At 44.9% G+C, this 72,089-nt stretch overlaps 2 protein-coding genes and 2 non-coding genes across 5 annotated transcripts; all 4 read left to right on the top strand.

Annotated features, from left to right (window-relative positions):
- Nucleotides 1-57,360: 57,360 nt before the first annotated feature.
- On the top strand, nucleotides 57,361-57,433 carry TRNAF-GAA (transfer RNA phenylalanine (anticodon GAA)). The gene has a single exon. It is a non-coding gene; the product is annotated as a tRNA-Phe (tRNA).
- A 1,162-nt stretch (nucleotides 57,434-58,595) lies between these two features.
- LOC141042980 (ABC transporter G family member 38-like) lies at nucleotides 58,596-59,969 on the top strand. The gene is made up of 5 exons (XM_073511895.1): nucleotides 58,596-58,930; nucleotides 59,076-59,285; nucleotides 59,370-59,614; nucleotides 59,728-59,804; nucleotides 59,904-59,969. Exons 1-5 carry the CDS (start codon nucleotides 58,596-58,598, stop codon nucleotides 59,967-59,969), a joined length of 933 nt encoding a protein of 310 aa, XP_073367996.1.
- Nucleotides 59,970-62,155: 2,186 nt separating this feature from the next.
- LOC109747197 (ABC transporter G family member 38) lies at nucleotides 62,156-69,210 on the top strand. Of its 2 annotated transcripts, XM_073510688.1 has the most exons (18): nucleotides 62,177-62,375; nucleotides 62,476-62,566; nucleotides 62,666-62,967; nucleotides 63,204-63,485; nucleotides 63,568-63,884; nucleotides 63,983-64,143; nucleotides 64,534-64,643; nucleotides 64,724-64,874; nucleotides 65,013-65,156; nucleotides 65,263-65,411; nucleotides 65,844-66,176; nucleotides 66,805-67,095; nucleotides 67,182-67,265; nucleotides 67,402-67,535; nucleotides 67,792-68,019; nucleotides 68,117-68,288; nucleotides 68,362-68,616; nucleotides 68,726-69,210. In XM_073510688.1, the coding sequence occupies exons 2-18, from the start codon at nucleotides 62,491-62,493 to the stop codon at nucleotides 68,993-68,995; spliced, it is 3,459 nt and encodes a 1,152-aa protein (XP_073366789.1). In that variant the 5' UTR covers nucleotides 62,177-62,375; nucleotides 62,476-62,490; the 3' UTR covers nucleotides 68,996-69,210. The 2 variants fall into 2 exon arrangements, with proteins under 2 accessions (XP_020161880.2, XP_073366789.1); XM_020306291.4 differs by having other exon boundaries at nucleotides 62,156-62,566.
- Nucleotides 69,211-69,342: 132 nt separating this feature from the next.
- On the top strand, nucleotides 69,343-69,415 carry TRNAK-CUU (transfer RNA lysine (anticodon CUU)). Its single transcript has one exon. It is a non-coding gene; the product is annotated as a tRNA-Lys (tRNA).
- Nucleotides 69,416-72,089: the final 2,674 nt, after the last annotated feature.

Below are 72,089 nucleotides of genomic sequence, written 5' to 3'. Positions count from 1 at the left end.
CGCTTCATCCAACAATACCGCCGAACCAAAGTATGACATGCTGGTAAGTAGTATGACTTATATCGCCCACAACTCACTTGTGTTCTACTCGTGCATATAACATCAACGCATAAAACCAGGCTCGGATGCCACTGTTGGGGAACGTAGTAATTTCAAAATTTTCCTACGCACACGCAAGATCATGGTGATGCATAGCAACGAGAGGGGAGAGTGTTGTCCACGTACCCTCGTAGACCGAAAGCGGAAGCGTTAGCACAACGCGGTTGATGTAGTTGTACATCTTCACGATCCGACCGACCAAGTACCGAACGCACGGCACCTCCGAGTTTAGCACACGTTCAGCTCGATGACATCCCTTGAACACCGATCCAGCCGAGCTTTGAGGGAGAGTACCGTCAGCACGACGACGTGGTGACAATGATGATGTTCTACCGACGCAGGGCTTCGCCTAAGCACTGCTACGACATTATGGAGGTGGGTTATGGTGGAGGGGGGCACGCACACGGCTAAGAGATCAAGAGATCAATTGTTGTGCCTTGGGGTGCCCCCTGCCCCCGTATATAAAGGAGCAAGGGGAGGAGGCAGCCGGCCAGGGAGAGGCGCGTCAAGGGGGAGTCCTACTCCCACTAGGAGTAGGACTCCTCCTATTCCTAGTAGGAGTAGGAGAGGGGGAAGGAAAGGGAGAGGATGAGAAGGAAAGAGGGGGCCGGCCCCCCTTGCCCTAAACCAATTCGGTTTGGGCCTTGGGGGGCGCCCCACACTCCCCTTGATGCCCTCTATTTCCACTAAGGCCCATGTAGGCCCATTAAGCCCCGGGGGGGTTCCGGTAACCCCCAGTACTCCGGTAAAATCCCGATTTTACTCGGAACACTTCCGATATCCAAATACAGGCTTCCAATATATCAATCTTCATTTCTCGACCATTTCGAGACTCCTCGTCATGTCCGTGATCACATCCGGGACTCCGAACAACCTTCGGTACATCAAAACATATAAACTCATAATATAACTATCATCGAAACTTTAAGCGTGCGGACCCTACGGGTTCGAGAACTATGTAGACATGACTGAGACACGTCTCCGGTCAATAACCAATAGCGCAACCTAGATGCTCATATTGGCTCCCACATATTCTACGAAGATCTTTATCGGTCAGACCGCATAACAACATACGTTGTTCCCTTTGTCATCGGTATGTTACTTGCCCGAGATTCGATCGTCGGTATCTCAATACCTAGTTCAATCTCGTTACCGGCAAGTCTCTTTACTCGTTCCGTAATACATCATCCCGCAACTAACTCATTAGTTGCAATGCTTGCAAGGCTTGAGTGATGTGTATTATCGAGTGGGCCCAGAGATACCTCTCCGACAATCGGAGTGACAAATCCTAATCTCGAAATACGCCAACCCAACAAGTACCTTCGGAGACACCTGTAGAGCACCTTTATAATCACCAATTTCGTTGTGACGTTTGGTAGCACACAAAGTGTTCCTCTGGTAAACGGGAGTTGCATAATCTCATAGTCATAGGAACATGTCTAAGTCATGAAGAAAGCAATAGCAACATACTAAATGATCAAGTGCTAAGCTAACGGAATTGGCCAAGTCAATCATATCATTCTCCTAATGATGTGATCCCGTTAATCAAATGACAACTCATGTCTATGGCTAGGAAACTCAACCATCTTTGATTAACGAGCTAGTCAAGTAGAGGCATACTAGTGACACTATGTTTGTCTATGTATTCACACATGTATCAAGTTTCCGGTTAATACAATTCTAGCATGAATAATAAACATTTATCATGAAATAAGGAAATAAATAATAACTTTATTATTGCCTCTAGGGCATATTTCCTTCAGAATCCTGTTCACAACAACGCCATCTTTCCATCTTGATGATTTGCATTTCGGTCATTCACTTAAGTTGGCATAATCCTTCCAGAACAGAACACAATTATTCTTACAAACATGGATCATATCATATGCAATTCCAACTGCATGTAGGAAATTCTTCATTTTACTGTAGGTGTGTGGCAGCTCAGACGCATCTGGGAAAGCTTTGCGGAAAGCAGCCAACATCGCATCGAATGATTTGTTGGTCATCCGCTATGATGTCTTAACCTAAAGAAAGGTGACCATAGCTGAGAATACTGACAGCTTATTTCCTAGGGTGACAGCCACGTTGCATTGTTCCAACATGCGGGCCCACCATTTTTCTTCTGCAGGTGAAAGTTCATGGAATGCACGAGCATTTCGTAGCATTGTTTCAATGTTGGTCAAACTCACTGGCTCCGCCACCACCACCTCCTCCTCCTCTTCCACCTGAGCATCAGACAGATCAAGATGGTGATCTGCTGCTTCCACGTAGTCAATAACATTGACATTCACAGCTTCACCATGATGAACCCACCTAGTATATGTGACCGACATCCCATACAAGTGTAGATGATTTTGCACCGTTGACTGGGGTCTTGTAACTGAATTCATACAACTGCTACACGGGCAGAACACATCTGATTTTGGACCACCGTACTCAGCTCTGATAAAGTTCATGAAATTTTCAACCCCCTCGACATATGCAGCGGAGAATCTTCGAGCAGAAGTTATCCAAGTCATGTCCATCAGTTAGACATACAAATTAGTTCTTCTACTAGATATTACAGGAAAAACATATATGCTTTTTATGAAGTCCAGAAGAAAATACCTAGGTCGATGTCTAAAGCTATGGCAAGATATTTGGACGAGCAGATCTAAGTAACGAAATATATGTAAAGCTAATTCAGCAAACATATTTGAGTGCTAAATTATGGCAGGCTGTTTTAGCAGTCAATGAGGTCGAGCACACAGCCATCGAACTATCGAAGGCCATCGCAGCAACAAAGATCGAGTATAAAACGGTGTAGAGCTATTTCACCTAACAGATTAGCTACTAGACCATGGCAATCTACGTCACAATAAATATATGGCAGGATATTTTAGCAACTAATCGGCCTTGGCATGCCATCTCAGCTAAGCAGATTGAGTGCAGAACAGGGCAAGGAAGCTTCTTAAGCAGAGCATATTGACTGTAAACTACTTCGGCAAACAGTGAGATTAACAGCGTCTATCAGCTAACATTCAGCGCTACACCGACATGCACGGGGCCTCAGTCTAGAATGCACGTACCGTGGGAGAAGCTCACCGTCGTGAGTCTGCACACGAACGTCGCCAGCGGTGGCGGCGCTGACCGCCGTGCGCCTCCACAAGAATGTCGCCAGCGGTGGCGGCGCGGCTAGAGGACGGCAGTCTATGAGAGCGTACTTTGGGAGCGAGAGGATCACCGTGCGTCCCCTCGACGAACCGCGGCACCGACGTATCAGCGTGGCGGGGAGGGCGGCTTTGGCAGAGTGAATGAAGTGGAGGGGGACGGGGGGGAGGGGGTTTGGGGAATATTATTGGCTAGTTGGCCGAAGGGCGGTTGAATCTAGGATTTGGGGGGAATTTTTGGGTAGGGGAGGATTTTCGCGCGGTGGGCGTGGGGGAGTTTGGCGCATGGTCGGTTTCTCCGAGTGCAGTCCCACGTGTCAGTGAAGAGGCAAGCCGAAGCGCGTTCCGTTTGCGTGAGCCGTGTGTAGGACCGAACGTGTGTGGGGTGCAATGCGACCGCGACAGGGGTGCTGGTGAGTCTACCGCCTTTTTTCCTTTTAAACTAGGTGCTTCGCCCCCTAAAAAAACTTGTTGCTTCGCGTGATCCATTGATACTACTACTAGTAATCCGGTAATCCCGACTAAAACGGCGCGGCCGGGTCTTTTCCCGCGCGATATGCTGGGAGGTTGGCTTAGTTGGGTTTTTTAGGACGAGTAATGCTACACCTACGTAGTCCCAGTTACGTAATTAACATAATGTGAAACATGTGAGCTGTTGATTGTAGATTGGGGGGAGGGAGGGGCCCACCACCATGAAAATCAGGGGAGGAGAGAGAGAGGCAATTTACGTTAACCCTTTCGTAGGTTCCCGTAGATGTAGAAAAATGTGAAATGCGTGAATGTGCATTTGCAGATAAGGCCTTCCCTCATTCATCCTTTTCTCCCACAAGATCTTGATCTTCCGTGCAACGCACGGGCATCTTGCTAGTACTCCTACAATATACTATATTATTGCGAAAGTTCATATACACCGGCCGAGATTAATGCAAACACGGCAGATTTTCATTACATTTCGAACTTTTATAGGACAGAAAAATAAAAGAAACCCGACCCTAAACCTATTCTATGGCAGCGACCGACGTCCTCCATCTGCGATCTCCATGTACGGGGGCGGGGTTCAAGACCCATGAAGTGAAGGTGCGGTCTCCGGCGAGGAAAAGTAGAACACGGGAGACGGACCGGCCAGTTGGCACACCATGCCCTGCCGCCTCCCATGCCTTACTCATCCTTGGAGGAGTCCCCGACCTCGGCGGTGCCGGACGTTGGATGACGGCAAGTAGGACGCGTGGCCGACGGTGCTCCCATCGTCGGCCGCCAGCGTGGCCACCGCTTGTGCGGCGACTTGAGCGAGGGCGATGACCTCGAGCTCCATCCCCGAAGACAAGCTCTCCCGCAGAGCGTTCGCGCTTGCGGTCATGGCGGATGTGGTGCCAGGTAGGAGGACGATGAGCTATGGTGTGGAGGTTAGCTGGGCGTTGCCGCTTTAAGTAGCGCATTCCGGTGAGGCCAAGCGTCCTGGTGCGTCATTAAGTCACCGGAGTTGGTTCCTCGGGCACCGAGCCTCTTAACGACGGCATACGAACGGACAGCATGAATGCGGGCAGCTGGCGGCGGCTGGGAATGCACCGCGCGACGGCGCGAGGGACGAGTGTTTTTGGTGTGCCAGGGTAGTCAGCTGCGGTCATGGCAACGTTGGAGATGCCCTTTGCTCACATGCGATCGACGCATGTCATTGAAAAAGCAAGACGACCCGGCATGGTCTCAGGTCTTGAGGATGCAGTTGGCTGCGCTACACCACTCCGCGGACGCGTCCCGGCGCCCCGTGCACCCTCGACGAGCTGGGTGTTGGGCTGTGTTTGGATTGTGGCCAAAGTGCACCTTACCAAAATTTTGGTCATGACCCAAAGATTGGTCTTTGTTTGGATGGTTGCCATTTTTTTGAGGTTTTGGTCATGACCCAAAAATGGATGGTTACCATTTTTTTGGCATGCCAATGAACTCTAGCCAACTCTAGTTCATTTTTCTTGCCGATGTCGGCCAAATCATGGGCAACCAAAACCTCAACCAAAATTTTGGCTACCCAATGCTTTGATGGGGCAACCTTGGGCACAAACCAAACATACTACTGTTGGTCGTGCCACAGCACTAACGCCACCCTCGGCACACTGAAACCGACCGTTTCTAGTGACGATGAGCGTGTCGCTCACTGCGGTCGCCGTGTCCAGAGGCGGTGCTGGAGCTGCGCCATGTTGTTGGCCCCCATGACCCACATGAACGGTTGCCGGTGGCGAGGCGGTCGTGGGCCAGCTCCTCCATTGGACTAGTTTGTGCTACATCGTCCTGACAGGTGTGCCCCACATGTCGGTTTCCCTGTTTTCCCGACCATATTCGAGCATCAGTGCTCCGCGTTGCGCATTAGGCCTTTCACTATGTAGGCCAAGCGAGACAACTTATTGTTTATTTGAGCCAGTCAAGTATAATCATGTGGCGTTTTCTTATTTCTCATTCACCTCCAACCCTCTTCTCCGTCGATCATGTCGCCCTCCGGTCGAGTCCATCCTCCCGCATGCCTCATTTGAACATTCTGCCGGTATCATTCGCATGTGGGCCTAGACCATGCTTATATTTCCAGTGTTTATTTGTAATTTTTCCGACATGCATACAAACAAACAGTTCGTTTGAAGTTTCACTTTGCCTCCACTACGTGTCGCTTCGCGTCTTATTTTTGGCATCCCATTCGGTTCATGCATGCCCTGACACATCTTAACGAGATCGATTGATGTTCAGAGATCAATTGCGTGTCGTGCAAGGAGATAAAGGTTTGGTCTGTTTCTATGATAGAAATGACCCGCGGGGGGGGGGGGGTCTGTGTGGATCAGATTGTACGTTCATAAGCGAAACGAATGTATTGTACCCACCCTAGTCCTCTTTTAATCGATCTCCGGACCCCCAGATGAAATCGAGAGAGAACGAGTGGGGGCATGTGCGATACCTAAGGCGGATTCAAAATTTTGAACCGGTGATCATAGCATCCGCAAATCATATATAAAGGGTATTCAATGTTCGTTTCGTTTTTGAACGTTCAATATACTCCCTCCTATCCTTTCTAGTTTACATATAAGTTTTATGTGTAGTCAAAGTATCCCTACTTTGATAAAAAAAGTATCAACATTCAACAACGCCCAATCAATATTGTTAGATTCGTACGTACTCCTAGATTTGTACTCGAGATGGTTTCCAATTTGTTTTCAACCACGTGAATGTGCTTGTTCTCGCGCATGCTCTTCCTACTAGGATTTCGCCATGTATAGCCAGTCCAATAGTAACTTTTTTAAGCTCCCTGTCCAATAGTACTAGTGGAGTACTGACAACATCTGTACTAGAGTATGCAGTGCTCATAGTTGTACTCCCTCCTTCCATTTATATAGGGCCTATGTGGAGGAGAGAGATGTGAAAAAGTAAGGGGAGTGAGCTCTCATGCAAGAGCCTAGCTATATACACATTCCTAGTTAAATACGTACAATAAATATGAAGAAAGAGATGGAGAGGAGATGGAAAAAAGTACTAATACAATAGCCAACCTTATAATTTTTTTGCGGGAATTAGCCAACCTTATAGCCCACACTACTATATGAGTGCATATAATAGATGATGGCTATAGATGACATGGCAGTTCCTTATAGCCATCGACTGGCTATATTATTAACCATGCTCTAATGCGTTTTTCAAAACCGCATTTGACTATTGACAAGATTAATAGTACATGAGATGTATAATGTGAAAATTATATCATTGGAAGCTCCTTTCACATACGTATCCCTGCCTTACCCTTCCTTTCGGTCACTTACTGGCGGACCCCATGCTTGCTAGGCCCCGCATGTCGATTACTCAATGGGTTCGGCCACGTCAGGGGATCCTCATCCGTAGTATACTCCCTCTATTTTTATTTACTCCGCATAAAATGACGCAGGCGGGGGAGGGGGAAGGACGCCGGTTTGCTCTCAACTGCGGTCCCACAAGCGAGCGAAAATGCAAGACAAAGCGCGTTCCATTCGGTGAGCGACATGGAGGGTCCAGCGTGCCGGGCTGCAACGCGAAGGCGACAAGAGCGATGTACAGTAAAAACCGATTGACCGGTCGTCACCGGAACCACTATTCACACCAGAACCTTCGCTGCTCGGCCTACGCCAGCCACTGCCCTAAAACCACACCTAATCTCCAGCCCCTTCCCCCACCTTTCGATCCCCTAGCCCGCATCAAGTGTCCCCTAGTTCGCCGGAAAGCCATGGTGCGCCGCAAGATCATGTACTACAAGATGCTGACGCCGGAGCGCTGCGCAGAAATCGCGGCGGCGGTCGGCGCCAGAGACCTCCGTTCCCAAGCTCTCTTTGCGGCGGGCCAATCCCCGAGTTCTCTGGAGCCAAGCTACGAGGAGGAGGAAGCCGATCCAATGTTCATGGCGGAGGTCGCGGCACAGAAGGCCCCCGATGGGTATGAGACGATGGACGTCGACTTCGTACCGGCGTCCGAGTCCCCCATGGTGCAGGCGGACCAGCGGTTCAACCTGGCGATACTAAAGGAGGACCGGGAGGCAGAGGCTCAACTCGACGCGGAGCGCGCGCATGCCACTGCCATCGAGGCTCTCCTGCAGGCGAAACCGGATGACGTGGATGTGAACCGGGCGGCGGAGGCTCAACTTGAGGCGGAGCGCGCGGATGTCGCTGCCATCGAGGCCCTCCTGCAGGCGGAACCGGACGTCCTGGACTTGAACCGGGCGGCAGAGGCTCAACTCGACGCGGAGCGCGCAGATGCCGCTCTCATCGAGGCCCTCCTGCAGGCGGAACCGGACGTCCTGGACTTGAATCGAGCAGCGGAGGCTCGACTCGACGCGGAGCGTGCGGATGCCGCTGCCATCGAGGCCCTCCTGCAGGCGGAACCGGATGTCCTCGACTTGAACCGGGCGGTGCTCTCGTTCGTGCAGAGCGCCCGCACGCTCCACGTGAACGAGTAGCTGGAGGCCGAGGACAACCACGGTGCGGAGACACACGTCGGTGGCTACGGCTGGTTCGCGCCGGCAGCCAAAGACGATGAGGCTTTCTCGTTCCGCGAGCAATGATAGTTTTTCTTTATGTTGTTGTTTTTATGGATCTTTTGCTGTGTAAAACATACTGTATATTGTTATGCAAGTCGCCTGACTTGGGTCAGTCTACCATTTCAGGCGGTTGCATGAATATCCTACGTCTCCTAACCCTTCTTCCTCACCTCTTCTTCTTCCCCAACAGACCACCGCTCGGGCCGTACGGATACTCCCCAGCATGCGATTGGATAAACATACTCTATGAACGAAAATTATGTGTCAGCGGTAGGATGGCTGAGTTTGGCTTGTTCACATGCGACATCACGTGTCAGTGAGGGTGCGTTCCCTTGGTTGGGTTTGTGGCGTGCAGGAGCGACTGTGCATGTGAGGGTGCGGTGCGACCGCAGCGTGCAGGAGCGATCGTGTGAGGGTGCGGTGCGACCGCGACAGCCGTGCGCAAGTGTACCTCCTTTTCATTTTGAAAACTTTAGGCAAGCTTGGCAAAAATGTGTGGCGAAGTATGGCAATGCAAGGCCTAGACCCAAACAGGATAAGTACGTAGTACTACGTACTAGGAGTACTAGTGATAAAAAAAGGCGGGGTTTTCCTTCGCGGGATTAATCGATACAAATCCTCGTTTCACGTGTCAATTAATGCATATTTTTTCTCCAAAGCCCAAAGAGCTAACCATCTCACTCCTCATCGCTTGATTAATGCAGTGCCATGCAAACCAACCTTCTCACTTCCGCATGCATGCAGGGGATATTAATGTCCTTGGTTGCTAGTATGAGGCAAACCCCATCAATTTTGCCTCGATTAGTGTTAGTGGCCTTTTGCAAATTGTAATTTTGATATACTGGCCTTGTGTACAAAAAATGGAGGTAGTAACTATATCTGACTTCCTTCCCCATTGTGGTGACGTCGACGATATCTCGAACGTTGTGGTTTGGCGAAGTGCGTTCGACGGAGAACACCATTGAGGGAGACCACGGTAAGTCGTTCGCAAGTGCCGCCTGCAAGCCGAGACAACCGCCTTATTTGCATCCAGGAAGTCTGTTGAACCAAAGGACGCGTAAATGTACTAGTACTACTCGTACACAATAGCGTCGTCCGTCCAGCTTAGTGCGGTGAGATGGTTTCTCGAAGAAGACGATGGAGAAGTGGAGTCAGCGAAGAGTGAAATGATGGTTGCTTCGTCCGTGCTTTGTGATTTGTGATAGAAGGAACAGGGGAGTAGACTCTGTCCTCTATACTGTACATGCGTCCAAGCACGGGAGAAAGAGGAGAGACGTTGCATTTTTTCTATTCCTTCAATCAATCAATCAGGGAGCTCGGTTCCATCCTTTTGGCTTTGGCAACACCGTCCACAATGGTTCCCACGATGCCAAAAGCTATTTTCACATTTGGCTACACATTGTGGATGCCCTTAACCGTACCACTTGGTTTTGCTCCTGTGTGCTATCTATACAAATCTCAATTATACTGATCTAAAAAATTATAGAATCAATATTAGTAAAAAGGAGGTGATTTTGTTGCGCGGATGGTGGGGGAGGTTTCTTATTTTTAGAGGACGTTGTCCTGGCGGTTTGCTAACATGCGGTCCCATGTGTCAGTGCTTTACCAAGCCGATCCGCTTCCCACATGAGGCAGAACAACGGCAGAAGCAACACGTGGTTAACTTGAAGAAGATGAGGGAGAAGCGGATTCAGCAACGAGTGAAATGATGGTTGCTTCGTCCCTCCAACTTCTTCTTTTTTAGCATTATTACTTCGTCCCTCCAACTTAACTGCAGGAAAGGTGCAGCTTTGTGATTTGACGCCTCATTGCTCATTACTACGCCGGCGCCATGACTGGGTGGTTCACCCCGGCTGCTTTGCACTGTATTCCGGTATGGCACGTGGACCCGGTAGCTTGATGCCCCACATGTCGGCGAAAGGGACTAGAAGATTTATGAAAGCGAGCGCTCCACTCTTACGAAGGAGGAGTACACGACACGACGGCCCAGTGAACTGTCACTTGTACTGTATATAGTACTATAGTTTTGTTGTTTCGCACAATCCATCGATACAAACCCGATTAAATAGGAAAGGGCGGGACTTTTCCCGCGCGGTATATGATACTGGTCATACATTTCAAAGGCAATTTTAATGTATGCAAACTGAATAATTAAGTAACAATATGATATCTAGTAAAACTAAGAACACATATGATTTATTGTGTTAGAGTGTAGTAGTAGTGTTGTATTGCATAGTTGTTAGATGTAACATGCGAGAACGTGTAGAGATGTAGTTTTGGAGGGCCTACAGAGAGAAAAGTGTAATACGTTCACCGAACTTCAGAATAAGCTGATTACGGTCACTATATACGTTTTGCGGTGATTATACGATCACTTGCTCACGGTTCAGCATCGGATTGCACTTTGTTGACCGGCCAAATAGTCTGCGTGGCACCATGTTGACTAGTTAAATTGACCACGTTCCTTGTGGGTCCGACCTGTCAGTTCGCATAGGGAAAAGGTCAGATAAACACAAATTTACGCAGGCGCGACAAGACTCCACCCCGTGCGCGGGAATCACCTGGTTGTGTATGTGTCTGTCAGGGCCTGATGTGTGCGCATGCACGTGTAGGTTGAGCACTTGAGCGTGAGAGTGTGTGTTGGTCGTGTGGTGTACAGGTGTGTGCATGCATGCGTGCGTGTGTGCGTGTGAGTGTTGCGTGCATGCGTGGTTGCGTGTGTATGTGTGAGTGTTGCGTGTGTGCGTGGGTGCATTTGTTCGTGTGAGTGTTGCGTGCATGCAGTTCGTGTGCATGCGTGTGTGTGTGTGTATAATCACCACACCAGCTCCTGTGTGGTAAAACAGACGGCTCAGCATACCAATACAAGGCCACCTTGTCCGCTGTGCCCGCGGTCATGACTTCGAACCACCATCCAATATTTTTTTGTCGCTTGTTTTCATTCTTACTAGCAAGATGCCCGTGCGTTGCACGTAACATCAAGATGCATTTGTATGACTAGTTTATCTTGTGAGAGAAAAGGATGAACGAGGGAAGGCCTTATTTGCAAATGTGGAGAGGTGTGTGGGTACATCTTAGGCAAAATTGTCATAGTTTCTTTCAAACATACAAGGTCAAATTTAACGTTGTCTATTTAGGTCAATCCTCAAAGTTCAAGAGTACTCTAAACGTGAATGCTTGTGTTTCAAAATTTCGAACGAAGCGCCAAAAGAGCCTCTACTCGCCCGAAACCGCGTGAGACCAATGTTTGGTAGTACAAGGAAATTACTTTTCTAATAACTCCGACCCGTGAAACCTACCGGCCCGACATCCAAAGGTCTAAACCGGGGTAGGTTTGTAGCTTCATCTAGACACCACACAATCGCCTCCGAAAAACATTCATACACAATGGCCGCCTAAGCACACATGCGCGCGGCCGAAATCGCTCCCGCCCACTATTTGGGACATTTGGGATTACCATCCTACCCCCGACCCGCAGTAGGTCCGAAATTTAAGAGGGGGGCAAAGTTTGTACTTTCCCCAAATTTCAAACAAGCGCGTCCCATCTTCTGTTCAAAAAAGCCAAAAACAAGCGCGTCCCAGACCGAAACATGGTTCTCCCCCCCCCCCCCCCCGCCCACCCGTCTGATTCCCCATTCGTACTCCGTGGGCGCAAAAACTACCTCTCCACCAGCCGCGAAACCCCGGTGTCCTCCGTCCGCCACCCCATTCCACCCATCAATCGCCGCCCTCCTCCATCACGCCGGAGTCGATATCCCGACGTCGTCGTCCACCGCAACCACAACCGCAACGCCCTCCACAGCTAGTAGTTGAAGTCGAGGCCGAGCCGTCCGTACCCGAGCCAGTTCAACCACGCCGTCCTGCGCCTCACCGCTGCCGCTCCAACTTCGCCACCCTCCACCGCACCGGAGTTGTTCCTGCTACGCCGTCCTTCGCCGCCTCGGATCTGCTTCCCCTCCGCAGGCATACGGCCACGGCAACACAGTCAACAATTTGGCCATGGGTACGTCCAAGCCTGCACCCTCCTCCGAAACATCGGTTCCCCTGGCAAAAAGAAGAAGATCGCCGCGACATGTGGAGCGGACCATGCCGGCAACCGAAAATGGTACTCCTCTTCCCTTATTCATGCAAATCTTACGTGTCTGCTTGCATGGTATTCATCCCACAGAAGACACTAGTTGACCGCTTCTTCTTGATACTAGATGTTCCTAGTAACTCGCGATGCACAAGGTTTCTCCTCATATACTATTTCACCTTAGCTAGAGGTCCGTCGCCCCCCTGGATTTCAATTCCTGGTCAGTTGATTCCCAATTAACGGAATCATTCCCCGGTGTAACAGGCGCTAGTCCGCCTATTACGCCAGGGAAGCAGCGCCTCGGTGTTTATCTTAGGGGCGTGTGGGTCCTAGAGCTGCTGGCGCCCGATCTGGAGGTCGGCCGGGATTAAAGGGATGGCCTGGGGGCGCTGCCAAGCACGGCGGTGGTGTGAGGTCGAGGGGAGGGCGGGGCGGCGGAGGCAGGGGTCTGGGCCGGTGGTCGCTGGCGGTTCGAGAAAGATCGTCAACAGTGACTGGCGAGAGGTAGACGAAGGCTATCTGCCCGTTCCTTATAGATCGGATGGTTCATAGAAAAATCAACTGACCTATTTATTTTCAGTCGACTGTTATCTTGATAGGACAACATGTGGTGGTTATCTGGAGGAGTACCTGCATTTCCTGTGCTTATATATTAGAAAATCATACGGAGTAGAATCTAATTTTGTTTGCCATGCAATGTTGTAGAGCTATCATATGTCTCCTGTCATTTATTTTTCAGCCACCTGCTATCTGCTACTTTTACAGTGCACTAGTTCTGCACACACTTCACCCATACTCTCACTATTGTGTTTTTATGCAAGGGTATTTCAGACCCTGCCTTGACAGAAGCAGAAAAGATAAGAGAGAAGTCGCTCCTGCGTGGTACGCGGCTAAGCCAGACATGTTTCAAGACTATAAAGGGTGTAGTGTCAGCAGATGGAGATGGGGAACGTAGCTTTGGAGTTGATGATCTCACTCGCCATGAACCACCATCCCAGGTGCTTGCTTTAACTTCACGGTGTCATATGTGGTTGCATGTTCCATATGGTGTCTAGCTTGTATTCGAAAGGCCGAAGTCGGTCTTTATTAAGATAAGGAAAGATATTTTTTACATGAACCACCATCCCGTGAGCACCAAAAGACAAATAGCTAGTCAGGGCACTGGCCGAGCTAGTGACAAGCCCAGCAAAGAGAGGCATCACCTGGAAGCCAACTAAAAAGCCGCGATGGTGGCGAAGCAGCCCGCCTCCCACCAGGCTCTCAGGTCCTAGATGATCATGCTTACCACTCCAGCCGGATGCCTAGCTTGTATTGCTTCCAATTTGGTTAAATTGCATCTGCTTAGCTTACACATTATACCTTTGAATATGACATGCCTTTCTGTTTTTGGTACATACTAGTACATCTGTGTATTAACCATGTTCTTACATCAAACTAATGTTCTTGTGTATCCCTCATCAATCACTTATGATGAGGCAGTCAGGCAAACGGAATACTCCTCATTTAAAGAATGCAGCGTCAGCCTCCCGACATGATTCTCAAGAAACAGCAAGGCTAGATGAAGATAGTGAACGTAGCTCTGTAGTTGATTACCGCATTTCCCCTACACTAGCATCACAGGTGCTTGCTCTAACTTGGCAGCGTGATATGTGGTTGCATGTTGCATATGGTGTCTAGATTGTAATTCTTCCAATCTGGTTAAACTGCATGTGCTATTCTGCTTAGCTTATACATTATAACTGTTAATGTGACATGCCTTCCTGTATTTAGTACATAGTACATCTGTCTATTAAGCATGTCCTCACATAAAACTACTGTTTTTTTTGTATCCCGCATAAATCAATATGACGAGACACCTTCAGTATATGCAGTGTGATATTAGTTGCATCTTTGATATGATTTATAGCATGCGCTGCTTCTAATTTGTTGAAATGCCATTTATGATGGGACACTTTTAACTTGGCAGATTCATATTGGTTGCATCTTTCACGTGGTGTCTAGCTTGCATTGCTTCTTATTTGGTGAAACGGTTTCTGCTTAGTTTACACAAACAGTTGTGAATATGCCATGCCGTCCTGTTTTTCGTATTATTCCATCCTAGAATCATGTGTTTGCCTTACATCAAAGTAGTGATTGTCAGTATCATGCACGAATGAGTTCTGAAGAGTGAATTTTATTGCTTTTTCTTGTCGGTTTTACTTGACAATTCAAAATCAATAAAGCGGAAGGAAGTTAGCAAGGCAGCGGATGAAGGTGCTCCTTCCAAATGGAGGGCCTCTACATATTCTACTCCTCCATCCCCCCAAGATGATTTCCAAGACAACACATGCATAGACACTCAACGTAGCTGTGTTGGTGATGAGCACGTCTACCCTAGTGCACCATCACAGGTGCTCCCTCTAACTTGGCACTGTTATATGTGGTTGCATGTTATGTATGATGTCTAGCTTGTATTGCTTCTAATTTTGTTGAATTGCATCTGCTTACTTTACACATTATACTTGTGACTAAGACACGTGTTCCTGTTTCTAGAACATACAATATCTGTCTATCACACCATGTTCTTACATCAAAGTACATTTGTTCTGAAGAACTAAATTGTTATTCGTTTTTCTTGTCGGCTTGACTTAACATGGCACAGAGAAAGAGGAAGCAAGAAGAACGACAGGGAAAGGGAAGCGGAACAATCCTGCAGATTCTGCTGGTACTGATGGCGCAATAGAAGGTCAAAGTCCAGCGGAAAATTGTACCGACAGGGTATCCCATGCTACACGAGCTGCAGAACAAGCCAAACAGAAACAAATAGCTGCCACCAAACAAGCAGAGACAACCCTAGTTGTTGCAACACCTTCCACAGTACCACCAGCTGCACGATTTACTCGTTCGTCAACTCGGCTAGCAGCACGTTCCCAAGCTCCCTTGCCACCTGACACTACTTCCGAAGCACTCTTGACACAAGATGAGTTGGCAAGATCAGATGAACTTTATGAGCTTCAAAAGCAAGAAGGTAGTTGCTAGAGTCAAGTTACAGTTGCATGCTTCTTTATATGTAGTCTCACAGTTTGATGTACACTAACACTTCCTATGTTTGTTGTTGGACTAGCACCTAGGCGCAAGAGGAAACAAACATCAGGGATAATGCTCGATAAGTTAACTAAATCTAGAGGAGGAAGAATGGAGATCCGTTTTGAGGCAGGTTTAAAAAGGCCACGTGATGCTACACAGTCAGCCAAGTTAGTATCAGAGGCAGCGGTTGCTGTTAGGTGTCATGTACGTATCCTCCCAACATGGATTCAGTACAGGAATGACAAAGACGAAACCCAGTTCAACACCTTCCTCGACCATTTATCTGTAAGTATGGTTATGTATGGAAACTAGTAATATCGTCTTGCTCTGTCCAATACTTTCTAGGTTGCTGATAATAAGACTCCCATAATTTTCAACAGATGAGGTTCAAGTTGGATAGCCAAGATGATGCAACCAGACAAGTTTGCACCCATGTTTTCAAGTCTACTCTACGACAGTATCGGTATAACTTGAGGAAAACTCACATTGAAGGCAAGGCTAACAGTGAACATGCCCAAACATCTCTAGTGGAAAATATATCTGATGAAGACTGGAGAGGCCTTGTTAAATACTGGTCCGATCCGAAGTATCAGGTACATTATATATATATGTGATCAGATCACATGTTGAAGTCCTATTTACGCATGTGCCACACAAATCTATCTTCTTGTAGGTGAACTGTTCAAAGAACAAGGCCAACCGTACGAAAGTGAAATTCCAACAGACGACAGGATCTCGTAGCTATATTGCACACTGCGAGGCTCTTGTATTTAGCTGTTGTTTCACTCTTTTCGCTGTACCATATTATCAGATCTATATTGACTTGTTCCAAATGCAGAGGAAAGCCCGCAAGGACCAAAAAGTACCAGAACCAAATGCTGTGGAAATCTTCAAGGACTGTCACACCAGCAAGAAGAAGGGCATGACTACACCAGTCAAAGCCGCTGTTGTAAGTCCTTAATCCTCATGCCTTTTAACTACTACTTTCTCTGACTTGTGCCTTGCACTGCATGGTTTGCAGCCAATGTCTATTACTCTTTATTGTCTTAGCGTATCATTGCACCTTACAAGGTTTAAAAGAGAGGAGTGATGTTCATTTGATCTTGACCTGTAATCTAGTTCTGTGCTGGACTTGCCCACACAACGTTACAATTGCCTGTTTGTCTGTTCTCAGTTGTTTTGCGATATGAATGATGTCATACTATGCTTACCGTATTATAAACTTCGTCTCTTTATCCTTAGCCCGCAATACAATGTGAAGAAATAGACAATACATTAGCGATGGTACATGGTCATATGTTTGGAACCTGGTTTTATTATGTACTTTGCAATAAAATACAACTATTATTTTGCATGGGTTCACCAGAATAAGTTATGTATATAGACCAAAGCTGTTTTGTTTGGTTTTGCTGCCTCCTTAATATCTTCTGTTTTGGTACTACTAATGTAAAACCACAACTTTTCAGCGAGCTATGGAAAAAATGGTGGAACCGCCACCTTCTGAAGGTGGTGAGGCAACTATAACCGCAATGTCGGCTCTTGCTGCAGTGGGTCAGTACCTTTCCACTAACAGTGCCAAAAGCACGTTCCTGCGTAATACTGGGTTGGTTGTTAAGGCAATCTCATCCAAACTGCCTCATGATCAAGATATGCAAGCTCAAAACAATGTTGTATCTACGCTCCAGACACAAGTCCATTCCCTAACAGAGACCCTTTGTGGAACAAGGAGAGACATTGTTCAATGTTGTCAAGATATGCATGGTTTTGAAACCAGACTATCAGACATTTGCTATGTTGTTCAGGAGCCTAGGAGAACTGAAGGCGAAGGTTACGATGCTCCATCGGACAATACAACATGAAAACGTAACAGTCAGGTCAAATGAACTGAGCTTCTGGACTTCTGGTGATGCACTTATCTGCTAGACTGTTAACTTTTATGCCAACCTTCCTTTTGTTTTATAGTTGCAATTTGTTTTGGTGCGATACAAAATTTGTTCTTAATGTGCAGCCACCGGCTGAAGAAAACAGTAAGCCATTTTTGTATAGTGTAGGGTGTTCCCTATATTTGCACTGGTGGCGAACTTTGATGCCCACCGGCTGTAGTTTACATGGGCTTCCTACGGACCGTAGAAACAATGGGCCTTCTAAGGGCCGTAGAAACAATGGGCCTTCTACGTGGCGTAGAAACAATGGGCCTTATACGGGCCATAGACACAATGGGCCTTCTATGGGCCGTATCATCAATGGGCCTTCTACGGGCTTATGATCGGTTGGCCAAACATGGGCCAATAACAGACCACATTATGGCCGTAAATGGGCTAGAGTTGAAATCGTCCGTTCATGGGCCGACCATAATGGGCTGTCGTTAATCGGTCGTATTTTGATGACGCTATCAAAACGGCCCAACGTATTAACGGGCCACAAACGGGCCGACTGTAACCACGGGCTGAATTTGGCCCACAAGCAGAAAATGACAGTAACGGGCCATAAGTAAACGAATGTGGAAATGAGCCCAAGAATAAATGGGCCCCGAGAAGGCCGAAAGATAACATGGGCTGGAAACGGCCCAATTGAATAACGGGCCGTTAATGGGTATAAATTGATACACTATTCATTACGGGCCAGTTTCACCACGGGACGTTAATGGGTATAAAGTGGTACACTGTTCATTACGGGCCAGTTTTACCACGGGCCGTTAATGGGCCGAGAGTAATAAGGGCCTCATATGGGCCGAAAGACGTCATGGGTCATACATGGGCCGGAAGTGAAAACGGGCTGGAATTATATTGGACGGCCCAGATGATGCTACCGGGCCTAATTCGGTTAGGCCGTAAACGGGCCCTGGGTTAGCGGGCTGTAAATGGGCTATATGCGAACATGCCGTTAACACGCTTGCGTCGGCCAGCCCGCCACCTTTTGACCAAGTCAAACGGGCCGGCCTTTTCATAGGGATGGGCCTCTGTTGGGCCGTGCCACGTGTCGACGTATCATAGGCGCTTTGTGTCCAATGAGTGGATGACATCTGTCCCAACGGTGAGCTGACACGTGTTTCCTCCAGCCAATGATGATTTTACACGTGGAAAATCCCCATTGGTCGGGGCTGTTAACGGGTTATCAGATCCAAAACCGGACACGATAGCTTAACGGCGTTCCGTTACGGTGGATGTCACGTGTCGGTCACCCTTGACGAAAGCACTTCTGTGACGCGCGATTTATCGTCATGGAAGTGGACACTTCCGTGATGATAATTTTGGTAATGTCATGGAACACTTCTGCGGCAGCACAGGTATGACTATCTTGATTCTGTCATAAAATTGTCATGGATGTACATGCATGACAAAAAATGCGACTTACTGTGACAGACACGTATCATCACGGAAGTGTATTTTTTTGTAGTGACCCCACAAAGAACTCCCACATAGACCATGGGTTAGTACACAAAGCATAATGGACAATGCTTACCATACACACCATTGCCTCTCGGTACTTCTTCTACACTTTGTGTGTTGATCAACTTGATTCAGTCTTTGACTTAGTCTTGATCAACCTCTCGCAAGACCAATCTTTAGGTAATTCCTTGAATAGCACCTTGGTCTACACAAACTCTCCTTGAAACCAACACATGTACTCCAAGAAAAACCTATGGACAAAACCTTCAAATATAACTCAAGGCAACCATTAGTCCATAGAGATTGTCATCAATTACCAAAACCAAACATGGGGGCACCACATGTTCTTTCACATGTGCATCCCCAATCTTAGGCTCTTCTTACTCCTTATTCCTTCATCCATCGTGATCTCACCCAAAACTTGAAAACTTCAATCACACAAAACTCAACAAAACCTTCGTGAGATCTGTTAGTATAACAAAGCAAATCACTACTCTAAGTACTGTTGCAAACCCATTGATATTTTTTTTTTGCATTATATCTACTGTATTCCAACTTTACTATGGCTTATACCCTCCAATACAAATCATAGATTCACCAAAATAAGCACACAATGCAAAGAAAACAGAATCTATCAAAAACAGAACAGTCTGTAGCAATCTGAAAACTTCGAATACTTATGTAACTCCAAAAATTCTGAAAAATTAGGAAAACGTAGGCAATTTGTATATCAATCTTGTGTAAAAAAATTCAGAATTTTATCACGCTTCTGTGACGTTTAACAATTTTGTGACTGGCACACAAAGTTTCTGTTTTTCAACAAGATCAAATCAACTATCACCCAACATGATCCCAAAGGCTTTGCTTGGCACAAACACTAAATAAAACACAGAAAACACAATCATAACAGTAGAATAATTGTGCAAACACTCAAGAACAGAAATAAAAAGACAAAAATAAATTTATTCATTGGGTTGCCTCCCAACAAGCGCTATTGTTTTATGCCCCTAGCTAGGCATAATGCATAGATCTAAGTGTTGCCATATTTATTTCTAGATCCATAAGATGCCCTCATGATTGATTCATACGGTGGCAATTCTTGTTCTAGGGAAATGTTCCATTCCCTTTCTTAGTGAAAATTGAAATTTAATACTGCCTTCTTTCATATCAATCACGGCACCAATAGTACGTAAAAATGATCTACCAAGTATAATTGGACAAGACGGATTGCAATCAATATCAAGAACAATAAAATCTATGGGCACATAATTCCTATTTGCAAGAATAAGAACATCATTAATTCTTCCCATAGGCTTTTTAATAGTAGAATCCGCCAAGTGTAAATTTAAAGAACATTCTTCAATATCGGTAAGACCAAGCACATCACCATAAAGATTCTGGAATTGTAGAAACACTAGCACCCAAGTCACATAAAGCAAAACACTCATAATTTTTAATCTTGACTTTGATAGTAGGTTCCCATTCATCATGTAATTTTCTAGGGATTGAAATCTTTCGTTCCAATTTTTCTTCCAAAGCCTTCATCATAGCATCAACGATATGTTTAGTAAAAGATTTACTTTGTTCATAAGCATGGGGTGAATTAATCATGGATTGCAACAAAGAAATAAAATCAATCAAAGAACAATTATCATAATTAAAGTCTTTGTAATCCAAAGAGTGGGCACATCACTAGTTAAAATTTTGACCTATCCAAACCCACTTTTATCAATTTTCTCAATAAGATTTTCACCCTCCGGATTATCGGGACGCCTTCTAGATAAAGTTGACTCTTCTTCAGTCCCTTTATCATCAATCTTAATTTTACTAAACAAGGAATCAATAGAAGAAACACCAATCACTTTCAGATCTTCATCGCTTTTATGAAAGCAATCACTAGAAAATGATTTTTCTAAAAATTCTCTATTAGCTCTAAGCATAGCGGTTCTTTTCTTACTTTCATCCATAGAAACATATAAAGCTTTAATTGATTCTCCAACCTTAGGCACAAAAAATTTCAACTTGAGATTTTCCACGTCATGAGAAATTCTATCAATGCTTCTAGACATATCATCAATCTTATTCAGCTTTTCTTCTATCGTATTATTGAAAACTTTTTGAGCATTGATAAATTCTTTAATATTATTCTCAAGATCAGAGGTATTCCTATTATTATTGTAAGAAGGATTACCATAGGAATTACCATAATTATTAGAGGAATTACTAGGAAAAGGCCTAGGATTAAAATTACCTCTATAAGCATTGTTATTAAAATTATTTCGAGAGACAAAATTCATGTCTACGGAATCACTATTTTGCTCAATCAAAGTAGACAAAGGCACATCATTAAGATCAATAGGAGAACTTTTATTAGCAACCAATTTCATAAGAGCATCAACCTTTTTCACTCAATGTAGAGATTTCTTCAACCGAATTAACTTTTTTTACTAGTAGGTGCTCTTTCAGTGTGCCATTGAGAATAATTTGCCATTATATTATCAAGAAATTTAGTAGCCTCGCCCTATATAACAACATGGAACAATAAAAAATTATAGATACATTGGAGACGAATCTTCTCTCTACCTCTCTATATAGGGGGAAGGGAGGAGGAGGGGGGCGGCGGCCACAAGGGGAAACCCTAGATGGGTTTTGGGCGCCTCCTCCCCCTGGGAGCCTTGGCCCCCAAGGCAAAGGGGTTGGCTGCCCTAGGGGGCACCCCCACCCCTTCTGGTTTACGTGGGATGGGGTGAGTGATACGTCTCCAACGTGTCTACTATTTTTGATTGTTCCATGCTATTATATATTTTGTTTTGGATGTTTAATGGGATTTATTATACACTTCTATATTATTTTTGGGACTAACCTATTAACCGGAGGCCCAGCCCAAATTGTTGTTTTTTTGCCTATTTCAGTGTTTCGAAGGAAAGGAATATCAAACGGAGTCCAAACGGAATGAAACCTTCGGGAACGTGATTTTTGGAACAAACGTGATCCAGAGGACTTGGAGTGGACGTCAAGCAATAGACGAGGAAGCCACGAGGTAGAGGGCGCGCCTACACCCCCCAGGGCGCGCCCTCCACCCTCGTGGGCCCCTTGTGGCTCCACCGACCTACTTCTTCCTCCTATATATACCTACGTACCCCCAAACCATTAGAAGCGACCACGAAAACCTAATTCCACCGCCACAACCTTCTGTACCCGTGAGATCCCATCTTGGGGCCTTTTCCGGCGTCCTGCCGGAGGGGGCATTGATCACGGAGGGCTTCTACATCAACACCATAGCCTCTCCGATGATGTGTGAGTAGTTTACCTCAGACCTTCGGGTCCATAGTTATTAGCTAGATGGCTTCTTCTCTCTCTTTGGATCTCAATACAAAGTTATCCTCGATTCTCTTGGAGATCTATTTGATGTAACTCTTCTTTTGCGGTGTGTTTGTCGAGATCCGATGAATTGTGGGTTTATGATCAAGATTATCTATGAACAATATTTGAATCTTCTCTGAATTCTTTTATGTATGATTGGTTATCTTTGCAAGTCTCTTCGAATTATCAGTTTGGTTTGGCCTACTAGATTGATCTTTCTTGCAATGGGAGAAGTGCTTAGCTTTGGGTTCAATCTTGCGGTGTGCTTTCCCAGTGACAGCAGGGGCAGCAAGGCACGTATTGTATTGTTTCCATCGAGGATAAAAAGATGGGGTTTATATCATATTGCATGAGTTTATCCCTCTACATCATGTCATCTTACTTAAAGAGTTACTCTGTTATTATGAACTTAATACTCTAGATGCATGCTGGATAGCGGTCGATGTGTGGAGTAATAGTAGTAGATGCAGAATTGTTTCGGTCTACTTGTCACGGACGTGATGCCTATATACATGATCATACCTAGATATTCTCATAACTATGCTTAATTCTATCAATTGCTCGACAGTAATTCGTTTACCCACCGTAATACTTATGCTATCTTGAGAGAAGCCACTAGTGAAACCTATGGGCCCCGGGTCTATTTTCCATCATATTAATCTTCCGTCAACAAGCTATTTCTATCTTTATTTACCTTGCAATCTTTACTTTTACTCTTTATCATAAAAATACCAAAAATATTATTTTATCATCTCTATCAGATCTCACTCTCGTAAGTGACCGTGAAAGGGTTGACAACCCCTTTATCGCGTTGGTTGTGAGGTTCTTATTTGTTTGTGTAGGTGCGTGGGACTCGAGCGTAGACTCCTACTGGATTGATACCTTGGTTCTCAAAAACTGAGGAAAATAAATCTTTGATCTAGCCTCTGATTAGATTTGTTTTTGTGTCTTAATTAGTGTTTGTGCCAAGTTAAACCTATAGGATCTTCTTGGATGATAGTTATTTGATCTTGCTGAAAATTCCAGAAACTTTCTGTTCACGAAAACAATTGTTAAAAATCACCAGAACGTGATAAAATACTGATTCCAATTGCAGCATATCAATAAAAAAATTATCTAGGTCTTCCTATTTTGGTGGATTTTTCTGAGTTCCAGAAGTTTGCGTTAGTTATAGATTACTACAGACTGTTCTGTTTTTGACAGATTCTGTTTTTCGCGTGTTGTTTGCTTATTTTGATGAATCTATGGCTAGTAAAATAGTTTATAAACCATAGAGAAGTTGGAATACAGTAGGTTTAAAACCAATATAAATAAATAATGAGTTCATTACATTACCTTGAAGTGGTGTTTTGTTTTCTTTCGCTAACGGAGCTCATGAGATTTTCTGTTAAGTTTTGTGTTGTGAAGTTTTCAAGTTTTGGGTAATTTTTTTGATGGATTATGGAACAAGGAGTGGCAAGAGACCAAGCTTGGGGATGTCCAAGGCACCCCAAGGTAAATCCAAGGACACCAAAAAGCCAAAGCTTGGGGATGCCCCGGAAGGCATCCCCTCTTTCGTCTTCGTCCATCGGTAACTTTACTTGGAGCTATATTTGTATTCACAACATGATATGTGTTTTGCTTGGAGCGTCTTGTATGATTTGAGTCTTTGCTTTTAGTTCACCACAATCATCCATGCTGTACACACCTTTTGAGAGAGACACACATGATTCGGAATTTATTAGAATACTCTATGTGCTTCACTTATATCTTTTGAGCTATATAGTTTTTGCTCTAGTGCTTCACTTATATCTTTTAGAGCACGGCGGTGGTTTTGTTTTATAGAAACTATTGTTCTCTCATGCTTCACTTATATTATTTTGAGAGTCCTACAAAACACCATGGTGATTTGCTTAAATTGAGAAATTAGTCCTAATATGATAGGCATCCAAGATTAGTAAAAACTTTCTTATAAGTGCGTTGAATACTATGAGAAGTTTGATGCTTGATAATTGTTTTGAGATATGAAGATGGTGATATTAGAGTCATGCTAGTTGAGTAGTTGTGAATTTGAGAAATACTTGTGTTAAAGTTTGTGATTCCCGTACCATGCACGTATGGTGAACCGTTATGTGATGAAGTCGGAGCATGATTTATTTATTGATTGTCTTCCTTATGAGTGGCAGTCGGGGACGAGCGATGGTCTTTTCCTACCAATCTATCCCCCTAGGAGCATGCGCGTAATACTTTGTTTCGATAACTAATAGATTTTTGCAACAAGTATATGAGTTCTTTATGACTAATGTTGAGTCAATGGATTATACGCACTCTCACCCTTCCACCATTGCTAGCCTCTCTAATACCGCGCACTTTTCGCCGGTATCATACATCCACCATATACCTTCCTCAAAACAGCCACCATACCTACCTATTATGGCATTTACATAGCCATTTAGAGATATATTGCCATGCAACTTACCACCGTTCCGTTTGCTATGACACGCTTCATCATTGTCATATTGCTTTGCATGATCATGTAGTTGACATCGTATTTGTGGCAAAGCCACCGTTCATAATTTTTATACATGTCACTCTTGATTCATTGCATATCCCGGTACTCCACCGGAGGCATTCACATAGAGTCATATTTTTCTTCTAAGTATTGAGTTGTAATTGTTGAGTTGTAAGTAAATAAAAGTGTGATGATCATCATTATTAGAGCATTGTCCCAATTGAGGAAAGGATGATGGAGACAATGATTCCCCCACAAGTCGGGATGAGACTCCGAACGAAAGAAAAGAGGCCATAAAAAAAGGCCCAAATAAAAAAATGAGAGAAAAAGAGAGAAGGGACAATGTTACTATCCTTTTACCACACTTGTGCTTCAAAAGTAGCACCATGATCTTCATGATAGAGAGTCTCCTATGTTGTCACTTTCATATACTAGTGGGAATTTTACATTATAGAACTTGGCTTGTATATTGCAATGATGGGCTTCCTCAAAATGCCCTAGGTCTTCGTGAGCAAGCGAGTTGGATGCACACCCACTTAGTTTCTTTTGTTGAGCTTTCATACACTTATAGCTCTAGTGCATCCGTTGCATGGCAATCCCTACTCACTCACATTGATATCTATTGATGGGCATCTCCATAGCCCATTGATACGCCTAGTTGATGTGAGACTATCTTCTCCTTTTTTGTCTTCTCCACAACCACCATTCTATTCCACATATAGCGCTATGTCCATGGCTCACGCTCATGTATTGCGTGAAGATTGAAAAAGTTTGAGAACATCAGAAGTATGAAACAATTGCTTGGCTTGTCATCGGGGTTGTGCATAATTAAATACTTTGTGTGATGAAGATAGAGCATAGCCAGACTATATGATTTTGTAGGGATAACTTTCTTTGGCCATGTTATTTTGAGAAGACATGATTGCTTAGTTAGTATGCTTGAAGTATTATTATTTTTATGCCAACATTAAACTTTTATCTTGAATCTTTCGGATCTGAATATTCATACCACAAATAAGAGAATTACATTAAGGAATATGCTAGGTAGCATTCCACATCAAAAATTCTGTTTTTATCATTTACCTACTTGAGGACAAGCAGGAATTAAGCTTGGGGATGCTTGATACGTCTCCAACGTATCTATAATTTTTGATTGTTCCATGCTATTATATATTCTGTTTTGGATGTTTAATGGGCTTTATTATACACTTTTATATGATTTTTGGGACTAACCTATTAACTGGAGGCCCAGCCCAAATTGTTGTTTCTGCCTATTTCAGTGTTTCGAAGGAAAGGAATATCAAACGGAGTCCAAACGGAATGAAACCTTCGGGAACGTGATTTTTGGAACAAACGTGATCCAGAGGACTTGGAGTGGACGTCAAGCAATAGACGAGGAAGCCACGAGGTAGGGGGTGCGCCTACCCCCCCCCCAGGGCGCGCCCTCCACCCTCGTGGGCCCCTCATGGCTCCACCGACCTACTTCTTCCTCCTATATATACCTACGTACCCGCAAACCATCAGAAGCGACCACAAAAACCTAATTCCACCGCCGCAACCTTCTGTACCCGTGAGATCCCATCTTGGGGCCTTTTCCGGCGTCCTGTCGGAGGGGGCATTGATCACGGAGGGCTTCTACATCAACACCATAGCCTCTCCGATGATGTGTGAGTAGTTTACCTCAGACCTTCGGGTCCATAGTTATTAGCTAGATGGCTTCTTCTCTCTCTTTGGATCTCAATACAAAGTTCTCCTCGATTCTCTTGGAGATCTATTTGATGTAACTCTTCTTTTGCGGTGTGTTTGTCGAGATCCGATGAATTGTGGGTTTATGATCAAGATTATCTATGAACAATATTTGAATCTTCTCTGAATTCTTTTATGTATGATTGGTTATCTTTGCAAGTCTCTTCGAATTATCAGTTTGGTTTGGCCTACTAGATTGATCTTTCTTGCAATGGGAGAAGTGCTTAGCTTTGGGTTCAATCTTGCGGTGTCCTTTCCCATTGACAGCAGGGGCAGCAAGGCACGTATTGTATTGTTGCCATCGAGGATAAAAAGATGGGGTTTATATCATATTGCATGAGTTTATCCCTCTACATCATGTCATCTTACTTAAAGCGTTACTTCTGTTCTTATGAACTTAATACTCTAGATGCATGCTGGATAGCGGTCGATGTGTGGAGTAATAGTAGTAGATGCAGAATCGTTTCGGTCTACTTGTCACAGACGTGATGCCTATATACATGATCATACCTAGATATTCTAATAACTATGCTCAATTCTATCAATTGCTCAACAGTAATTCGTTTACCCACCGTAATACTTATGCTATCTTAAGAGAAGCCACTAGTGAAACCTATGGCCCCCGGGTCTATTTTCCATCATATTTATCTTTCGTCAACAAGCTATTTCTATCTTTATTTACCTTGCAATCTTTACTTTTACTCTTTATCATAAAAATACCAAAAATATGATCTTATCATCTCTATCAGATCTCACTCTCGTAAGTGACCGTGAAGGGATTGATGAAAGTGCAACTATCCCTGGGTGGTTTTGGTAATTCCTAACAACATATAGCTCATTGAGCTAATGCTATTCCAAGATAAATATTTCAGGAAAGCTCAATGTTTGGCATGGCATGGATTAGAAAGTGGACCCTTCAAAATGCTAAGGACAAAGGATTGGCTCAAGCTCAAGCACAAGACCCTACATTTTCTATTTTAGTGATCCAAGATCACATTGAGTCTATAGGAAAAGCCAATACTATTAAGAAGGGATGAGGTGTTGCTTAATGAGGATCTTGCTCAAGATGCTTAGTGATATGCTCCAAAACCCTCCACTACTCTCTCATATCCACATATGTCCTCAACCAAAAAGTCCAACTCGGCCCCACCGATTCTTTCCATCCGGAGCCACCGAGTTCATTTGACATAGCCACTGCCAGAAACCCTAATCAATTCGGTCTCACCGATAGGGATCTCGGTCTCACCGTGATGGGATTGCAAACTCTCTGTTTCCCTTCGTAACGTTTCGGTCAAACCGAGATGAGCGATCGGTCCCACCGAGATTGCAATGCAAACTCTCTGTTTCCCCTTCGTAATGTTTTGGTCCAACCGAGATGAGCGAATCGGTCCCACCGAGTTTGCCTGACCAACTCTCTGTTTGGCTATTACCAAAAATTGGTCTCACCGAGTTTGCGTAATCGGTCTCACCGAGATTACATTATGCCCTAACCCTAATGACATCGGTCCCACCGAGTTGACATGTTGGTCCCACTGAGAATCCTAACGTTCACATTTTTAACTAAATCGGTCTGACCGAGTTCTCTGAATCGGTCCCACCGAGTTTGGTGATTTGTGTGTAACGGTTAGATTTTGTGCGGAGGCTATATATACCCCTCCACCCACTCTTCATTCATGGAGAGAGCCATCAGAACATGCCTACACTTCCAATACATATTTTCTGAGAGAGAACCACCTACACTTGTGTTGAGGTCAAGATATTCCATTCCAACCACATAAATCTTGATCTCTAGCCTTCCCAAGTTGCTTTCCACTCAAATCTTCTTTCTACCAAATCCAATCCTATGAGAGAGAGTTGAGTGTTGGGGAGACTATCATTTGAAGCACAAGAGCAAGGAGTTCATCATCAACACACCATTTGTTACTTCTTGGAGAGTGGTGTCTCCTAGATTGGCTAGGTGTCACTTGGGAGCCTCCGACAAGATTGTGGAGTTGAACCAAGGAGTTTGTAAGGGCAAGGAGATCGCCTACTTCGTGAAGATCTACCCTAGTGAGGCAAGTCCTTCGTGGGCGACGGCCATGGTGGGATAGACAAGGTTGCTTCTTCGTGGACCCTTCATGGGTGGAGCCCTCCGTGGACTTGCGCAACCATTACCCTTCGTGGGTTGAAGTCTCCATCAACGTGGATGTACGATAGCACCACCTATCGGAACCACGGATAAAAAATCTCCGTGTCAACATTGCGTTTGCTCCCTCAATCTCATCCCTTTACCTTCATGTGCAATTGTTTTACATTCCGCTGCTATACTCTTAGAATTGCATGTGTAGGTTGATTGCTTGACTTGTGATAAGTTGCAAAACTCTGCCAAGAACTAAAATTGGGAAAAGGCTAGATTTTTATTTGGTCAAGTAGTCTAATCACCCCCCCTCTAGACATACTTTTGATCCTACAAGTGGTATCAGAGCTTTGGTCTCCATTTGCTTTGATTTCCATAGCTTTTGGTGGTCATAGCCTTGGTTTCACAACCTAGGAGAGTATGGCGTCTAGCGAGGGAAATTACCATCGTAGAGGTCCTTACTTTGATGGCACTAATTTTGCTAGTTGGAAGCATAAGATGAAAATGCATATTCTTGGACATGACCCCGCCGTTTGGGCTATTGTGTGTATTGGCTTGCAAGGTGAATTCTTTGATGGGAGAGAACCGAACCGTGAAGCTACCGCGGAAGAGTTGAAGATGCTACAATACAATGCTCAAGCTTGTGACATTCTCTTCAACGGATTGTGCCCCGAAGAATTCAACAAAATCAGCCGTCTTGAGAATGCAAAGGAAATTTGGGATACTTTGATTAATATGCACGAAGGTACCGACTCCGTCAAGGAATCCAAATTGGATGTGCTTCAAAGTCAACTTGACAAGTTCAAAATGAAGGATGGTGAAGGTGTCGCTGAAATGTACTCTAGACTTGCTCTCATCACAAATGAGATTGCCGGCTTAGGAAGTGAAGAGATGACCGACAAATTCATCATCAAGAAGATCCTAAGAGCCTTGGATGGAAAATATGATACCGTGTGCACATTGATCCAAATGATGCCCAATTACAAAGATCTCAAGCCTATGGAAGTCATTGGAAGAATTGTTGCTCATGAGATGTCTCTCAAGGATAAGGAAGAGCTTCACAACAAGTCAAGTGGTGCTTACAAAGCCTCATGTGATACTCCCACATCTTCAAGTGAGAAACAAAACTTCAATGAAGAGTTGAGCCTAATGGTAAAGAACTTCAACAAGTTCTACAAGAGTAGAAGCAAAGAAAGAAGTTCCAAGTCAAGGTCCTACAATGACAAAAGATCTTCTAGTCGTGAGTGAAATTGCTACAATTGTGGAAGACCCGGACACTACTCCAATGAGTGTACGGCCCCCTACAAAAGACGAGAAGATTCTCCCAAAAGAAGAAGTACAAGAGAAGAATCACCACCAAGAGAAAGGAGGAGTAGAGATGATCGTTATGAACGAAGACCCTCTCGGAGGAGCAATGATTCGGAAAGAAAGGAAAAGTCATCAAGGAGCTACACAAAAAGAAGACATCAAGCTCATGTTGGTGAGTGGGTATCCGGCTCCGACTCCGACAATCACTCCGAAAGAAGTTATCACTCTGACTCCGAATATACTCAAGATCAAGGTGTTGCCAGTCTAGCACTTGTGTCAACCAACTCCTATGACATATTTTACTCACCAAATGAAGGAATTGGAAGATGCTTCATGGCCAAAGGTCCAAAGGTAACACATCCCGAGTATGTTGATTTCAATAGTGATGAAGATGATTTGCTAGGTGATGATGATTTACTTGTTGACAACTCTAGTGATGAAAACTATGATGAAACGTCAATTAATCATGCCAATCAAGATAAAATGAATGATGATGATAAGAAGGAGATTGAGCGTCTAACCAAAGAACTAAACACTCTTAAGTTAGCTCATGAAACTATCTTGGAAAATCATCGAGAACTTTTAAAGACTCATGATAAGCTACGCTTTGAAAAGCTCAACCTTGAGCAAGAGCATGAGTTTTTAAAGGCAATCAATGATGATCTACGCAAGAAAAGTTCTTCTTACATTGCCAAGCGTTTACTCTTGTCTACTTACATGCCACAAGTTAAATCTAGCAACAAGAACAAGAAAGATTCTTCATCTAGTGGTAACAAAAATCATGCTAAATCCAATGTTGATGCTTCTAGTAGTTCTCTTGATTCCACTAATGATTCTCTTATCCAAGTTACACTTGAGCAAGAAAATAGCTTATTGAAGGGAATCATAGAGAAAGGTGTTTACAAGAGTCTTGCCGGAAGTAAGCAATTTGAGGAAATTGTGCGCAAGCAAGGAAGACACTGGAAGAATCAAGGTGTTGGTTTTGAACGAAAGTTCAATGCCAATGGAGTTGAGTGGGAAGAAGATCAATACCCCAAGACAAAGTTTGTTCCTCAACAAGAGAAGTATGATCCTACTTCTTTCAAAGGGACACAAGCTCAAGATGATCTTCCACCACAAGACCAAGCAAAAAGGCAAGGATAAGCTTCAAGAGGAAATTGATGCATTTGAAGAAGCACCTAAGGCCTTGGTCAAGTGGGTTCCCAAGACTACATCAAGTTCCACTTCATCAAGTACAACTATGACTCCAAGGATTCCCATCAAGATGGTGTGGATCCAGAAGAAGAAGAACTAGAGAGTTCTTGAGGGTGAGTCCGCCAACATACTTCACTCCTATCATTTTGGCAAGGACAAGTGCAAACAACTTCCATATCTTGCACTAGTTCAAGGAGTCACAAACCCTCTTGTTGGTAAGACAAGGGACAAGGTAACCTAATGCTTTCATGGACATCATCTTGTGTATGCATCACTGTATGTCTATGGATATCCTTGTTTGTTCCTTGTGGGACTAACCCGTGTAGGTATTGAAAGTGCAACTCACTCCAAAGGATTGCTCCAAATGATCTACATCAACATTGAGCATCTACATCTTCAACACCTACATGAAGTCATCATCGACAAAACCCAAGGTTAGTTCATTCCCTTTAGGGGGAATATCACATCTAGGGGGAGCTTTACTCAAATCAATGAGCTAAAGCAACTCTAATGGTGTGAACACAACAATGCTTTATGTAAAAGTGGTAACCCCACTTGTGCTTAAACGATGAGTATGACCTATGATCAAATGTTCTCATTTGACTCCTAAGTCAATATACTCATATATAGATGATCTAGTCATCGCCAATTGCTTGATAGATGCTAGAATGTTTGTGCATGCTTTGACACATATTTCATTTGCCATTTTATTGTGTGAGCGTGTTGGATGCATATTTTACTCATTCGAGGACATCCATTTGTTGCTATGATTGTTTGGATCTTTCTCTTTTGCCAAATGGATGGACAAGAATGCCTAAGAACACCCTCTAGCTATCTATGCTTTTCTCGTCTCAAACTCTATTCATGCTACATCACAAAGTTTGATCAAGTCAGATTCGAACCACTATGTGTGAGGAGCACTCGAAGATCCCGATTCATCATAGACTTAAACCTCCAAAACCTCTTTGTGCATCTCGGTCTGACCGATTCATCCTTTTCGGTCCTACCGAGTCACCAAGTTGATCTAGGGTTTTCAATCTTGGTGCAACCGATTAGAACTTTTCGGTCACACTGAGTTGCAGTAACTGCTTGCAGTTTTGCATCTCGGTGCCACTGAGTCATTCCACTCGGTCACACCGACAGGGTCAAGTTATATATACCGCTGGGTCAAAATTTGGAAATTTCTTCGAACCCCTTCGCCCGCGCGTAACCTACTCTGCCTCCTCTGGTCTCCGGATCGTCCTCTTGTCGCCAGCGACCTCCCGCCGCTGGTCTCCGCCGCCGTCAACGGAAATCTTCTCCACCGTTGCCGCCGTAGCAAGTTCGTCGCCGCTCTAGGGTACGGACTTGATCATTGTGCTAATCTTTAACTCCGATTCCTAGCACATTGCTTTGCCATGTTTCTTGCCATAATTGAAATAATCCTGTCCAACGAAAACGTCCCGTAGATTAGTTTTGATTTGAAAATTTAGGGTTAGGTCTCCGCCGAATTCATCTCGGACCGACCGAGTTGTAGAAATCGGTCTCACCGATTTTGGCTTAGGCCAGAGCACACACATTTTCGGTCCTACCGAAAATTGCAAATCGGTGTGACCGAGTTCGATTCTCTGTGAAACCCTAGCAGTCTCGGTACCACCGAACTGTGACTCGGTCTGACCAAGTTCACTAGTTCAGGTTCCAAAAGCTGCTTCGGTATCACCGAGTTTACAAATCGGTAGATCCAAAATGCTTTCTGTGAAGAACTAAAACTAAGTTTTTAAGTCATCTGTTTTGCAAAAACTCCTGTACTTTGTGATGCTCATCTACTCTGCCTCATCTATAACCTATTCACAGGGTCTGCTGACAGTTTACTTGCAAGATGTCTAACCAAAGTGATAGCCAGAACAAGTCAGAGGAACAGGTTCAGTTGAGTGAGGGCACTAGTCCCTCTAGCAGCTATGATGAAGGCAGCAGGAGCACTCCAAGCAACTTGCCAAAGGCTGCTACCAGAACAAGGAAGAAGAGAACTTCTGACTTTGAAGATGAAGACTATGTGGCTGTTGAAGATGAAGCCACTTCCAAGAAGAAAGTGCTGAAGAAAGAATATGGCACAGCTGCTGCAACTAAGCCAGGTCTGAAGACTAAGATGCCAGCAAGAAGACAGCCCATGTCTAAGGCAAGAAAAGTTGCCACAGGAGAAACAATGGAGTTCACTCTTGAACCCAAGGAAACTGGAGATGGCAAGAAGAGGAAAGAAAGGGTCAAGAAGACCATTGCCAGAGTTCTTGGCAAGCCCTCAATGATGAGAGATTCTGAAGAAGAGGAAGAGGAAGAGGATGCAGCACCAGCACCCAAAGATCAAAAGCTCATGGGAGATGCAATTAGATCAGGGGTTGCTCCATCTAAGCCCAAAGCTGCTCCTAAGACTGCTGCTCCAGCTCCAAAGCCAAAACCCAAGAGGAGCACCAGGAACATCCCTGCCAAGGAGAAAAACAAGGCCCGAGTGCCTCAGGCTGCTGAAGAAGAAGAAGATGATGATTCTGTCATTTTGAGGAAGCTGAAGCCCAAGATCCCTGATCACAATGATGCACACCCAGTTGCAGAGAACATGAAAATCAGGAAGGATTCAAGATTAAGGCTATGGAGAGAGTCAGATCCATATGCCACTAGGAGAAGGACTGCTGTGGACTACAGATTCCACACTAAGGAACAGCAGGACTTCTGTGAGACTGTTTTACTTGACAAGAAGCCCATAGTGTGTGACATGAGATGGGTTGATTGGAAATTCATCAAGGAGAATGAGGAACACTTCCCTGGTGTATATGATAGCTTCAAGGCATGTGGAGTTGATAAGTTTGTGGCTCAGAAGTTCACCAAGTGGAATGATGAGCTCATTATGCAATTCTACTCCACTGCACACTTCTATCCAGATGGAATGATTGTGTGGATGTCTGAGGGTACTAGGTACCAATCTACTGTTGAAGAACGGGCAAAACTCATAAATGCTCCTGAGGAACATGAGGATGACTTGGATGTCTATGCCAAGAAGAAGAAAGACCACAACTCTATGGCAAATATGTACAAAGAGATCCCTGATGATGCTTTGGACACACATAAGTTTGGATCTGTACACTATTTGTTGTCTGGTCTGCCTACAATCAATTGGATTCTGAGGCACACACTTCTTCCCAAGTCAGGTGATCACAAGATGATCAGAGGACATGCTATCAACTTGCTGCACATATTTGATGTCCCACAGAAGTTCAAGGTTATGAGCCTGATTGTGGAAACAATCAAGAGGATTGCAGCTGATCAGAAGAGAAGTTGTGGATATGCCCCACACATCCGGAGCTCATTAACTCAAAGATGAGCAAGGGCAAGTACATCTTGGACAAAGATCATCTTCCCATCTATCCAGAATTTGAGGACAACACAGTAGTCATGACTGAGAATGAACCATCATCTGTGCAAGCACAAGAGAAGAAAGCCAAACCTAAGCTGAGAAGGCTGCAAAGATGCCAACTGTGGAAGAAGCATCTCAGGTCTTCTTGAAGAGCAAGCAAGACCAGCTTGGATATCTGATCCAATCCACTCTGAGGATTGAGTAGGGCCTGGCCACCCTGACCAAGAACCAGGAGAGCTTGGAAAGGATTGTTGAGACAAAATTCTATGACCTTGATGTCAAGATCACAGAGATCCAAACTGTAGTTGAGCAACTTCAGGAGGAAGCAGAGGAGAAGAAGGGCAAGTCTACCACAGATGCATTTGCTAGAGTGCCCAAAGGACAGAGATCTGCTGCAGTGCCAGTGACAGACACTAGAGCTACATCATTAGCACTAGCAGCTACAGCTCCAGTTCCAGCTCCAGCAGCTACTCCACCAGCTCCAGCCACTTCATCAGAAGCTTTCGTCCTTGGTGTTCTCTCAACACCACCTCCCGAAGATCAAGCCTGAGAGTCGTTTAGCACTATGCATTTTCAAACTTTTTGGTAACTTGTTGCCAAAGGGGGAGAAAAATGTATAGATCATAAGCTTCGAGAGAGAGAGAGTGTTGGTTTTTATCTCTCTTTGCACTCTTTTCGGTTGGTTTGAAACTTTAATGTGTGCTTGTGTGATACTACTTTATGTCCTTGTGAGATACTTATTAGGTCAAGTGTTTGATCATATGCTACCCTTAATGCTTGTTGGTTAATGCTATCTTTCACATCCTATTATGATCATTCACTTTGCTTGCTGATGAGTGCATGCTTTTAATCTCTATTATTTTGAGCGCTCCACCAAGATGTATGTGACATGGAAGAGTAACCCATGATCCTAAACCATTGTGCATTTGCATTCAAAAGCAAATCTTAAATAATGCACAAATTTAGGGGGAGCTCTTGCTTATCACATACTTCTCAAAGCGACGATGTTTTTCAATCTTATTTATCATTTGTAAGCTTTGATCTATATGTTGTCATCAATTACCAAAAAGGGGGAGATTGAAAGTGCAACTATCCCTGGGTGGTTTTGGTAATTCCTAACAACATATAGCTCATTGAGCTAATGCTATTCCAAGATAAATATTTCAGGAAAGCTCAATGTTTGGCATGGCATGGATTAGAAAGTGGACCCTTCAAAATGCTAAGGACAAAGGATTGGCTCAAGCTCAAAACACAAGACTCTACATTTTCTATTTTAGTGATCCAAGATCACATTGAGTCTATAGGAAAAGCCAATACTATTAAGAAGGGATGAGGTGTTGCTTAATGAGGATCTTGCTCAAGATGCTTAGTGATATGCTCCAAAACCCTCCACTACTCTCTCATATCCACATATGTCCTAAACCAAAAAGTCCAACTCGGCCCCACCGATTCTTTCCATCCGGAGCCACCAAGTTCAGTTGACATAGTCACTGCCAGAAACCCTAATCAATTCGGTCTCACCGATAGGGATCTCGGTCTCACCGAGATGGGATTGCAAACTCTCTGTTTCCCTTCGTAACGTTTCGGTCAAACCGAGATGAGCGATCGGTCCCACCTAGATTGCAATGCAAACTCTCTGTTTCCCCTTCGTAACGTTTTGGTCCAACCGAGATGAGCGAATCGGTCCCACCGAGTTTGCCTGACCAACTCTATGTTTGGCTATTACCAAAAATCGGTCTCACCGAGTTTGTGTAATCGGTCTCACCGACATTACGTTATGCCCTAACCCTAATGACATCGGTCCCACCGAGTTGACATGTCGGTCCCACTGAGAATCCTAACGTTCACATTTTGAACTAAATTGGTCCGACCGAGTTCTCTGAATCGGTCCCACTGAGTTTGGTGATTTGTGTGTAACGGTTAGATTTTGTGTGGAGGCTATATATACCCCCTCCACCCACTCTTCATTCGTGGAGAGAGCCATCAGAACATGCCTACACTTCCAATACATATTTTCTGAGAGAGAACCACCTACACTTGTGTTGAGGTCAAGATATTCCATTCCAACCACATAAATCTTGATCTCTAGCCTTCCCAAGTTGCTTTCCACTCAAATCTTCTTTCTACCAAATCCAATCCTATGAGAGAGAGTTGAGTGTTGGGGAGACTATCATTTGAAGCACAAGAGCAAGGAGTTCATCATCAACACACCATTTGTTACTTCTTGGAGAGTGGTGTCTCCTAGATTGGCTAGGTGTCACTTGGGAGCCTCCGACAAGATTGTGGAGTTGAACCAAGGAGTTTGTAAGGGCAAGGAGATCGCCTACTTAGTGAAGATCTACCCTAGTGAGGCAAGTCCTTCGTGGGCGACGGCCATGGTGGGATAGACAAGGTTGCTTCTTCGTGGACCCTTCGTGGGTGGAGCCCTCAGTGGACTCACGCAACCATTACCCTTCGTGGGTTGAAGTCTCCATCAACGTGGATGTACGATAGCACCACCTATCGGAACCACGGATAAAAAATCTCTGTGTCAACATTGCGTTTGCTCCCTCAATCTCATCCCTTTACCTTCATGTGCAATTGTTTTACATTCCGCTGCTATACTCTTAGAATTGCATGTGTAGGTTGAATGCTTGACTTGTGATAAGTTGCAAAAATCTGCCAAGAACTAAAATTGGGAAAAGGCTAGATTTTTATTTGGTCAAGTAGTCTAATCACCCCCCCTCTAGACATACTTTCGATCCTATAATTGAAAACCCCTTTATCGCGTTGGTTGCGAGGTTCTTATTTGTTTGTGTAGGTGCATGGGACTCGAGCGTAGTCTCCTACTGGATTGATACCTTGGTTCTCAAAAACCGAGGGAAATACTTACGCTACTTTACTGCATCACCCTTTCCTCTTCAAGGGAAAACCAACGCAGTGCTCAAGAGGTAGCAAGAAGGATTTCTGGCGTCGTTGCCGGGGAGTCTACGCACAAGTCAAGACATACCAAGTACCCATCACAAACTCTTATCCCTCGCATTACATTATTTGCCATTTGCCTCTCGTTTTCCTCTCCCCCACTTCACCCTTACCGTTTTATTCGCCCTCTCTTTCCGTTTGTTTTTTCCTCTTGCTCTGTTGTCATGGCTAGTCCTTTATCTACTCCTTTATCTCCCGAGAATGAAGTTCTTAATTTTAAACAAGGGAGGGGAAAATCTAAAAGATGCTTGGTACAGAATTTGCAATGCGCAAAATAGATCTACCAGGAAGCCATCTACTTCCGTTCTTCTTCGCAATTTTTATGTACGCATCACTCCTGGGAATAGATACATTCTTGATACCATTACCGGAGGAAATTTCTTGGGTAGCCATACTTTTGATTCTTATAATGCTATGATAGATTTGTTTGGCCCACCACCTCTTTTGGTTAATGGAACTATGTTAACTTTGGAGCATGTGATGCAAAGACTTGAAATTATTGAAAATAAAGTTGCTACCGTAGAGTTAATTGAGAATTTGGATAAAAAGATCCACAACCAAATTACCCAATATGGATCTAAGGTAGGAGTCACTTTGAAATTTTTTAAAGAAAAGGAACCCATAGTTAATGAAAGAACAGATCAGGATTCCACTAGAATCGATAAACTTGAGGGTATCATTACCAACTTGGGGACCGCCTTTTCTTCCGTAAAGAATACTCCAAATCCTCCTACCAAAATTACCAAGCTTATGTATGTTCCTAAAAATAAGGGTGAATCCTCTAGTAAGGAAACTACCGATCTCAAATCAATAAGTGTTCATCCCAATCTTTTTGCTATCATTAAGGAACCATTTGCTACAAATGATTTTTTCGATTTCGTGCCTAGAAGTTTGATAATTAATAGAAAGAAAGAAACTCCTAAAGATTATAGGTGTATTATTGAAGAATTGCCTACCAAAGATGGCAATACCTAGATCTATCCTTGCTTGTATGCCTAGCTAGGGGCGTTAAACGATAGCGCTTGTTGGGAGGCAACCCAATTTTATTTTTAGTTTTTTTGCTTTTTGGTTCTGTTTAGGAATAAATCTTTGATCTAGCCTCTGGTTAGATTTGTTTTTGTGTTTTAATTAGTGTTTGTGCCAAGGTAAACCTATAGGATCTTCTTGGATGATAGTTATTTGATCTTGCTGAAAATTCCAGAAAATTTCTGTTCACGAAAAAATTTGTTAAAAATCATCAGAACGTGATAAAATACTGATTCCAATTGCAGCAGATCAATAAACAAATTATCTAGGCCTTCCTATTTTGGTGGATTTTTCTGAGTTCCAGAAGTTTGCGTTAGTTATAGATTACTACAGACTGTTCTGTTTTTGACAGATTCTGTTTTTCGCGTGTTGTTTGCTTATTTTGATGAATCTATGGCTAGTAAAATAGTTTATAAACCATAGAGAAGTTGGAATACAGTAGGTTTAAAACCAATATAAATAAATAATGAGTTCATTACATTACCTTGAAGTGGTGTTTTGTTTTCTTTCGCTAACGGAGCTCATGAGATTTTCTGTTAAGTTTTGTGTTGTGAAGTTTTCAAGTTTTGGGTAATTTTTTTGATGGATTATGGAACAAGGAGTGGCAAGAGACCAAGCTTGGGGATGTCCAAGGCACCCCAAGGTAAATCCAAGGACACCAAAAAGCCAAAGCTTGGGGATGCCCCGGAAGGCATCCCCTCTTTCGTCTTCGTCTATCGGTAACTTTACTTGGAGCTATATTTTTATTCACCACATGATATGTGTTTTGCTTGGAGCGTCTTGTATGATTTGAGTCTTTGCTTTCAGTTCACCACAATCATCCTTGCTGTACACACCTTATGAGAGACACACACATGATTCGGAATTTATTAGAATACTCTATGTGCTTCACTTATATCTTTTGAGCTATATAGTTTTTGCTCTAGTGCTTCACTTATATCTTTTAGAGCACAGCGGTGGTTTTGTTTTATAGAAACTATTGTTCTCTCATGCTTCACTTATATTATTTTGATAGTCCTACAAAACACCATGGTGATTTTCTTAAATTGAGAAATTAGTCCTAATATGATAGGCATCCAAGATTGGTAAAAACTTTCTCATAAGTGCGTTGAATACTATGAGAAGTTTGATGCTTGATAATTGTTTTGAGATATGAAGATGGTGATATTAGAGTCATGCTAGTTGAGTAGTTGTGAATTTGAGAAATACTTGTGTTAAAGTTTGTGATTCCCGTAGCATGCACGTATGGTGAACCGTTATGTGATGAAGTCGGAGCATGATTTATTTATTGATTGTCTTCCTTATGAGTGGCAGTCGGGGACGAGCGATGGTCTTTTCCTACCAATATATCCCCCTAGGAGCATGCGCGTAATACTTTGTTTCGATAACTAATAGATTTTTGCAACAAGTATATGAGTTCTTTATGACTAATGTTGAGTCCATGGATTATACGCACTCTCACCCTTCCACCATTGCTAGCCTCTCTAATACCGCGCACTTTTCGCCGGTATCATACACCCACCATATACCTTCCTCAAAACAGCCACCATACCTACCTATTATGGCATTTCCATAGCCATTCATAGATATGTTGCCATGCAACTTACCACCATTCCGTTTGCTATGACACGCTTCATGATTGTCATATTGCTTTGCATGATCATGTAGTTGGCATCGTATTTATGGCAAAGCCACCGTTCACAATTTTTATACATGTCACTCTTGATTCATTGCATATCCCGGTACTCCGCCGGAGGCATTCACATAGAGTCATATTTTTGTTCTAAGTATTGAGTTGTAATTGTTGAGTTGTAAGTAAATAAAAGTGTGATGATCATCATTATTAGAGCATTGTCCCAATTGAGGAAAGGATGATGGAGACAATGATTCCCCCACAAGTCGGGATGAGACTCCGAACGAAAAAAAAGAGGCCATAAAAAAAGGCCCAAATAAAAAAATGAGAGAAAATGAGAGAAGGGACAATGTTACTATCCTTTTACCACACTTGTGCTTCAAAAGTAGCACCATGATCTTCATGATAGAGAGTCTCCTATGTTGTCACTTTCATATACTAGTGGGAATTTTACATTATAGAACTTGGCTTGTATATTGCAATGATGGGCTTCCTCAAAATGCCCTAGGTCTTCGTGAGCAAGCGAGTTGGATGCACACCCACTTAGTTTCTTTTGTTGAGCTTTCATACACTTATAGCTCTAGTGCATCCGTTGCATGGCAATCCCTACTCACTCACATTGATATCTATTGATGGGCATCTCCATAGCCCATTGATACGCCTAGTTGATGTGAGACTATCTTCTCCTTTTTTGTCTTCTCCACAACCACCATTCTATTCCACATATAGCGCTATGTCCATGGCTCATGCTCATGTATTGCGTGAAGATTGAAAAAGTTTGAGAACATCAAAAGTATGAAACAATTGCTTGGCTTGTCATCGGGGTTGTGCATGATTAAATACTTTGTGTGATGAATATAGAGCATAGCCAGACTATATATATTTTGTAGGGATAACTTTCTTTGGCCATGTTATTTTGAGAAGACATGATTGCTTAGTTAGTATGCTTGAAGTATTATTATTTTTATGTCAACATTAAACTTTTATCTTGAATCTTTCGGATCTGAATATTCATACCACAAATAAGAGAATTACATTAAGGAATATGCTAGGTAGCATTCCACATCAAAAATTATGTTTTTATCATTTACCTACTCGAGGACGAGCGGGAATTAAGCTTGGGGATGATTGATACGTCTCCAACGTATCTATAATTTTTGATTGTTCCATGCTATTATATATTCTGTTTTGGATGTTTAATGGGCTTTATTATACACTTTTATATTATTTTTGGGACTAACCTATTAACCGGAGGCCCCGCCCAAATTGCTGTTTTTTGCCTATTTCAGTGTTTCGAAGGAAAGGAATATCAAACGGACTCCAAACGGAATGAAACCGTCGGGAACGTGATTTTTGAAACAAACGTGATCCAGAGGACTTGGAGTGGACGTCAAGCAACAGACGAGGAAGCCACGAGGTAGGGGGCGCGCCCTCCACCCTCATGGGCCCCTCGTGGCTCCACCGACCTACTTCTTCCTCCTATATATACCTACGTAACCCCAAACCATCAGAAGCGACCACGAAAACCTAATTCCACCGCCGCAACCTTCTGTACCCGTGAGATCCCATCTTGGGGCCTTTTCCGGCGTCCTGCCGGAGGTGGCATTGATCACGGAGGGCTTCTACATCAACACCATAGCCTCTCCGATGATGTGTGAGTAGTTTACCTCAGACCTTCGGGTCCATAGTTATTAGCTAGATGGCTTCTTCTCTCTCTTTGGATCTCAATACAAAGTTCTCCTTGATTCTCTTGGAGATCTATTTGATGTAACTCTTCTTTTGCGGTGTGTTTGTCGAGATCTGATGAATTGTGGGTTTATGATCAAGATTATCTATGAACAATATTTGAACCTTCTCTGAATTCTTTTATGTATGATTGGTTATCTTTGCAAGTCTCTTCAAATTATCAGTTTGGTTTGGCCTACTAGATTGATCTTTCTTGCAATGGGAGAAGTGCTTAGCTTTGGGTTCAATCTTGCGGTGTCCTTTCCCAATGACAGCAGGGGCAGCAAGGCACGCATTGTATTGTTGCCATCGAGGATAAAAAGATGGGGTTTATATCATATTGCATGAGTTTATCCCTCTACATCATGTCATCTTACTTAAAGCATTACTCTGTTCTTATGAACTTAATACTCTAGATGCATGCTGGATAGCGGTTGATGTGTGGAGTAATAGTAGTAGATGCAAAATCGTTTCGGTCTACTTGTCACGGACGTGATGCCTATATACATGATCATACCTAGATATTCTCATAACTATGCTCAATTCTATCAATTGCTCAACAGTAATTCGTTTACCCACCGTAATACTTATGCTATCTTGAGAGAAGCCACTAGCGAAACCTATGGCCCCTGGGTCTATTTTCCTTCATATTAATCTTCCATTACTGAGAGAAACCCCTTTCGGTCATGCTGGTCATGACCCGGTACCCCAGAACAATTCCAGACTCCAATACCTTTGTCCAATATATCAATCTTCACCTCTAGACCATTCCGGAGTTCCTTGTCACGTCCAGGGTCTCAGCTGGGACTTCGAACAACCTTCGGGAACCACCACAATGACTCAACTATACTTATATCGTCACCAAACGTTAAGTGTGTAAACCTCGCGGGTTCGAGAACTATGCAGACATGATCGAGACACCTCTATGGTCAATAACCAATAGCGGGACCTGGATGCCCATATTGGTTCCTACAAATTCTACGAAGATCTTATCGGTCGAACATCGATGACAAGGATTCAGCTAATCCCGTATGCAGTTCCCTTTGTCTATCGGTATGTTACTTGCCCGAGATTCGATCGTCAGTATCACCATACCTAGTTCAATCTCGTTAACGGCAAGTCTCTTTACTCGTTCCGTAATACAAGATCCCGTGTCTAGCACTTTAGTCACATTGCTTACAAGCTCATTGTGATGTTGTATTATCGAGTGGGCCCTGAGATACCTCTCCGGCATACGGAGTGACAAATCCCAGTCTTGATCCATGCCAACTCAACAGACACCCTCCTGTAGAGCACCTTTATAGTCACCCAGTTACTTTGCGACGTTTGGTACACACAAGGTACTCCTCCGGTGTTAGTGAGTTGCATGATCTCATGGTCATAGGAACATATACTTTGATGTGCAGAAAACGATAGCAATAAACTTGATACGATCATATGCTACGTTTATAGTTTGGGTCTTGTCCATCACATCATTCTCCCAATGATGTGATCCCATTATCAAATGACAACTCATGTTATGACTAGGAAACCTTGGCCATCTTTGATCAACGAGCTAGTCCGGTAGAGGCTTACCAGGGACATGTTGTTGTCTATGTATCCACACATGTATTTGAGTTTCCGATCAATACATTTCTAGCATGGATAATAAACGATTATCATGAATAGGGTGTTGGAAATATGCCCTATAGGCAATAATAAAATGGTTATTATTGTATTTCATTGTTCATGCTATAATTCTATTAACTGGAAACCGTAATACATGTGTGAATACATAGACCACAACATGTCCCTAGTAAGCCTCTAGTTGACTAGCTCGTTGATCAATAGATGGTTATGGTTTCCTGACCATGGACATTGGATGTCATTGATAACGGGATCACGTCATTAGGAGAATGATGTGATGGACAAGACCCAATCCTAAGCATAGCACAAGATCGTGTAGTTCGTTTGCTAGAGCTTTTCTAATGTCAAGTATCGTTTCCTTAGACCATGAGATTGTGCAACTCCCGGATACCGTAGGAATGCTTTGGGTGTACCGAACGTCACAACGTAACTGGGTGGCTATAAAGGTGCACTACAGGTATCTCCGAATGTGTCTGTTGGGTTGGCACGAATCGAGACTGGGATTTGTCACTCCGTATGACTGAGAGGCATCTCTGGGCCCACTCGGTAATGCATCATCATAATGAGCTCAATGTGACTAAGGAGTTAGCCACGGGATCATGCGTTACGGAACGAGTAAAGAGACTTGCCGGTAACGAGATTGAACGAGGTATTGGGATACCGACGATCGAATCTCGGGCAAGTAACGTACCGATAGACAAAGGGAATTGTATACGGGATTGATTGAATCCTGGACATCGTGGTTCATCCGATGAGATCATCATGGAACATGTGGGAGCCAATATGGGTATCCAGATCCCGCTATTGGTTATTGGCCGGAGAGGTGTCTCGGTCATGTCTGCATGGTTCCCGAACCCGTAGGGTCTACACACTTAAGGTGCGGTGACGCTACAGTTGTTATGGGAAATAGTATGTGGTTACCGACGGTTGTTCGGAGTCCCGGATGAGATCTCGGACGTGACGAGGAACTCCGGAGTGGTCCGGAGGTGAAGATCGATATATTGGACGAAGGGTATTGGAGTCCGGAATTGTTCTGGGAGTACTGGGTGACGACCAGCATGACCGAAAGATGTTTCGGAGGCCCCGGCAAGCGTTGGGGGGCCTTATGGGCCATTGGGAGGGGGCACACCGGCCCACTAAGGGGCTGTGCGCCCCTCCCAACCCCTCTCACGTAACGTGGAGAGGTGGGGGTGCCTCCCCTAGGGCAGCCACCCCTCCCGGCTTGGGGGGCAAGTTTCCCAGGGGTGGGGGCGCCCAAACCCATCTAGGGTTTCCCCTGTGGCCGCCGCCCCTCCCCTAGGGAACCCTAGGGCGCCTCCTCCACCCCCCTTCCCCCTATATATAGTGAGGGAGAGAGAGGGCAGCCGCACCCCCTGGCCTGGCGCAGCCCTCTCCTCCTCCAACTCCTCCTCCTCCTCCGTAGTGCTTAGCGAAGCTCTGCCGGAGAACCACGAGCTCCATTGCCACCACGCCGTCGTACTGCTGGAGTTCTCCCTCAACTTCTCCTCTCCCCTTGCTGGATCAAGAAGGAGGAGACTTCCCCGGGCTGTACGTGTGTTGAACGCGGAGGCGCCGTCCGTTCGGCGCTAGATCGGATCTTCCGCGATTTGAATTGCCGCGAGTACGACTCCATCAACCGCGTTCTTGTAACGCTTCCGCTTAGCGATCTTCAAGGGTATGAAGATGCACTCCCTCTCTCTCGTTGCTAGCATCTCCTAGATTGATCTTGGTGACACGTAGGAAAATTTTGAATTATTACTACGTTCCCCAACAGTGGCATCATGAGCTAGGTCTATGCGTAGATTCTATGCACGAGTAGAACACAAAGTAGTTGTGGGCGATGATTTGTTCAATTTGCTTGCCGTTACTAGTCTTATCTTGATTCGGCGGCATTGTGGGATGAAGCGGCCCGGATCGACCTTACATGTACACTTACGTGAGACAGGTTCCACCGATTGACATGCACTTGATGCATAAGGTGGCTGGCGGGTGTCTGTCTCTCCCACTTTAGTCGGATCGGATTCGACGAAGAGGGTCCTTATGAAGGGTAAATAGCAATTGGCATATCACCATTGTGGCTTTTGCGTAGGTAAGAAACGTTCTTGCTAGAAACCCATAGCAGCCACGTAAAACATGCAACAACAATTAGAGGACGTCTAACTTGTTTTTGCAGGGTATGCTATGTGATGTGATATGGCCAAAAGGATGTGATGAATTATATATATGTGATGTATGAGATTGATCATGTTCTTGTAATAGGAATCACGACTTGCATGTCGATGAGTATGACAACCGGCAGGAGCCATAGGAGTTGTCTTAATTTATTGTATGACATGCGTGTCAATGAAAAACGCCATGTAATTACTTTACTTTATTGCTAACCGTTAGCCATAGTAGTAGACGTAATAGTTGGCGAGACAACTTCAAGAAGACACGATGATGGAGATCATGATGATGGAGATCATGGTGTCATGCCGGTGACGAAGGTGATCATGCCGCGCCTCGATGATGGAGATCAAAAGGCGCAAGATGATATTGGCCATATCATGTCACTTTATGATTTGCATGTGATGTTTGTCATGTTTACATCTTATTTGCTTAGAACGACGGTAGCATAAATAAGATGATCCCTCACAATAATTTCAAGAAAGTGTTCCCCCTAACTGTGCACCGTTGCGAAGGTTCGTTGTTTCGAAGCACCACGTGATGATCGGGTGTGATAGATTCTAACGTTCGCATACAACGGGTGTAAGCCAGATTTACACATGCGAAACACTTAGGTTGACTTGACGAGCCTAGCATGTACAGACATGGCCTCGGAACACGAGAGACCGAAAGGTCGAACATGAGTCGTATGGTAGATGCGATCAACATGAAGATGTTCACCGATGATGACTAGTCCGTCTCACGTGATGATCGGACACGGCCTAGTTGACTCGGATCATGTATCACTTAGATGACTAGAGGGATGTCTATCTAAGTGGGAGTTCATTAAATAATTTGATTCGATGAACTTAATTATCATGAACATAGTCAAAAGGTCTTTGCAAATTATGTCGTAGCTTACGCTTTAATTCTACTGTTTAAGATATGTTCCTAGAGAAAATTTAGTTGACAGTTGACAGTAGCAATTATGCGGACTGGGTCCGTATACTGAGGATTGTCCTCAATGCTGCACAGAAGGATTATGTCCTTAATGCACCGCTCAGTGTGCTAAACCTCGAGCGTCGGTTGTGGATGTTGCGAACATCTGACATACACGTTTTGATGACTACATGATAGTTCAGTGTGTAATGCTAAATGGTTTAGAATTGAGGCACCAAAGACGTTTTTGAAACATCGCAGAACATATGAGATGTTCCAAGGACTGAAATTGGGATTTCAGGCTAGTGCCCACGTCAAGATGTATGAGACCTCTGACAAGTTTCTTAAGCTTGCAAACTAAGGAGAAAAGCTCAATCGTTGAGCATGTGCTTAGATTGTATGAGTACTACAATCGCTTGAATCGAGTGGGAGTTAATCTTCTAGATGAGATAGTGATGGTTCTCCAAAGTCACTGCCACCAAGCTACTAGAGCTTTGTGATGAACTATAACATATCAGGGATAGATATGATGATCCTTGAGGTATTTGCGATGTTTGACACCGCGAAAGTAGAAATCAAATAGGAGCATCAATTGTTGATGGTTAGTAAAACCACTAGTTTCAAGAAGGGCAAGGGCAAGAAGGGATACTTCATGAAACGGCAAATCAGTTGCTGCTCTAGTGAAGAAACCCAATGTAGAACCCAAACCCGAGACTAAGTGCTTCTGTAATGAGGGGAACGGTCACTGAAGCAGGACTACCCTAGATACTTGGTAGATGGGAAGGCTGGTAAGGTCGACAGAAGTATATTGGATATACATTATATTAATGTGTACATTACTAGTACTCCTAGTAGCACCATGGTATTAGATACCGGTTCGGTTGCTAAGTGTTGGTAACTCGAAATAAAAGCTACGGAATAAACGGAGACTAGCTAAAGGTGAGATGACGATGTGTGTTGGAAGTATTTCCGAGGTTGATGTGATCAAACATCGCATGCTCCCTCTACCATCGGGATTGGTGTTAAACCTAAATAATTGTTATTTGGTGTTTGCGTTGAGCATAGACATGATTGGATTATGTTTATCGCAATACGGTTATTCATTTAAGGAGAATAATGGTTGCTCTGTTTATTTGAATAATATCTTCAATGGTCTTGCACCTAAAATGAATGGTTTATTAAATCTCGATCGTAGTGATATACATGTTCATGCCAAAAGATATAAGATAGTAATGATAGTACCACATACTTGTGGCACTGCCATTTGAGTCATATTGGTATAAAACGCATGAAGAAGCTCCATGTTGATGGATCTTTGGACTCACTCATTTTTGAAAAGATTGAGACATGTGAACCATGTCTATTGGTAGATATGCATGAAGAAACACCATACAGATGGATCGTTTGGACTCACTTGATTTTGAATCACTTGAGACATGCAAATCATACCACATGGGCAAGATGACTGAAAGGCCTCGTTTTCAGTAAGATGGAACAAGAAAGCAACTTGTTGGAAGTAATACATTTTGATGTGTGCAGTTCAATGAGTGTTGAGGCACGCAGTGGATATCGTTATGTTCTTACTTCACAGATGATTTGAGTAGATGCTAAGAATATTTACTTGATGAAACACAAGTCTGAATTATTGAAAGGTTCAAGTAATTTCAGAGTGAAGTTGAAGATCGTCGTGACAAGAGGATAAAATGTCTATGATATGATCATAGAGATGAATATCTGAGTTACGAGTTTGGCACACAATTAAGACATTGTGGAAATTGTTTCACAACTAATACCGCCTGGAACACCATAGTGTGATGGTGTGTCCGAACATCATAACTGCACCCTATTGGATATGGTGCATACCATGATGTCTCTTATCGAATGACCACTATCGTTTATGGGTTAGGCATTAGAGACAACCGCATTCACTTTAAATAGGGCACCACACAATTCCGTTGAGACGACACCATATGAACTATGGTTTAGAGAAACCTAAGCTGTCGTTTCTTAGAAGTTTGGGGCTGCGACGCTTATGCGAAAAAGTTTCAGGCTGATAAGCTCGAACCCAAAGCGGATAAATGCATCTTCATAGAATACCCAAAACAGTTGGGTATACCTCCTATTTCAGATCCGGAAGTAAAGTGATTGTTTCTAGAAACGGTTCCTTTCTCGAGCAGGAAAAGTTTCTCTCGAAAGAATTGAGTGGGAGGATGGTGGAGACTTGATGAGGTTATTGAACCATCACTTCAACTAGTGTGTAGCAGGGCACAGGAAGTTGTTCCTGTGGCACCTACACCAATTGAAGTGGAAGCTTATGATAGTGACCATGAAACTTCGGATCAAGTCACTACCAAACCTCGTAGGTTGACAAGGATGCGTACTACTTCAGAGTGGTACGTAATCCTGTCTTGGAAGTCATGTTGCTAGACAACAATGAACCTACGAGCTATGGAGAAGCGATGGTGGGCCCGGATTCCGACGAATGGCTCGAGGCCATAAAATCCGAGAGAGGATCCATGTATAAAAACAAAGTATAGACTTTGGAAGAACTACTTGATGGTCGTAAGGCTGTTGGGTGCAGATGGATTTTAAAAGGAAGACGAACAATGATGGTAAGTGTCACCATTAAGAAAGCTCGACTTGTCATTAAGATGTTTTCCGACAAGTTCAAGGAGTTGACTACGATGAGATTTTCTCACTCGTAGCGATGCTAAGAGTCTGTTGGAATTATATTAGCATTTACTGCATTATTTATGAAATCTTGCAGATAGGATGTCAAAAAACATTGTTTCCTCGATGATTTTCTTGAGGAAAGGTTGTATGTGATACAACCAGAAGGTTTTGTCAATCCTGAAAGATGCTAACAAGTATGCAAAGCTCCGGCAATCCTTCTAAGGACTGGAGTAAGCATCTCGGAGTTGGAATGTACGCTTTGATGAGATGATCAAAGATTTTGGGTTTTTACAAAGTTTATGAGAAACTTGTATTTCCAAAGAAGTGAGTGGGAGCACTATAGAATTTTTGATGAGTATATGTTGTTAACATATTGTTGATTCAGAAATGATGTAGAATTTCTGGAAAGCATACAGGGTTATTTGAAAAGTGTTTTTCAATGGAAAACCTGGATTAAGCTACTTGAACATTGAGCATCAAGATCTATAAGGATAGATCAAAAAACGCTTAATAGTACTTTCAAATGAATACATACCGTGACAAGATTTTGAAGGAGTTCAAAATAGATCAGCAAAGAAGGAGTTCTTGGTTGTGTTACAAGGTGTGAGTATTGAGTAAGACTCAAGACCTGACCACGGCAGAAGAGAGAGAAAGGACGAAGGTCGTCCCCTATGCTTTAGACGTAGGCTCTACAGTATGCTATGCTGTGTACCGCACCGGAAGTGTGCCTTTCCATAAGTCAGTCAAGGGGTACAAGAGTGATCCAGGAATTGATCACATGACAGCGGTCGAACTTATCCTTAGTAACTAGTGTACTAAGGAATTTTCTCGATTATGGAGGTGGTAAAAGAGTTCGTCGTAAAGGGTTACGTCGATGCAAACTTTGACACTAATCCGGATGACTCTGAGTAGTAAACCGGATTCGTATAGTAGAGCAGTTATTTGGAATAGCTCCAAGTAGCGTGTGGTAGCTGCATCTACAAGATGACATAGAGATTTGTAAAGCACACACGGATCTGAAAGGTTCAGACTCGTTGACTAATAACCTATCTCACAAGCGAGATATGAACAAACCCCATGGGTGTTGGATTCATTACAATCACATAGTGATGTGAACTAGATTATTGACTCTAGTGCAAGTGGGAGACTGTTGGAAATATGCCCTAGAGGCAATAATAAAATGGTTATTATTGTATTTCATTGTTCATGATAATTGTCTATTGTTCATGCTATAATTGTATTAACTGGAAACCATAATACATGTGTGAATACATAGACCACAACATGTCCCTAGTAAGCCTCTAGTTGACTAGCTCGTTGATCAATAGATGGTTATGGTTTCCTGACCATGGACATTGGATGTCATTGATAAAGGGATCACATCATTAGGAGAATGATGTGATGGACAAGACCCAATCCTAAGCATAGCACAAGATCGTGTAGTTCGTTTGCTAGAGCTTTTCTAATGTCAAGTATCGTTTCCTTAGACCATGAGGTTGTGAAACTCCCGGATACCGTAGGAATGCTTTGGGTGTACCAAACGTCACAACGTAACTGGGTGGCTATAAAGGTGCACTACAGGTATCTCCGAAAGTGTCTGTTGGGTTGGCATGAATCGAGACTGGGATTTGTCACTCCGTATGACGGAGAGGTATCTCTGGGCCCACTCGGTAATGCATCATCATAATGAGCTCAATGTGACTAAGGAGTTAGCCATGGGATCATGCGTTACGGAACGAGTAAAGAGACTTGCCGGTAACGAGATTGAACGAGGTATTGGGATACCGACGATCGAATCTCCGGCAAGTAACATACCGATAGACAAAGGGAATTGTATACGGGATTGATTGAATCCCCGACATCGTGGTTCATCCGATGAGATCATCGTGGAACATGTGGGAGCCAATATGGGTATCCAGATCCCGCTATTGGTTATTGGCTGGAGAGGTGTCTCGGTCATGTCTGCATGGTTCCCGAACCCGTAGGGTCTACACACTTAAGGTTCGGTGACGCTAGAGTTGTTATGGGAAATAGTATGTGGTTACCGAAGGTTGTTCGGAGTCCCGGATGAGATCCGGACGTGACGAGGAACTCCAGAGTGGTCCGGAGGTGAAGATCGATATATTGGACGAAGGGTATTGGAGTCCGGAATTGTTCTGGGAGTACTGGGTGACGACCAGCGTGACCGAAAGGTGTTTCGGAGGCCCCGGCAAGCGTTGGGGGGCCTTATGGGCCATTGGGAGGGGGCACACCAGCCCACTAAGGGGCTGTGCGCCCCTCCCAACCCCTCTCACGTAACGTGGAGAGGTGGGGGCGCCTCCCCTAGGGCAGCCACCCCTCCCGGCTTGGGGGGCAAGTTTCCCAGGGGTGGGGGCGCCCAAACCCATCTAGGGTTTCCCCTGTGGCCGCCGCCCCTCCCCTAGGGAACCCTAGGGCGCCTCCTCCACCCCCCTTCCCCCTATATATAGTGAGGGAGAGAGAGGGCAGCCGCACCCCCTGGCCTGGCGCAGCCCTCTCCTCCTCCAACTCCTCCTCCTCCTCCGTAGTGCTTAGCGAAGCTCTGCCGAAGAACCACGAGCTCCATTGCCACCACGCCGTCGTACTGCTGGAGTTCTCCCTCAACTTCTCCTCTCCCCTTGCTGGATCAAGAAGGAGGAGACTTCCCCGGGCTGTACGTGTGTTGAACGCGGAGGCGCCGTCCGTTCGGCGCTAGATCGGATCTTCCGCGATTTGAATTGCCGCGAGTACGACTCCATCAACCGCGTTCTTGTAACGCTTCCGCTTAGCGATCTTCAAGGGTATGAAGATGCACTCCCTCTCTCTCGTTGCTAGCATCTCCTAGATTGATCTTGGTGACACGTAGGAAAATTTTGAATTATTACTACGTTCCCCGACATAGGGAAATATGATAATAACTAATTTATTATTGCCTCTAGAGCATATTTCCAACAGGCACGATCGCACGAGCCATTACCAATGGTGGTATTGTCTTCTGGTAGCTCCGATTATGGTGTGTGATATATGGGAGTGTTCCTCTTGATGAGTGCTTCTCAAATGTGGATGATTTTTCATTGATATCTCGGTGATTCTACACGAAAAATATTAAAAGGATATGATTTGCACATACGGCGATTTGTCAGTGATAATGTGGAAATTAATTAATAAATTTAGATAAAACCAAGAGTAACATGATTAAACTTTAGGAAAAATAATGATTTCAAATGCACTCTTCAGGCAACGAGCTAGGCGGTGGCTTGATGGGCTCAATATGTCCACCCCTGCTCCATGCATATCACCTCTGCCACCACCCATCTAGTCCTGCCCCATTCTCCTTGCCTAGAACTCCTCCACACCCCCTCTATCAAACATCAACCTATCTCCTCTCAACATAACCAGAAATAAGTGGTGGCATCATGCCCTCCCTCCCAAATGCAGCAACGAAGGAGCGGGCATACCGACGAAGGAGGTAGGAGGGGGATAGAAGGAAGACTTCTTTTCGCAAAAAGGACCAGATCTATTGTAAAAATTCACTGAAATACAAAACACCTCAAACATAATAAAAATTACATCGAGGTCCATGGATCACCGAATGACCATTGCCGCTGCCAGAACAAGTCACTGACGCATCGCACTCGCCGCTCCCATACCAGAGGTAACCTGACCTTGTCGATGACAGCCGGGAAGTCTTCGTGCACATGCCCCTAAGGACCAGCACCCCGGAGCCATAGTTGTTGACATTGAATCCTTGAATAGATCTGAAGAACCTGATCCAAATATCTTGATGCGCACGCATGGCGAGAAACCCTAACCTCGCACGCCCCAAAGAGCTGACATGAATCTACGCCAGAGATCCATCTAATTCGTCCCAACAGACGAACTTGAGGAGTATCGGAGCCCGGAAGACTGACTCGAAGAAGAAGCACCGCCATTCGTCCAAACGCCGCCCCTTTGAGGACTAAAACCCTACCTATCTACTAGCCAGATCCGAGGCACTAGAACTCCCCTCCCCACCACCGGCAGGCGGAGGGGAGACGAATCCACGGGCTCATCGGTGAAGATCGAGAGGAGGAAGGCTTTCCCTAGTCGGCTTGCGAGAGGGGAAAGAAAGCTCCCATGTAGACATTTTTTATCCAACTTGGAAAAGGCTGCAACTGCAAACATAATAGTTGACTAAAATCACCCCTTTTGCTAAAAACAACCAAAGTTCAATCAACATACTAGAAATCTTGTAATATTTTGAACAAGTTTTCTCCATACTTTATCAAGCACATAAATCTTGGCCACATATGTTTGCACATTTTCTATCGTTCTTGGCATTTTGATAGATTGACTATCCTATCAAGTATGTGGTCTCTTTAGATGTGTTTGTGTCTCTTAAATCTAAAATCAGATGTAGCATCTTTTTTGTACTAGAGTGTAGATAGTGATTTGGTATTGGAACACTTATGCTCTATTTATGAATGTGAGAACTTATCAATTTGTGCATTTTGTTTCGAACGATTATGCACTTTGATATTTCATGCATGTAAAAAATATACAATTTATCATTTGCCACTGTAAAAGTTGTCACTTCTGAAGTTTTCATATAATGTCCATGACAGAACACATTGGAGTGGTTATTAATAGGCAAGGGCATCTCCAAGACGGACCGTAAACCTCCCGCAATCGTCTGGACCGGGCTGTCTGGACAGCGGAAGCCATCCAACGCCGACCTGTATCGGTTCGCGAAGCGGTTCGGATGCGATTTATTCTAAGACAAACGTGGGGGAGGTTTGAGGGAGTCCGGGCCGATCCCAAGCCCATTTTCTGACCGACCTGGCCAACCAAATACCCCCCTCCCACACGCGCTCCCACCCGGTGCCAGATGCCCGCATTCATGCTGATGTAGAGCGCGCCACTCAACATTGAAGACGGCGCGAGGCGGACGCGACCTCTCACTACCTCCATCATGGAAGCGGCACGCCGGTCGAGGACGCCGCCCGCAACGCGTCTCTGGAGTCCGCGCATGTTCAATGCCGGAGTCGCGTGACTAGACAGGATGGGACGGATATCTACCACGCCTGTTCAATGTTGGTGTCCATTCGTCTGCCGCCATTAAGTAGGCTCGCTGGCCGAGAAACCCACTCGAGCGCTGCGCATTGACGCACCCAAACGCCTGGCCTTAGGATCCACTATATAAAGGGGGCCACACCCGGCTAACACCACAACACCAGCCCCTCCACATCCTCCTCCCTTACATTGCATCCGCCATGACAGCCAGCGAAAAAGCATTGTGGGACAGTCTATCGCCGGAGATGAAGCACGCGGTGGCCGCCCTTGTCGCCGCCTGGCATAGCCGCCATGCCAGGCGGATCGAGGCCGGCTTGCCGGCCAGCTCGCCCAAGGTCTCCAAAGACGAGGACGACACCACGATGGAGACGGGCTCCGATGACTCCGTCCCGGCTCCCGCGCCTCATGTGCACGCCGGCTTCACCATGGAGCAGGCGCAGACACAGTTCAATACCGCCATGGCGGAGGTGCAGCCTGCGCCGGTGCCTTTGTCAGTGTTCCAACTGGCGCAAGAGGAACATCGGGACAACCTGTTCCTCCTGGAGCAGCACCGACCGACAGAGGGCCAGATCTACGGCGAGCGCGCGAGCGAGGAGGCAGTGGCGGCCATGGCCGCGGTGAACCCAAATTTCATCGCGGAGCAGCGTGCCATCTACGATGCCATCCGCGCTCAGGCTGTCACTTGGCAGGAAGCGGCAGCCGAAGCTACAGGCGATCACGGAGGAGAACATAGCCAGCTGCGCCTCCTACGCGCCGCCGATGAAGCATCAGCCGGCCCAGTGGGACGACGACAGCCAAGGCGCCACCATTTCCCTCATGGACCTCACGTCCACCGGCGACGGACAAGGCGCAGACTCGTCCGACGGTGAGTAGGCCATGGGAGGCGTCGGGGCCTGGTATCCCATGTGGGCCGGTCCGTCTCACGTGTTGAACTCTTCCTCGCCGGACACCGCACCTTGACTTCATCGGTCATATCATCGGTGCTCATGGAGATAGCGGAAGGAGGACGACACGGGCTTGGACGCCGGGCACCACTGTCGTAGGACGGGTTTAGGGGTGGGTCTTTTCTTCTGTTCTAAATGTTCGAAATGTAGTTAAATACGCCATGTTTGTATGAAATCCGTCATGTTTGTACGAAATCCGCGGACTGGTCCCCTGTCCGTGGACGGATGCGTGAGACTTTTTGCGGGTTGCTGATGCCTAAGAGCATCTCTAGCAGACCCCTTAAATTGCCCTGACCCGCAAAATAACCGCCAGTTACGGTTTTCAGCAAAAAAGTGTCCCGAGTAGAAACCTTCAAAGCGTCCGACCTGTAAATTTTTTTGAGGGCGCGGTAAAACCCCCTTCCAACCCGGGAAAACATGCCCCACCGCCCCGTCGGTGCCCTGTATCCCGTGAAAGCGGTTGGCGGGAGGGATATTTCAGCGCGCGCTCCCCGCAGCCGCCCGCCATCGCCGCCGCCGCCCGCCGCCTGTGATTTCGGCCATTCTCGCCAGCGGAATCGCGCCGCCCGCCCCGGATCCGACGAGCCGAGCCACTGCGACATCGCCGCCGCCCCGGATCGACCGCCTTGAGCGCCGCCCACCCCTGGTCGCCGCCGCCCTGGTAAGCCTCTTTCCTTTCCCTTGTAGCTCAGCCACAGAAATTTCATTGATACGAGCGTTGATTTGGTTTTTTTAGATGAATTTGAGTCCGTGCGAGCAATTTTTGCTCGAGGATTCGTCCTCGTCTGACGACTTGGACGTGGAATCGATGCTCGAGCGCCATCGTCGGCACATGGTCGTGGCGGTCCTAGCCGTGAAAGAGGTGGAGGATCGAAACCACGAGAGATGGCGAAGTTCGACAGTCGGTCGTCTTTGCATCCCTCGCAACCGCCATCTCGAGAATATGATGTTGATGCAAGACTACTTCGCGGACAATCCAACCTATCCGCCGCACCTCTTCCGGAGAAGGTATTGAATGCGCCGATCACTCTTCGTAAAAATTGTGCAAGCTTGCGAGACCAATTGCCAGTTTTTCACTCAAAGGAGAAACACCGCGGGCTTGTTGGGTTTTAGCGCCTACCAAAAAATCTCCGCTGCTATGCGTGTGATTGCATATGGTATTCCGGCTGACTATGCCGACGAGTATCTTCGCACTGGCGAAGATACTACAATTGAGTCAGTGCGTAGGTTTGCCAAAGTGATGATCCGAGTCTTTGGTCCTGTCTATCTTCGTACACCCAAAGAAGAAGACACAATAAAGTTGATGGCAGCAAATGAGAAGCGAGGTTGGCCCGGCATGCTAGGAAGCGTTGATTGCATGCGTTGGACTTGGAAAACTGCCCGAAGGCATGGCACGGACAGTATTGTGTGATCGGCAAAGGCACAGGCCAATTTAACATTCATTTCATTTAATTCGGGTGTGATCGGCGTCATTGTTGTATTCAGACTAATTGTTGTATTGAATTATTGGTTTTATTTGGTGTCTTGAATAATCATTGTAATTTGGATTCATAATGTTCACATTTTATGTTGTTTGAATTCATATTACTGTCGTATGCGAGGTATGTGTTAATTTTTGAAAAAACACGCGTTTTGCGGGCTCGCGCGGGCTGCGACCGAGCAAACCCCGCATAGTGGAACCGTAAAACAGAATATTCACGGTTCCGCTATGCTGTGTCTGCTCGGCTGCAGCCCGCGCGAGCCCGCAGAACACGTTTTCCGCGAACTGTAAACGTGCGATATGGGTCGGGGATTTAAGGGGTATGTTAGAGATGCTCTAACACGGCTACTTCATGTACAAGAAAAGTTGTCCGATCCCTGTACAGCACAAGCGGTCTGTCTCGCGCGGGGAGGAAGGGGCAGGTCTCGAGCGAGCGCTGTCTCCAAGCTTTGCGTTTTGCAGGATCAAGTCAATTCGACCCAAATCGGAGCCTCGGGCATCTGTATCGCGGGACGGCTGCGCGCGTGGACGCGATTTCCGCTCTGTATCAGACCCGTTTCAGTAAACATCCGAACGCCTGAATGGCAGGTAGCCAATACCAAATCCAATACAAAGGGTCTAACTCAGACATCCGAACACAGTGTGAGAGTAATTCATTAGTTCTACAAGCACTGTCCATTTTCTGTAGCACTCGAATCTCGAAAACGAAGTTAAGTTATATGGGCTTTGTGGATGACATAAATCACTAAGCGGGGATAGCTCAGTTGGGAGAGCGTTAGACTGAAGATCTGAAGGTCGCGTGTTCGATCCACGCTCACCGCATATTCATTTTTGTTGCCGTTGCCAAGGTACGTTTTGACCAAATCGGTGCCCGTATACCTTTTATCCGTAGGCAGCTATGTCAGTAATGACGCCGCAGGGAAGAACGGCGAGAATCATAACGTTGTCATGTTTGTCCCGGCTTCGCTTGTGCAGAAAACCCGATGCCTCCAACTAAGCACCTGATCATCGAGGAGGCCAAGCTCACACTTTGGCTCTCATGCATGCCAATCGGTGCTATAGCTATAGTATTGGCCCGCACTTCCGTAGGCAGCTCTGTCACCAATGTTGTCATTTTTGTCCGGCTTGGCTGGTAGAAATTAAAACCGACGCGACGCTAGCTCCAACCAAGTCAATCACCTTATCATCGAGGAGGCCGAGCTCATCACAGCTGGGACCTTTTCTCATTTCATCACAGCTGGGACCTTTTCTCATCCACCCACAAGTGCATAGTTAACATCGTTATCATGTGTAGCAAGTAGCAGCGACTACAGTGGCGCCTAATCAGTCTCCCACATCCGGCCAGGCGAGGGATATAAATCCAGGTTACTCCATCCGCCCATCTGATGCTCCTTTTGTCGCCTAATTAGCCCAGGCAATGGTAATGTCACCTTTCGCCCAAATCATTGAACGCTTCAGAGACGACGCCGACGCCCAGCTCCAATCAGAGTGGCACCAATATGCGACTGGGACACCAAGATGCCCGCCCTTCACCATTTGGCTCTCATGCGCTCGTTTGGTCCCGTCGAAGAATCCTGCCGCCACTAGTGTAGACCGAGAATTCAAGAAAATAAAATAGGTTTCCAGCTACGGGATTTCTACGGAGCAAACGCTCGCTGTCACGTCCGAGTGCGCGACACCGGTCTCGGCCGTCCGATCCAGTGATGCCCCTGCGATCATGGGTTCATGACATCATGATATGCGTGCTGGAGCTGCGCTGCAAAACGCTAGCTAGCATATCCTAATCCGTCTAAACCGACGAATTCTGCCGGCCGATGATACGTACGCAGCCGGCATTTTCTAAGCACGGGTTTTGGTGCCCTGCCAGCGCGTGCCATGTCAACATAGTATTACATATACACGCACGTACGTACGTACTCGCAGTAATAACGAGCGGTAACCAGGCGACATCGAAGCACCGCAGACGCGCGCATGCACGGGCGCCATGGAGATGATCAGCCGCAGCCTGCAGAGCGTGAGCCCGGACGTGAGCGTGTACTTCTCGGGCGGGTCCTCCCGGCGGCGGAGCGGGGCAGGGGAGAGCGACGATGAGGAGGCGCTGCGGTGGGCGGCGCTGGAGCGGCTGCCGTCGTTCGAGCGGCTGCGCACGGGCATCCTGCGGTCGGAGGCCCAGGCCGGGCGGCGGCGGTTCGCGCACGAGGAGGTGGACGTGCGCATGCTGGAGGGCCCGCAGCGGCAGGCCTTCGTGGAGAGCGTCTTCCGGGTCGCCGAGGAGGACAACGAGCGCTTCCTCAAGAAGCTCCGCGCGCGCATTGATCGGTACGTACGTCAACATGTACTACATCTACTGTACTATATGCGTGTGATGTTTCAAGGCATGAAAGAGAGCGAGTGCAGTGCACGGGGTGGTCACCATGCATGCGTCTTAGAGATTGTTGTTCGTGTCGTGTTTTGGTTTTGGCAGCGCGGGCATCGTGATCCCGACGGCGGAGGTGAGGTTCAGGAACCTGAATGTGGAGGCGGAGTGCCACGTGGGGAGCCGCGCGCTGCCGACGCTGGCGAACGCGACGCTGGACACGGTGGACGCCATGCTGGGGCTCGCCGGGGTCAGCCTCGCCAAGACCAAGACCCTCCACATTCTCAAGGACGTCTCAGGCGTCGTAAGACCCTCCAGGTACGTATACTCTTCCTACATGCATGGCTTTACCTGTTATTACAGGCCTCTCTGAATTCAAATTGCTGCTTTCCCTCGCTCCAGGATGACGCTCCTGCTGGGCCCACCGTCTTCAGGCAAGACGACGCTTCTGCTGGCGCTGGCCGGCAAGTTGGACCCCACTCTGAAGGTGCGCGGGGAGGTGACGTACAACGGCTACGGCCTGGACGAGTTCGTGCCGCAGAAGACGGCGGCGTACATCAGCCAGAACGACGTCCACGCCGGCGAGATGACCGTCAAGGAGACCCTCCACTTCTCCGCCAGGTGCCAGGGGGTGGGCCACAGATACGGTGAGCCGTCCGTCCGTCGTGTATCGATCGCGCAAGTGGTCGCACCAGCAGTTCCGCCGATGCAAAACCAAGGCCCGTCGTTTGAGACTGATCCGACGATGTTTCGCGTGCAGAGTTGCTCCAGGAGCTGACCAAGAAGGAGAGGCAGCTGGGGATTTATCCTGACCCAGAGGTTGACCTCTTCATGAAGGTATACAGTTATCCGCTATCTTGCCACTGGAACCATTCATGACCTATCATGCAACACTTGTGTCTATCTTGAGCTTAATTCCCTTGTATTGATCGGCAGGCCACTTCAGTCGAAGGGAGCACCCTGCAGACAGATTACATTCTCAGGGTAAGAAAACATCTCTAGCCTCCTCAAACGACACCCTAAAACTTAACTCCTCAAATTTTGAGGATTCTTTTGTGCCTAGCCCTTCCTCTAAATTTTTACCTAAATGATAAGTGTCACACGTGTGGCATGAAGTAACACCGCTCTAACGTTTTTACAACTAAAATTGCCATCCGAAAAAAATACAAACCTTCGAAAAAACTGAAACTTGCCATCCAAACAGAAAGTTGTCATGCTTCACAACTAAAGTTGTCATCCTCGGATAACTAAACTTGCTATCAAAAAACGTCAAGGCGGAATTGCTTTGTGCCACACGTGTGGCACTTATGAGGGTCCAATTTTTAACTCTTCTAAAGCTCAATTTTGCGCAAATACTCGTTCAACACAAATTGAAACTAGATTTAGTTAACTTGGCGCTTAATTATACCCCCTCCTTCCCAAAATATAATGTGCGGTTGACTTTTTCTGGCCTTCAAGGCACAGCATTGACTATTCTTTTCACTTTCTTTTAAATTATTAAAAAGATATATAAAATAAAAGTACTTGAAAGATAAATACAATAAAACCATTCACACATGTCCATTCATGAATTTTAGTGTACACAAGTAGTTAAAGTCATGCATCAAAGACCACAAAGTCAAGCTCACCTTATATTTTGAGAAGGAGGGAGTACAATACTTCCACCCACTAAACATAAAATTAGAGCTAACTGAGCTAAAACTACTAATTGCCGGAGGAGAGGTCGATGATCGCCTACTTTCAAGAGCACGAGGCCTCGTGTTCATGAGCGCCCCTCCTAATCCATGACATTGGCATCTTGTTGGAGTCGTCGAGCTCCGCGAACATCGGGTCTTGGTCCCTCCATCGTCATCAACATTGCCTGGTTCATTGCGACGTCGTGTTCGTACTCCATCGACGCCACAATGGCGAGGTGCTCCTCCACCGCTTGTCGGTCGGCGCTCGGCCTCAAGTTGTGCCTCGACAGCATGAATCTGTGTCATCAGCGAGAGTGTGCCCATACTCACACTCGGCCGCTTCCCATGAGAGGATGTGCACCTTGTTGGCGGCTTGCTCCTCCTTGCCACCGGCCTCCACCATCTCATCAGTGTCCTCCTCCAAGCTCGATTTAGCGACCGCGACCATTGCCACACACTTCTGTAGCAATTTTGAACCCAACACACCGACAGCTGCACCGTGACCATGGGGATGCTCCTCAGAGTTTGTATCGGCTCGAGTGGGTGACTGTGTCAGCGACGTGATTTGGAGGCAAATCAACCAGTCCACGACTGTTCGGGTGACGCGGCGGCGCTCGCGCCAGGAATACCAACGAGAGCAAGGAAAGAGAAGGTTTATCGTTAAGTGGTGGGAACTGACTAAATTTCTGCAATGACTAGTTTGAGGGATAACTTCTCAAATTTTGATCAATTAAGGGTTTGAGAGAAGGGCTAGGTGAGCTCTAACTCCTCAAAATTTCTTTGAGGACTTAAGCTTTGAGACCTTATTTATTTAAAAACAGAAGGTGCGCATAATCGTAATGTAATACGTTAGGCGAAGTGTGAAATTAACATGTTTGTGTGTAAAATCAATCAAACAATAAACACAAATGCTAAGACTCTTTCTTTCCCTCTTGTAATGTGACTAGGGTAAAGCCTTTCTTCTCTCGTTTTTTTGTCGGTAGTTTGTGGGTTCCTTTCCTCTCCGGCCGCCGCTCCAGAGGCCAATGGTAGAGAGGGGAATCCTGGTGCCTCGCTCAAGCTAGTAGATAGGTCATGAATTTAGTCTTCACAGAAGCGAGGCTTCATCCTCAAGTCGGTTTTTCGAATTCCGATCCTATTCAAGTTTGTCCATCAGAATGGATTCGATGGAGCTTCAACGAATATTCCTATGAGCTCCTCGTTACGGTTCCTTGTGTATGTATGCAACGGCAAATTTTGGTGTCAAGTTCTTCAGTAAGATAAGGGTTCAACGATGACGATTACAGTTCCGGCACATTGGTATTTAGGGATACGTGCATCAAGACTTCCTGACTATGGTATCCATCTCTGGTACGGAAGCGGCGGCAACAAAGCTTCAATGACTAGTTCTAGTGACGGTAGTGGTCAGACCTAGATGTACTTTTTATTATGTTTGGGTGCTTTGTATTTTTATTTTGGAATAATTTTTATAATAGATCTGGGTTAAAAAAACAATAGCACAAATGTTCATCCGTGAACAACTGAAATTTACTCGAGCAGAGCAGAAATGTCCTGTGCCGCGTTCGCGCCGCCGTCTCCCGCTGCCACCAGGCTGGTGGCCGGTAGCTTTACCGGCGGTGCCATGCCGGAGCCGACTGGGTCACTACATCGGGAGTTCGGAACTTGTTTGATTCCCCGGATCGTCTGAGACCGCCGAAAGTAGAGTAGATAGGCGGGGGAAGTTGCAGACAAGGTGTTCGCTTCTTTGCCGCACCCAAGAAGGCCTCGCCTCCTAACGATCCGCAGCGCATTGGCGATGATGTCCCCATGCCTGATGCCGCTGGTGTGTGCAGATCCTCGGGCTGGACATGTGCGCCGACGTCATGGTCGGCGACGACATGCGGACCGGCATCTCCGGCGGGCAGAAGAAGCGCCTCACAACAGGTAGCTTTTGCGCGCGTCCCTTCCGGCGCCTCAATTCACAGCGATTTAGTTGCATTCTTATCTCCATTGGTAACGCCGTATCGATTGATTTGGTTGCAGGGGAGATGCTGGTCGGCCCGACCAAGGTGCTGTTCATGGACGAGATATCCACCGGCCTGGACAGCTCCACCACCTACCAGGTCGTCAGGTGCATCCAGCAGATTGTCCACCTGGGCGAGGCTACCGTACTGGTGTCGCTGCTGCAGCCCGCGCCGGAGATCTTCGACCTCTTCGACGACGTCATGCTGCTCTCCGAGGGGCAGATCGTCTACCAGGGTCCCAGGGAGTACGTGCTCGAGTTCTTCGAGAGGTGCGGCTTCCGCTGCCCCGAGAGGAAAGGTGCTGCTGATTTCTTGCAAGAGGTTCGTTGCATTAAAAAGTCCAAGTTACCACGGATCTCACTAATTCAGCATGGGTATATGTAGTGAAGACTATAGAAACTTTTTTTTAACAGCAAACATCATTTCTAGAGTTTTAGTAGCTTATTTAAGATTTCATGTGCCTTGACACATCCAGTTTACATGTAAGAGTTGGTACGATCAATTTCTTATAGTTAGTACATCCAATTTGCCTTTCTGACAAATGCAACTTTTCACAGGTTACATCAAAGAAAGATCAGGCGCAATACTGGATACAGAATGAAAAGCCTTATCACTATGTATCAGTACCTGAATTTGTTTTAAAGTTCAGGAAATTTCACATGGGGAAGAGCCTAAAAAAGCAGCTTTCGGTTCCTTTCAACAAGAGAAAAATCCACAAATCTGCTCTGGTTTTCTCCGATCAGTCTGTTTCAACTTCAGAGCTTCTCAAGACCTCGTTCTCCAAAGAATGGCTTCTCATGCAGAGAAACTCATTTATCTACGTTTTCAAAATAGTTCAGGTACCTAGATCCAAGATAACCTTAAATGGTGAAGTGCTTATCTATTCATAGATGTGATTCTTTGTCTTCCTTTCTTTTGAAGGGAATCATAGTTGCTCTAGTAGCATCAACGGTTTTCTTGCGTACACGGCTCCATGAAGATACTGAGGAAGATGGCCAAGTCTACCTAGGGGCACTTATATTTATCATGATAGCCAACATGTTCAATGGTTTTGCCGAGGCAACCCTTACTCTCGCAAGGCTACCTGTATTCTACAAACATAGAGATTTTCTATTCTATCGGCCATGGCATTTTACACTTCCAAATGTTCTCCTGAAAGTCCCTATGGCCTTGCTTGAGTCAATAATTTGGGTTGTAATAACCTACTACCTCATAGGCTTTTCCCCTGAAGCTAGCAGGTGGGCCATCTCAATTATTCTGTCCACTAAAATTGTAATATTATTGAGCTCAATATTTGCTTTACGGCCCTAAGAGTGCAATGCTCATCATTGTGCAGGTTCTTCAAACATCTGCTTATAGTATTCTTGATCCAGCAGGCGGCTGGAGGATTGTTCAGGCTTGTTGCTGGCTTATGTAGGACTGTTGTCGTCACTAATACCGCTGGATCTCTTGCCCTTCTGATCATATTTGTAATGGGAGGATTCATCCTACCAAGAGGTAATCATCCATGCATTCCATCACATATAGATTACCATTCTCCTTGCCAACATAATGGACATTGTTGAATTGGTGCCATTGGTACACAACTCCAGAAATTATTGATTGTGTCTGAACAGGAATACATGTAAGGTGCACGTAAGAACTGTCATTTTGGCCACTTACTGTCATCGATGAAGATTCTTCACAAATGAATCAGAAAAGTTATCTCTTGAAATAAAATACAACTACCGGGACCTTATACCTCAAAGGGCTTAAATCACTTAACTAAACCTTTTTATAGCTGAAATTTTTCAGTATAGAGTCTTGACGTAGCAGTCGAAATAAATCACTGTTAACTTAGACATTTCGAGTGTTACTTCAAATATCAACCATTTCTCATTGTTACAGATGCAATTCCAAAATGGCTGGTATGGGGTTATTGGTGTTCACCTCTTACGTATGCATACATTGCTCTTGCTGTCAATGAGATGGATTCTCCGAGGTGGCTGGACCAATCTGTAAGTTAACTCATAATCATCTTACTATTGTTATCTCATACAAACATGTTACTTGACTTTTTTTTCTTGTGTATCAGTAGATAGCTGATGGAAGGCCATTGGGAGTGGCAGTTCTAGAAAATGCAGGTGTATTCACTGGCAAGGAGTGGTACTGGATTGGAGCAGGTGCCCTTCTAGGGTTCACTGTTGTGTTCAATGTGCTATTCACACTATCGCTTATGTACCTGAACGGTAAGTCATGACTTGCATCTGTCAACTTTATTGTTTGCTTATTCTGGCAACTTTCTTTTCTGTGTAAATATATAGGTGTATTCGAAATACACAACTGTGTTATTCGGTGTGGATAATTAATTCGTTACTTTGCATTAGCCATTGGAAAACCGCAAGCCATCTTGCCTGAAGAAACTGATGGATTTCCAGAGAATGACTATGAGCAAAAGAAGGAGCCACATATAACACAGAGAACTACGGTTCGAACAACAGAACCTACATCCCCGAACTCAATTATCACATGTAAGCTCCCTGCCCCCGCCCCCCCCAAAAAAAAAACTGACATACACTTTGGAAAAAGACATGCCTCTTATATTGGCCAGTTCTAATGATGTTTCTTATTCTGTAGTGGATAAGGTGCTTGAACAATTACGTGGCCGTTCCCCAAATACTTCTGATAGGTCTGTTGGATATGCTCCAGGAAGAGGGATGGTTCTTCCGTTTGAACCTCTCTCCATGTCCTTCAATGAGATAAACTACTATGTTGACATGCCTGCGGTATGTATGCATGTCTTTTTATTCTTTTTCTTAAACTGCATCCTCGTACCTTTGCCCATTGATGTTCTGTGACTATGAGATTTTCCCTATCATGCTATAGTTACGTACTCTCTCCGATCCATATTAATTGTCGCTGATTTAATACACCATTTTTAGGTTGGCAAACATTTTTAGTGTGAACTTCAAGTTCTATGTTCTCATAGAACAGCCCATTTTCAGTCGTGGATTTTTTTTCAGCTAATGCATGATCGTAGCAATTTTCTGCGAGGACCTGGTGGTTGCAAATTATGAAATTAACATATTTGTTATGGCATCCCTATGAACTATGTAGGATACATATCTTTACAAACTTGAGAGTGTTATTTGATGACACATTTGTTGTGCATCACAGTGTTGTTATATAATCTCATTTGCAAACTGCGAATCTGTCAGGAGATGAAGACTCAAGGAGTAACCGCTGATAAGCTTCAGCTGCTGTCAGGGATATCTGGTGCTTTTCGCCCTGGGGTTTTGACTGCCCTTATGGGTGTGAGTGGAGCTGGAAAGACCACCCTCATGGATGTCTTGTCTGGGAGGAAGACTGGTGGATACATTGAAGGGGAAGTCTACATATCTGGTTACCCTAAGAACCAAGCAACATTTGCAAGAATGTCGGGTTACTGCGAGCAAAATGACATCCACTCTCCACAGATCACAGTCAGAGAGTCGCTACTCTTCTCTGCTTTCCTGCGTCTGCCTAAGGAGGTCACTGATCAAGAGAAGAAGGTTCGCTCTTGTGTCTTCTTACGATCTCAATTGTCCAACTGTTGCATTTGGCAAGGTTTTCACTTTCAGTTTCAGAAAATTTTCAGCAAGAACCAGAATCACCAAAATTCAGTGAATTTCAGTGATTTCGGTTTGCATTTCGGCCAAAGGGCCGAAACATTCACTTGAATTCAACCAAATATTTGAAAATTTTGAAAAATATTTGAATTCATGTGTAACTACTGAAATTGCTGAAATATTTTGACTGAACGGTAAATATTGCAGTGTGCATTGAAATTCAGTGAATTTCATTGAAATCTCACTGAAAGTGAAAACCATTGTGTAGTTGTAGGGGTGCTAAAAATGGGTTCATTCCAACACGGCTAAAACCGGCTGTAGCATTTTAGTTCAGTTTCCTCTTCCACGCGATCCAAGCCACAGTGCTAGATTAAAAAATGTATAGCATGGTCGCCACAGGTTGATGAAAACCCCTTTTTTAATATCCCTAGTGAGTTGTATGGCAACTATGGTACTCAACTCACTGAAGTGTTTGCTGGAGTAAGATTGTGAGTGAAGTTCCTTTTTTCTGAGTGGGGTGAATGAAGCTGATTAACTGTTTAGATGGATTAACTTTTGTTTCTTTCTGTAGGTATTTGTGGATGAAGTAATGGAACTAATTGAACTGAACGGTCTCAAGGATGCTATTGTGGGTCTCCCTGGTGTGAACGGTCTGTCGACTGAACAAAGAAAGAGGTTGACTATTGCTGTAGAGCTTGTGGCAAACCCCTCAATTATCTTCATGGACGAACCAACTTCAGGCCTTGATGCAAGAGCTGCCGCAATTGTCATGAGAACTGTTCGGAACACTGTCAATACTGGAAGAACTGTTGTCTGCACCATCCATCAACCAAGTATAGACATTTTTGAAGCTTTTGATGAGGTAATGCATCTTTTGGATACTTTATTCTCATATATTCTATTTATAACTTTGGTGCTTGACAATCTTCTGGGGTTTCACCATGGAAGCTGCTATTACTGAAAAGAGGAGGTCAAGTCATATATTCTGGACCGCTGGGTAGGAACTCCCATAAAGTTGTCGAATACTTTCAGGTCTGCAATCTGATATCCAAACCACTCTCCATTATGCATATACCTTGTAACTATGAGGGTACCTTTTTTTTTGGAGTTCCTGTATTTGAAGTCTATAGATCATGTCATAATATTTGTGTTTTATGTATCAAATCAGGAAATTCCTGGAGTCCCAAAGATCAAAGAGAAGTGCAACCCAGCTACATGGATGTTGGATGTAAGCTCTGCGGCAGCAGAAGTTCGACTGAAGATTGATTTTGCCGAAAGTTACAAATCTTCGACTATGCATCAGTAAGTGAAGTGTCCCCTCAACTTTGTCCTGTAAATAGGGTTGAGACGTTTTTAAAAAGAAACAAACTTCTAGAAGAAGCGTAGGCAGCATTACAGCATCAACATGCACTACTTAAAAATTGTTCTAGTAAATTAGTGATACACCATTATGGTTTGAACTTTCAATCCCGCAACTTACGGAAGAATGAACTTCTTCCTGCACCTTGAACTCTTCAGGCGTTTATAACTACTTCCTTGTGTGGATTAATATTTTCAGGCGGAATAAAGCATTAGTCAAAGAGCTGAGCAAGCCACCTCCTGGTACCAGCGATCTTTACTTCCCTTCTCAATACTCGCAGAGTTCCTTTGGTCAGTTTAAATTCTGTCTCTGGAAGCAATGGTGGACTTACTGGAGAAGTCCTGATTACAACCTCGTCAGGATGTTCTTTGCATTTGTTACGGCCTTAGTGCTGGGGGTTATATTCTGGAGGGTTGGTCTAAAGATGTATGTTTATAATGCTCAGCTATTATCATGTGCACAACCATTGATCCTTCTTGAAAGCGTATTTACGGGATGCTCAATTATTTGTTACTTGGTGCAGGAGGAGCTCGGGTGATCTTTTAGTCATTGTGGGATCAATGTATGCCGCTGTTATGTTCGTTGGCTGCGAGAATTGTATCTGTGTTCAACCTGTTGTTGCTGTGGAAAGGACTGTATTTTACAGAGAGCAAGCAGCTGGAATGTACTCAGCTATACCCTATGCCCTCGCTCAGGTCAGTAAACATTAGTGGTTAAATAGAAAAGGCATAACTGTTTGATACTAACGCACTGAATATGTCTATTCAGGTAGTTGTGGAGATACCATATGTGTTCGTTGAGACTCTGGTTTATACTCTTATCGTCTACCCGATGATGTCTTTCGAGTGGACACTAGTAAAGTTCTTCTGGTTCTTCTATGTTTCATTCTTCACCTTCCTGTATTTCACTTACTACGGCATGATGACTGTCTCCGTATCGCCAAATGGTCAAGTTGCTTCTATATTTGCCGCTGCCTTCTACTCCTTTTTCAATCTCTTCTCAGGGTTCTTCGTTGCAAGATCGGTGAGGCACACCTTCTTTTTTACCTTTACAACTAAATTTTAAGAACATGAACCTTGTGCAATGCAGTCGTTGTAGGTTCATCTAATCTTTTGCTTGTGTTTTCCTTCAGAAAATCCCAAAATGGTGGATTTGGTACTATTGGCTTTGCCCAGTGGCATGGACAGTTTACGGGCTTGTTGTGTCACAGTACGGGGATGTGGAAGATCTTATCAAGGTGCCTGGTCAACCCGATCAGCAAGTCTCATCTTTCATCAAGAGCTACTTCGGTTATGATAACGACTTCATGGGCGTCGTGGCGGTTGTGCTGGCAGGCTTCACTGTCTTCTTCGCTATGATATATGCTTATTGCATAAAGACGTTTAATTTCCAACAGAGATAGAAACTATATGCGTCCATTTTTGTCATATAGATTTGCGATGTGCAGTACCCTTGTTATAGTGTTAGTTTCGCTGCCCATGGTTATGTCCTGGTGCTTCAGCGAATGGGTAGCTGAAGCAAAGGAAGCATTGTTCAAGTAAAGACCATGTAGTCTTTTTGTATCTGATAATATTTTAAATGAAACCGTGCAAAAGTTAAGGATCAAACCTAAAAGAACATTTTGGGCTCCAGAATCTGACTACTGTGAGTGGCACTAGTATGATCCGCAGTGTCATGTGGGATGCATAACGGATTGCAACGTTGCGACTTTCTACGCCATTTACCTTATCAGCAAATTTTAGGCACAAAGCCCGTCTAGCTCAGTTGGTAGAGCGCAAGGCTCTTAACCTTGTGGTCGTGGGTTCGAGCCCCACGGTGGGCGAATGAATGTTTTTTAGCATCTTGCGCGTCTACTTGTTCTATTTTTCAGGGACACTTCACATTTGTAACAGGAGGAAAAAATAACAGATACCCCTAACTAATGAATTTTTTTGAGCATCTTGCACATGTACTTGTTCTATTTTTCCGGGACACTTCGCACTGTCTGGTAACAAATCAAAATTCTAATTTTCGGGGACACTTCACACGGACCGGCAACAAATCAAAATTTTGTATGTACTTGTTCTATTTTTTGGGGACACTTCATACTGGCTGTCAACAAATCAAAATTCTGCGTAAAATCTGGCTCACTTGTCATCAAAGTTCTTAGTAAACTGATATTGTGTGCTCCCATTCAATTTTTAATAACTAGCGAAAGAGCCTGTGCGTTGTAACGGGAGAAAAAATAACAGATGCCCCTAACCAATAACCATGATTCAAGACCTCAATAGGTCCATGTTATTTATTCGAACATGGCATCCCATCTATATTGCCGCTTATCCTTCCTGCACCCTCGCCAAGGAAGGCCTCAATGCTCACACAATCACAACGCGTTTGAATGTGATAAATTTAAGGCGTCTCTCTCTCCGCATAAGATAAGAAATATGCTTTCCTTTTTCCCGTGTGAGGTTATGCCGAACATCCATGCGTTGTTACAGATGATTTCTTTTGTATTCAATCTAATTTTACTAATGTGTTCATTTTCAATCCGGATCTACACCGATACAAAAAAGGGGTGGATCATGCACTATTGATTAAGGCAACTCTATAAATAACAATTTTGAAATGGTTAACAGGTAAAATAACATCATATTCAGATTCTACAAAAAAAATTAATCAAATTTCATATATAATTTGTTAAAATAAGAGTTACAGTTTAAAAGATATGACTGTTTAAAAAAATGTATGATATGTACTGCGGGTAAGGGGTTCTGCGAAAAGACGCGACGGTGGATGGGCCTAAGCGTTCACACTTTATTAGTAGGTATAGATAAAGAGAAACCGAGCGGGTCGAGAAGACGCAACAGTTAAATTGCAATACCACAGACAACTATTGAAAATATACTACATATGTGATACACACATTAGATATATGATCCTAATAAGTGCCACACATGTGGCACGAACACATAGCAACTCCGAACGTTTTTTGTGGCAAGTTTAGGGCGCGAGGATAACAACTTTAGTTGTCAAGCATAGCAACTTCTTTTTAGATGGCAAGTTTAGTTTTTTTTGTTTGCTTTTTCTTTTCGGATGGCAACTTTAGTTGTCAAAACCGCCAGGACCGGAGTGCTTCGTGCAACACATGTGTCACTTATCATTTGTGTAGATATAATATTATTTATAATGGCTTGGTACATCTTTCGATCCAATTTTAATCATAGCGCAGCACAACACGGATTGACCACCCGTTTGCAAACATGGACCTTGTTGCAAACACATGGGCCCAACATGGTGCTTGTTGCAGACACCTCCTATGTGTGCCGTGCGTCCCCCCATGAAGCCAACACATTTCCCATCTCTCTCTTCCCCCTTATCCAGACACTACAACCATTTCTTTCCTTTCTTCCCCGATGTGGTACCCTTCTCGTCTCCTACCTTTTACCCTCAGCCATGGACACACTTCCCCTCTCTCTATCCTTTCCTGACTCTCCTCCATGGGGCGCGCTCTCCCCTCAACCATGTTTGGTACATTATATATAATATTTTCTACAAGTGCTCGACACATTTTCCATCCAATTTTAATCATAGCGCAACACAATACGGATTGATTACCAGGTTTGCAAACATGGACCTTGTTGCAAATACATGTGCCCAACATGGTGCTTGTTGCGGTCAGACGCCTCCTATGTGTGCCATGCCCCCCCGAAGCCCATGCATTGCCCATCTCTCTCTTCTCCCTTATCCACACACTACGGGCAGCCTTTCCTTTCTTCCCTGATGTGGTCCCCTTCTCGTCTCCTACCTTTCCCCCTCAGCCATGGACGCAATTTCCCTCTATCTATCCTCTTCCAACTCTCCTCCATGGGACACACTCTCCCTCTCCCTTCCATTATCACCAACCAATCTTGTTGTGTCGCTGCCTCATCGCTACCTCGATCGCTCAGAGCCTCTCCTCTATTGCAGATGGGGGGGGCAGTGTTTGCAACACCACTAGTATTGTAGAGTGGTCACCGCAATATCACCTTTGTTGCAATGGTAGGAAACGATTCGACGGGAGCGCCACACGTCTCATGTTGCAAAGCCCCGTGACCACAAGACGATCCATGTTGCAAAACAGTTGGGGTGCAGCTGAGCGGCTAGCGCAGGAGAGAGCAGATGGCTGTCCTGCTCGCCATCCAACAGCTGCTGAGGCAGTTGATTTGATCAGATTATAAGGCCTTTCATACATTTTGTGCTTAGCCACACACACAACTAAGTTGTCAAATATTCTAAAAAAGGTAAGTTGTCCAATAACAAAGAACAACTCTTTAGAACTCATAAGACATTACATATATTTTCTACTTACCCACAGACCTAGCTAAGTTGTCAAATATTATTAAAAAATGTAAGTTGTCAAATAACATTTTTCACCACAAACAGTTATCTCACCACCATGATTTTGAGAACACGGCAAGTCCACAAACAATTTGGACAACACATTCAACCCAACCGAATGTTCTTTTTGTTGGAAATAT

Source organism: Aegilops tauschii, chromosome 3 (assembly GCF_002575655.3).
Source record: "Aegilops tauschii subsp. strangulata cultivar AL8/78 chromosome 3, Aet v6.0, whole genome shotgun sequence".
NCBI classification, from domain to species: Eukaryota; Viridiplantae; Streptophyta; class Magnoliopsida; order Poales; family Poaceae; genus Aegilops; species Aegilops tauschii.
The sequence above is the reverse complement of the archived record's forward strand: the minus strand, read 5'-3'. Positions and strand labels throughout refer to the sequence as shown.

Excerpts from the sequence above, each read along its gene's own strand:
- LOC141042980 (XM_073511895.1), top strand. The coding sequence starts at position 58,596 with ATGGAGATGATCAGCCGCAGCCTGCAGAGCGTGAGCCCGGACGTGAGC. Across the intron at positions 58,931-59,075 it reads CTCCGCGCGCGCATTGATCG|CGCGGGCATCGTGATCCCGA; the intron begins GTACGTACGTCA and ends TGGTTTTGGCAG. Across the intron at positions 59,615-59,727 it reads GGGGGTGGGCCACAGATACG|AGTTGCTCCAGGAGCTGACC; the intron begins GTGAGCCGTCCG and ends TTTCGCGTGCAG.
- LOC109747197 (XM_020306291.4), top strand. The coding sequence starts at position 62,491 with ATGTGCGCCGACGTCATGGTCGGCGACGACATGCGGACCGGCATCTCC. Across the intron at positions 63,486-63,567 it reads ACGTTTTCAAAATAGTTCAG|GGAATCATAGTTGCTCTAGT; the intron begins GTACCTAGATCC and ends TTTCTTTTGAAG. Across the intron at positions 66,177-66,804 it reads TCACTGATCAAGAGAAGAAG|GTATTTGTGGATGAAGTAAT; the intron begins GTTCGCTCTTGT and ends TTCTTTCTGTAG.